The sequence below is a fragment of the Mya arenaria genome, chromosome 6, assembly GCF_026914265.1.
Source record: "Mya arenaria isolate MELC-2E11 chromosome 6, ASM2691426v1".
Classification (NCBI taxonomy): Eukaryota; Metazoa; Mollusca; class Bivalvia; order Myida; family Myidae; genus Mya; species Mya arenaria.
The window spans coordinates 27,094,509-27,166,597 of NC_069127.1; the positions used below are offsets into that span (position 1 = coordinate 27,094,509).

Genomic DNA, 72,089 nt, shown 5'->3' on the forward strand with positions numbered 1-72,089 from the left:
TAAAAATACATTCACTATAGTATACACACAACAAATTGAAATTCATGACATTGCATTTACAAAACAATGCGGTATATGCTCGTTATAGTCATAGTTATTTCTTACCATCTTAATGTCAACGATACATTTGATGCGTCATAACATTTATTTGTTTAATGATTTTTTTAATGATTTTTGACATACTGTAGAAAAACAATTAGCATATGAACCGTTAAGTACAAACTTGAAAAAAGCAAAAGTTCCATAATCACAGTTACTTCTGAGTGATCAAGGGTTCAGCATGTGGCCTTATATGGTCATTCTCTCACACAATTCGTCCGAGAAACATATATATTTTGGCCTCGTTTAGTTGTTTCCCCCCCAACCGATGGTGGTGGTCACATTATATTTTCAGGAGGAGGATCTGAATGGCCGGGCTCGCCTAATATCATGTCTCGACTTAAGTAGTTAACATTTTGTATCCATGTAGGCCCATCGATATCACTTGAAGCGATTGCATAGTCATACAAGCCAGTATAGACATGCTCGTGCTCGAGAGTCTCAATGTTCACGTTTTGTGAACATGTTTCGGCAGTTGTACGGGTACGTTTCACATAGTTGAATCGACCAACGAAGCATATCACCAGTATTAGCAATGACGCCGAGGGAATAAGTATTGTGATAAGCCTGACGTTATTGTTATGCAAACTCAGTTCATTTTGTTCCACTGAAATACTATGCTGACATCGAAATTCATTAATATTTTGACACCGGTCAGGTTCAAGCATAACTGTACATCCACGTTTGTTTAGAGAAACACAAGACATTGTTAGTTTGTCAAATGTAAACTTGGCATTGTCGACTAATTTAAATGTTCTCACGCTGCTCAAATAAAATCTTTCAGAGTAATTTGTTAAATACGTATCAATGCCATGGTAAATAACAGGTGGCATTTTTGCAGAGTATGCTAAGCATGTCTCGTCAATATCGTCTTTAAACATAGCTCTGTTTAGAATGCAAAGGTTTAGTCCAATAGCATCAAATGTGTCATTATAATTCAAACAATTCGCTTGTACTACTTCGAAACAATCTTTTTTATCACAAGTACTCAATCCGTTATGCTTTCCTGAACATTTGGCGGTTTCATAAATCCTCGAATTATTCTGGATGAATGATGTTATACATGCATATATTTCACTATAAACAGTTATATCAGTTAATTTATAGACGAATGCAATAGTAGAACTATTCAATTTTGATTCGATTTGGCAGCTTGTTACTATTGGCAAACCTTCATAGTCCATACAGTAGCACTCCTCGTTCTGTATTCCAACAAAAGTTATCTTTCTAGTAGATTCTTTTCTTGAACATACTTTGGAACATTCGTAAAGCATACTAGTACTGTTCACGCTTTCTTTAAAATGTGTAGGTAGTTTCTCAGCACAACCAAACGGAGCAATATATGCTCCAAATTCCGCTCTGTAATGTGTCCATAGTGATTCGCCATCATCAAGCTCCAAGCTTTTAGCAAAAGCACAGTTTTCTACTTGATGACTTCCAAACGGCATTGATTTCATAATATCCCGAGGAGCAAATCCACCAGTCTTCCTGCATGTATCCAAGGCATAAGAAAAGTTTCCATGGGCTTCATTCTGTGCTTCTCCAGTATAAATAAAATTAATTATTAGCTTGACTATTATCAAACCACTAAGATTCATGACTTAAAACTTAAAGTATGTCGTTTAAGCCTGTTGCTGTTAACTGTTATTAATTCTTTGTCGAGCTTATTTATATATGTGACACATTTATTTCCTTATTTGTCTGTGTCACATGTCTTCCTTCTTGTGATATGTTACATGTATCTCTAGTGTACTCCATTTATTTGTGTGTTTTCTTTGGGGGGTTTTCAATCTATTATCGAGCAATTCCCTCACTTTTTAAACTGATTGTAAACTGTTCATATAAACGTAATTAGAAACGCCGCGAGGCGATAAAACAGGGATTTTAATTCCTGGTCCCAGTACCATGCAAATACTTATGTTATATTTCAACTGTCGTATATTGAGTAACCTTGAAAATCTTTACATCATTTGAAAATGCTTCCATAAAGAACTTCCACAACAGGATGTCGACTGTCATTAAAATGGTCTTATCAGATTTGACACTAATCAAGAAAAATGCTGCCCTGAACTGATTAATTTGTTTTTGAAAGATGCATTCGTTAGATAAAGAACATAGCTGTGCAATATAAAAATGTTGAAGCGGAAACAGTATTTTAGTTTGTCTTTGCTAAATGCGCCTGTTGTAGTTTGTTTCGTTTCGAGTCCCATACTCATACATATTATTTGACTTTAAATTCGGGAGGAATGCCCAACCCCATTCGGGTCTTTTACTTAATGTTGAGTGTTAGACGGACTTCCGCTCCAAAATTGTTTGGAATTAATACACCTTGAAATAATGAGTACTGGTGGTTTGTATCGACGTGATGGGCTAGCTTTATAAGTGAGTAAGCTTCATTTTAAAATTGTAGTTTTAGGATATTAGCTCCACCTGAATTTGTCAACTGTCTAAGACAGCTCCTGTTATCATGGGGTATTTGGACTTCCACCTTAGGCAGCTTCGTGATCCCCAATGCAATACAAGTTTGGCAGTTTCTATTTTATGGCTCTACAATTTTAGATGTAATTGATGTCAGGTGAGTGATGAAACTTATGGTATTTGAACATAATGTAAATACATATCTTGGGATTGCTTTCAGATTCAGTAGGCACAAGGTCTGTAAGATCAAGCTCAAGTTGAAACATGGTCTTGCTTTATAATATTGATAAAGTGTACCGACAGTTTATGTGAAGACATGTATATCTCTTGCTGATTGGCTTATTGTGATAAACGTCAAGAAAGTGTAAAACAAAACGCGCATACCTATAACCAAGTATTCAGTTTGCAGTACATCATAACAACAAATCTTGGTTAACAGCAAATCCATATGAGGTCTTTCTTTGGGACGGTAATTGGAGTCAGTGGGGTCAATGTTAAGGTCATAAAATAAGAAGAGAAAGAATTATACTCAATAACTTAGTTAAGAATATAAAAAAGGATATATACAACATAGTTTAGGGGGTGCCTACGTAAAACGTAGCTTGAAAATGAAATTAGTTCAAATTACAGAAGATTCTGATATTGAAATTAGATAAGTTAAGAGTAGATTGTAAAATAGTACGCATGTATTCTGCAAACACATTTAATTAAAGAAATCAAAATTACTTCATTGGTATATAACAAGTTTATGCAAATACAAAATTTACATGTTTTGTAGTTGCATATTGCGTTCTTAAGATCACGGTCAAGATAGCTAAAATGTAAAATAAAAAAAAAAAAATAAAAAAAAAATATTAAACAAGCATTATCACTTTAGATGCAATTTATATAATGTGATGAAACTTGTAGTGTTAGAACAAAGGTTAAATGCATACATTGGGATTGCTTTCAGGGTCAGTCACGTCAAGGTTACTTGTACTCTTAATTAAACAGAAACATGGTTTCCGTTTAATAATTTTAGATACATTTATGGAATAGCGACGAAATCCGTTGTGTTGTAGCACTATGTGGAGGCATTTTTTGAGTTGTTTGAGTAAAAGTATCAGATATTCAAATATGAAGAAGGTTTTTGCTAAGTAGCTTTCGTTCGAATGGATTGGTACACTCATATGGACTTTGCTGTGCGGAAAGAATATGTGAAAATAGTTACTGCGCTATCTTTTTGGGCTCAGTCGGATAAAGGTCAAGGAAGCTGTTACCAGCACTAAAATCATGTTTTCTGTTTTGTATACAGCAACTTTACATGACGTTGTAGTTTGCGTTCGTGTGTGGGGTAAGTGGGGTAAAGGTCAATAACTTTTATAAGAAAAAGAGAAGATAAGTAATACTCAATAATTTAATTAAGAACACCATAAAGATATATTCAATTGAAATATGCCCACGTGAAACATATTCTGGAAATGGATAAGGAAATTTATAGATTTTTTGATAGTAACCTTAGTTAAGAATGATGTGCATTGATTAAACTCAATACAAATCAAGCCGTTTATAGTACTTGGGGTTGGTAAGAGCAAATTGAAGACCGCTGCGTGTATGTATATTATAACCAATGCTCCTTGTTAAAGTGACTTTCGTATTTAAAATCAATACATACGCATGTATACTAAGTATACATTGTAAATGATAAACCTTACTTTCTAAATAATACAAATATGAAAAATATTTCTTACTAAAAACAAGAATGAAACCGTGTATATAATAGCTGAAAACGCACAAATTTAAAATGATTGGTGAGTGCTAAAAGATACATTGATCAACTATCGTATCATAAGATAGAAATTCCGTGTAATTCTCTACACCTTTTACTCAAATTAAACATGGTATCCTTCATAAGATTCATTGATTTAGATATTTATTCATCATTTTCGGTAAATTTAAGCAATTGTTTTATTTGTGTTACATCGTTTTTGGGAGTAAGAGTGCATCTTTTAACAAATTTCAGAAAACAAATATAGTTTTGTCGCATCTCTGAGTTTCAAATTAAATTGTTTTCGATGTGTTTTGAATTGGGATCCGATGTAAAAGGCCTTTAGTTTGTCCTGATAGCTATAGAAAATTATATCAATAGGATATTTCCTATGTTAACATGAGTCCCTTGGCATGAGACTTGCTAATGATAATGGGGGATGTAAATGAATGTCCATTGATATTGAATTCTATTCAATAACGTTAGAGTAAGTCATTAGTATGAATGGCAAAATTTAAAAGTTAATTGTTGTGCAGTATTGGTATACAATATGAATACGATCCAGGGCTAAATTGATGTTAATCGGATAATGAAATGGTCAGTAGACTCAAGAGAGTATCATTAATTCGTTTAAGCTTAAATACATGACCCATATATAAAAGCAATTTACAATTAAATGCATTACTGAAAGTGCATCTTAACAGCATATTAGCCAAGGTAACTTGTTTTAGTGATAATTTAATTTGTATCTATGTTCGTATGTTGTTCGATAAACAGTAGTCCCTTAAGCATTTATATTGAATATTAGCATTTATTTGTATCGATCTTTAAAGCAGACTTTTCCATTTTCTTTAACTTTAACCAGGTATATTGATTTTGGTACACATGTACCTTGTTGAAATCAGAACTTAAGACGAAATATAAAATATACCTTCCTTATAACCTTATATGTATATAGACTATCACCTTAACCATTTGATCGCTGAATGAATGTTTTTTTTTTCAAAAACGCCTTTCATTTGGGAGTATAGTATACCTATAGTATATAAGTATACCTATAGTATATACTATACGTATTGATTTATAATAAATACATTGTATTAAAACAAAATCATCACAGTGCATCAATGAGGTTATTTATTAATGATTTTTTTTTGAAAGACAAGATTGGATAAATTATGTGTTAATGTCACATTAGAGGATAATTATCCTTTTTATACATTGTGAAAGTCGGTACTGTACTGGTATTGTCTCGCAATTACATCGAAATAACTTTTGTCACCTCTTAATTTGCTCAAATTTATCTTCAAAATCGGATTAATTTCTCACGTTGCTCATTCTTTGGCGGAAATTGTTATTTCAAATTCGTAGACCAAATCCAAAACGGCATTTATTGACATACTATACAGATTGAAAACTTAGTGAATTACATACTTCCACAGGGTTTATTTCCGACACATGATGGACTCACTGGAAGGAAAGATATCAATCATAAAAGGTTTGTTGTATTTTGTGAAATGTTTGAATGATTAATTTATATGTTACTTTCAAGTCTTTGAATTATAGAAACTGTGTCACTATACGACCATTATAATATTAAAATGTCTTCATAAATTATTATATTTGATTGTGCCAGCGCTAAATCTATCATTCCAAGCTGTGTTTTCTTTTATAAATCGTAATAAGTTAGCAGTTTGGGAACGAATTTAATAAGATTTAGTTCAAAGCTTTTCTGATCGGTATTCAAAAGCATCTGAAATCTTTAGGTATTTTCCAAAGTAAAAGTTTTATCTCCTTGAATATATAATTTATAACCTAATAAACACTATCTAATATACTTGATGTTTTTCAAATGTTTATCATGTACATATTTAAACACTTTGTTTTAATTGGTCTGATTTAAGGAACCCGATTTAAGTTAGGAAGTGACATAAGAATTTCGTTGAATAACGACCTTGGACCCGTTTTAATCAAGAAATAGTTGTAAATAAACGTGCCCTTAGTGTCAGATCTTCGTTATTTGCTATATGTCTGCGTTAATTGAACTTTGACTGGTATAAGCGATGAATACAAGGTTAAGAAAAATACAATGAGGTAAGGTCAATGACGGCGGTGGGGACGTGCAAAAAATTCAATCTTTAGAAATAATACAATGAAAACCTTTGGCACAACCCAGTTGTCGAAACTAAACCCTGTTTAGGAGCACAAGGCAAGGGTCCAAACGACAATGAACTAGAAACACATATTTAAAACACCATAAGCATTAAGTCAGCCATATGAATGAAATGATGGTTCGTCCACATCTTCATAATGACCATACGTACAGGGAAGTACGTCCCATAACTACAGTACACATGTTTGTCCATTTATTTCCCATGATGGCTAATAGAAACATTAGAACATTTATTTACGCGGGAGCAGCTCTTGTTTCAATATGTGCTTTAGATTAAAATGCATACTGATTTCAAAGTGTTAATAAGAAGTATCTTTTAAGTCAGATCTTATATAGAGGCATAGGATGTTCACTAGAAGGTACGCGATACGAGATTCTAATGAGCTGCACGGGGGTCACGAACCTGGATACCCTCACAAAGAGCGACCCAATGTGTGTGCTCTTCTACAAACACTACGGACAGTGGCGCGAGGTTGGGCGGACGGAAGCTATCAAGAATACACTAAACCTAAAGGTACATATGCACTGTACATAGTAAGTTTAACTTTTTTAAATTTTATTTTAGCTCGATTGCACAATTCATATATTTGTTTAGATATGGTTTCTTAGCTCGATAAATCTTGTTCCGTTGTAATAATTAAATCCAATTCCCAGTTGGTATATACCATGTTCTAAATAAACAGATTACAATGTTATCTGAATACATTTAAAAAGTTCTGAATTGCATAAAATATATCAGCTAATTATACCTCTACCAGTAATTCGATACTATGGAAGACTTATGAAAGCTGCCTAAATGAAATTATCTCAGAGGTTATTATTTATAATTCAGTTATTAACAGATCAATTTACAATAAGATGTACACAAAAAGCTTTCCAATTACATTCTACTCTATACTTCATTTTTTAGTTTGTTGAATCCTTTGTTTTGGACTTCGACCCGAGCATGCTGCAGAATTTTATGTTTTCTGTTTACGACATTGATCACAGGTAAACAAACGTTTATTTCCTCTGACAATGACACATATATCAAGCAATGCCCATCACTCTTGGTATTATGTTCCTTGGTTTTTAAAGACAAACATGTGAATGTTGGCACCGTACGCGGTGCTTTTTTCGTATTTTATGAAGATAAATAAATATATCAAGTCTGTTCCCACGTGTTACAGCCTGACGTGTACCTTGAGATATCCCGCAGTATCGACAATGTGACGTTCCATCCAATCTACCGCACGGAGACGGACAAGAAGACACAACATCCCAGGTTTTCTCTTAATTTAAATTTGTCCGAATATCAAATTGAAATGCATGTTGAGGCATACTTTGTTTTGAAGTGAAATACGATAACAGATTGGTGGATGTTCTATAGAGCTTTTTGTACTGTGGTGATATTCATTAATCATTCTAAATAAAACCTTACCTTATGTCGATTCCTTAAAACGTTCATAGTCAGTTTTAAAAGAAAAGTACAAGTGTTTTAAAGAAAAGTAAAATAGATATGAATAAATTATTTTATCAATGTATGAGTGAGAAACGTAACTTACGAAAATGAGCCAGATGTTTTCTAAATACCGGCCCAGATTTGTACCGAAACACGATACAATGTGAGGTAGATAATTGTCTCATAATCGTTTGTGATATCAGTATTAAAACTGAAATGCAAAATTACTTGAATAAATTTAAGATAGGGTCCTTTAGCTCTTTTATGTTCGTATGCCATATACCGGATCGTGTATGTTCAGGACATATGGCGTCCTTTCGAGCTTGGTTTACAGCGTTTGTGTAATGGAGATTGGGATCGCTAGCTCCAGCTTGCAGTTTGGCACCACAGGTAAGAAACACAATCTATTTGTCGTTTTTTGAAACAGTCCTCCCGGTTCTATCCCGAGAGCGAAGGTATTCAATAACCCACACTCTTCTAAATCATTTATGATACCGCTTGGCAATACCAAGGTCGTACAGAATGATTGACATCGAGTTGGAGACAGTTAAATCCCTTCATTTTTAAATTGCATGTGTCGTCATTTTCTTAAATCATTGGTAATGTTAAAGGATACACGTTTAGTGTTCGCAAAAATCTTACATTAACTCCATAGCTTTCAAGCATTTTGCTTCGTATTCATAAACAAAATATTGTCAAAGACATTTGCGTTTACGGGCAACCATATTTTTAAATAAACTCTGATACAGTGTTTCTTTATCTAAAATTTTCTTTTCAATACAGCCTGCAAAATATGATAAACGGACACAACGTAATCAGCATTTTGGATATAAACTTCCTGGCCATTGGCTTACCACAAAACAAGGAAAAGGAAGGAAAAGTATTGAACAGTGAGTCAATATAATGTTGCATTAAACATATATTTGCGTCTTATTCTGATCAACAGTCCAAATTCAAACTACAATAAAAAGGTTACCAAATTTACATAGCTTTGATATGCTTAATTATACCGCGATGGCATTTTTGCGGTATTTTTCATCAATACTTTTTTTTTCTATAAAAACTTTTTCAGATAAGATACTTTAATTTATCAGATTACCTCTTAGGACATTCTCACATGCATCTCATAACTGTTTACAGCAACTTTAGTTTGTAATGATGTTGGTACCTTTGTAAGATGCGGTACCTTTGAGTGATCATATTCCTTGAAGGCTGGTATTATTTATTACCTTGGATAGTATCACTCAATGATATATATACGAAAAATGTTAATTTTATTTCATACAAGTCTATGTTATGTTTACTAACAAAAGCGCTATATGCTTACGTTAAATAACTTTAGTGATGGGTTCTCTTCTTATCTGATCATCCATTTAGCACTTCTGGATGAAATAATTATTTGAATAATGTAGCGCTATTTTTATCATTTCAGTGGAACCGGTGATTATAAAATGCTAGGCCGACAGGTAGCAACGTTAAGAGATCTAAACTCTATACAAAAGTAGGTTAAATAAATAATTTAAACAAATTATGTAAGCCCATTTTGTATTTGCTGCATCTATAATTGACAATTATTATTGTTATGAATGCATGTAACCGGATTTGCCGCTCCATTCTCGATGATAGGGCCAATATATGGAAAGACATATATTTCCATTATTGCATAAGATGTGTGTTTTCGGTCAGTTACTGGTGTGTGTTAACAATAATTAGTTTTCAATTGTCATTCCCAATTCCTCCCAACTGATGTTATTTCTGCCGATTGGATTCATATCAGAATAAAAGCCTAATATGGACATGATTCCATTACGTCGTATGCAATGTACAAAGAAATTTTCAACATTTCTTTTCTCTGCTACTGAAGGTGAACAGATTGAAGTTATCATTTCATGACTGAATTCAATAAAGCGTTTCAACTAGGCCATTTTCACAAAGTTTACAGGTTTAAATTAGTTGCCAAAACATAGGTACATACTTGTTAAAATAAGATACATATCGGTGAAAAAATGATTAACCTATATATATATATATATATATATATATATATATATATATATATATATATATATATATATATATATATATATATATATATATATATTGATTGTAAATATCTCAAGTTATCCGGTATATTCTCTACAAAACATATTTGTCTATCGACTGAACACTGAACAAATGGTGTCGTAGCAGCAATCCAACTATCGTTAACTGAATTGGCCTTGATCGAGCGTTTTGATTTTTTTTTCAAAAACATCGCTTAAAACGTCGCACAAGTAGGTCATTTTGAACTAAAACTAGTTTGTTTTCTAATATCATGACTTTTGACAGCTTTTTGATCCACAAAAGTAACTGATCGTGTTTTTTATGCAATCATCGTGATACTCCACCTTTTTTCGGTCGTTACCATCTGCAAAGTTGTACATGACACTCGGGCTTTTAACTATTTTATGGGCTTTTGCAGATGGTAACGACCTCAAAAAATGGTGTATTTACCCTATGTTCGCAGTACATGAAAGAAAAGCCTGGTAGGTGAATATTACGTTGCGTGGAAAAAGTCATTTGTGTACTTGGAATGAGAAGTTTGAAGTTGATACCTGCATCCTATGAACCTGCAATCAATTCGCGGCATAAGCTTATTCGCAATCATTTTTTACACAAAAACAAATATCATGCTTAAACGATATCTGGGATGCGTACCTTGCAAATTATATAAGCGAGGCAGCCAATATATTGTAGAATAGTAGCTTAAAATCGCAACTAAATTTCCAAATAGTTTGAACTGTAATGAAATCGGCAGCAAAACTTTTTTTTTTCACGAACTTGTGGCAAATGAATACAAATGACGGTACTTATACGTAAGGGTATACAACAATGTGTTCTATACTTATTACTGTCTCTATACTTCTTTAGAAAACAATGTGTTGCCTAACGCGAGAACTCTTGGTAAAATACAAATCAACAACACCATACTCGTTAAAAATGCCATATTTGGAAAAGAAGGAACCTACCAAACAGCAATGCGTTCCTACAGGTACACGCTTAGCACTATTTGACATTCGCAATGAATCACAGATCATGTGAAATACTCACAATAAAAAGAAATATTAAAAGCATGAAAGAATCAACTTGATTTATTAAAAGCCAGTTTCTTTCGAAGTAATACAAACCGACTTATATTCAGGTGTTTCTAACTTATTTCATTCCTTTACATTTTTCGAAAATGTATGCATTATAATTATAGAGGTTATGACTCACAAAGCAGGACACTTTATATCATACTCGTGACCTATTGCATATCTTAAAATCCAAAATTTGATTTTGTATTTCAGATATTGCATACGGATAATGTTCTTGAGTACTAATATACGATGATTTAAAAATGTTTCATTGAAATGAATTGATATAAATCATGCTTTCCTTCGTTTTTGTAAGGATTATATAAGGATTCACACATACCACGAATAACTTAAACGAAGAATAAAGAGTTGTGATCATTTTGTTTTACTTTAGGGAAGGCCATTACAAAGAACTACCTCTTGCGCCGAAGAAAGAAGGGAAAATGACAAACAGTATTAAAATCATAAATAACGGATACATGCGCTTCTTTCAAATTAGGTAAGACAGCGTAAAGAGATATGCCCTTAATTGATAATGTAGAGCGATTGGCCTCCCTTGAATATAGGGCAACACTTTTTCAAACACATTGTTTTCATTGCCAGTGTCCACTAAGGAAACGCATAGTAAGTAAAGGCTTTAGTAAAACCTAAGTTGTAACGAATATGTCACCATGCTTGTTATTGCAATTGTTTTTTTCTTTCTTCAATTTCACCAGCTACCTTTTGATGTTAATATTGCTTCTTCATCCTCATTACAGGGTAAATTGTGACTACTCGTTATTGAATTATGTCACAGGAGGGATGAAACTAAACCTTTACGTCGCCATATACTTTACGGTATGTAAATGTCCGCTTCTGTCTGCGACCAAAATGTTTATTCCTCGAAGAAAGGCAAACACAATATAGCATGGGAACCATTGCAATTATGACCACAATATTTGAGTACATAACATCCTTCCAACGTTCTTTTAAATAAATTTTCTGTAAAAGATGCGAAGACATGTATATTTATAAAACGCAATTGATATACTATTGTTCGACAAAATTTAATTTATATTTATGTATCACAATGTGCCATTATTTTATTATGTGCTTTCATTCTTTACATTTCCAATACTGTAATTTACAGCCAGTTTTATTTTAAAAAGTGTGTATATATTTCATGTATCCATGTCCCTGTGACATTCTTGTTAAATTTGAAAATATAAAGTATTGTTCTGTTTCAGGCATCGAACGGAACACCTGAACAGACGATTAGTCTTCACGACGTCTCCGACAATAAGGTTTATGAGTTATCAAATGTCTTATTAAAACTGTATTGATCAGAAAAATATTAAAGAACAAAGTTTAGGGACAAAGTCATGAAAATAGCGGAAGAAATTCTAACACTATTATGAATTTTCGATACAGTTTTAAGCAATGCTTAACCTTCCCGATATATGTATACATATTTCAAATGCATCTTGTAAATAACGTTCCGCAACACCTTCATACTGTAAATTTACATTTTTGTCCCATAGAAAACACCTTACATGGAAGTTATAGTGGCGTTAGGAGGAGTTATTTGCCGTTACTGTACAGAAGAGAAAATAGGTATGATGGGATTTGGCGCCAAGATAAAAAAAGTCGTCTGTTATAAATCACTGTTTTCCACTTTCGAACGATTGGAACAGATTTCACCAATATGGAATTGAGGTAATTAATATGTCATGAATGTCAAAATATAGTTGTTCTGTGTTCACGGATACAGTCGAGCGATCTAAAACTGAAATCAACACATCTTCCGTTTCTTTTATGCATTTTTGAAAGTATTGGTTTTGCAATTCATCTTTTTCAAAATTCTGTTTTTCCCATAGCCCTTTGCTACGCAGCTTCCCTTAGGACGCCCCAACTAAACAGTTTTGATAGACGTTGACGTACACAGTTATTCGTACGCCGCATTGTAAATCGGTTTCTTTTTAAACTATTGCAGAATCAATAAATGTTTTTTTTTTAATTTTGATTAATTTTTCTAATTATCTATTACTTTTAACACCCTTTTGCAATCCATGTATCCGTGCGACGCCCCTCACGCACAATTTTGATCATAGATAACAAGGACAGTCATTTCAATGAATTTTGAATGTGTTCTTTCAAGCCAATGTTTGAACTGTGAAAGATCCTAAGAAGAGGATTAAACAAGGTTAATATTATTTTAAAACCGGATGTGTTTCAAGAATTGCTAATTACTTTTGTCTAGATTTTAAAACCGACATACGCAAGTGGGTAGTTTGCGGAATAAGAATTAATGCAGGGCATGCCAGTTAAATTATTAAGGAGCATTACCTAATGAGTTGTCGTTCCCGGAGAAGGACTAAAATAGACCTAAATTGTCAAGCAAAATAACTTACTTATGGTTATAACTTTCATTTGATTACATAAGAGCGCCATCAGCCGGTACAAGAATGCTGTGAAGCATTTACGAATGTCGGGTCCCACGCGACAGAAGCCAGTGATCTCCTTTGCTGAGTCTCTGGCGGTGCGCGAGCCCACACAGGACAGTCAGGTCTACCATGTCCTCCTCGTCATAGCGGTTAGATCTAGAGACTTTGTCATATTGTTGTATTAATGTTCTATTCCTGTTAATTTGTATATTTAGAATTCTAAACACATTGTTAGACATCCGTTTATACATATTAGATTAGTTTAAACTTATTTAATGTTACAACGATTGTCAAACAAGCTGTTGCAACTTATATTAAACACTTTCGTTGGCACGATGTTGCACAAGAGTGTGGCCTTGTGTTGTGTGGGAAACCGGAGTACCCGTAGAAAACCCACTTGTCCGGCTTGATGACCACTAACCAAATTCACATGCGCCCAGACTGGTAATCGAACCCGGGTCGGCTTGGTGAGAAGCGAGTGCGCTAACGGGACAAAACATATTACTGGTGTAAACTAATATGTTTCTAATTTTCGAAAGTTTCATTTGAGATTACTGCTTCAAATAAAACAATAGTATACATAAATACAAATTCTCAAAGAAAACAACGCTGATTCCTTAAACATTCAGCCAATCAGACTTAAGGCAGGGTCCAAAATATTTAGTTAAATGTGACATATCATCAAATGCCTTGCCTACACTAAAAACGCAATTCACCCTCTCAATTTCTTTAAACGTTCCATCTCTTGAACGTCTTGTGAGCGGTGGAGAAAATGCATTAAATACATCAGGGACAGTCTTAAACGATTTAAAAAAGTGTTTTTATTACATTAGGATGGCATTTATAACGACATAGATGACGTCCTTGAACGCCTGACCTCTATAAGCCACTTGCCCTTAACGGTTGTGTTTGCCGGGGTCGGTCCAGCAGACTTCACGTTCATGGTGAGTAGTACATAGATTCTTAGATTTTTGAGGTACTTAAATAATATGATAGACATTAGGAAATGTAAAGCGAAAAATGAAATTAACATCGTTGATCGGTGTTTAGATTTAGTTTAATGGCAATATTTCAGTTTTGTTTAATGGAAAATTGGCAATATGAAAGAACTGTGCCATTTGTATTCCGGGGAAATGAAACAAAACGTTAGGTCTGATTTAATTCTCTTTTAAAATATCTTTAAAAGGTTTTAGTCTGCGTTATTGTTTCGCTTGTTAATGTCTAATTTAATGCTTAACAACTCTATCAGATTTAAATTACTTACATTTACCAAACTCTATGTAAAGAAGTCAAACAAAACTTAATACCTGTATTTCAACTTTATATTTTGATCAGGAATGTTTCAGTCAAGAAAGCACAGGTTTTGTCGGCCTGACAAACAGAACGAAGTTACTCAACCGCAAGCATACACATTTTGTCTCATTTTCACGGGAAAACGGACAAAACATTGATCTCGACCGACTGGTATGTATCCGCTCATATTACATTGTGTGCACTTGTTTATCGTGAAAGGTCTTTTTAAGCCATATGAAGGTCAATGGAAATAACTAATTACACCATACTATTTTTAATTTATACACTTGTAGGCCCGTGAAACACTAGCAGTCATTTCATCGCAGATCACAGAATGCATGCGGCGGAAGGATATCATACCAAACAAGTTTAACCAGTTTACCTCGGTCAAACTCTAGTGCTTCGTTGATCAATACAAACCAGACCGAGGGTAGAGGACTTAGTAGAAGGTCGGCTTCTAGAACCAGCTTAATAAGTCGAAACTCTGTAAATATCGCCACGGATCCTAAATGCCCTACTTGTGGCTCGGTGCTTGACAATGGTTCTTCGTCAGTTACTATACAATTATTTGCAGATGTTATACTTTAAGGGAAACTATGCTGACCGAGCTATGGAATATTAAGCCTTTTTGATATAAATGTCGAATGTATATTTTATATCTTTACTCCTATTGCAAATGATGTAAATTAGACTTTATTTATGTAAGTATTTACTTTTTTGTATATATCCATGTTTAATGCAAAAATAACAAATGGCGCTACTCCAACATGTACTGCATGCTACGACTGTATTTTGGGATGGAGGCAATACACTATGGATACACGAATATTAAAAATATTTAACATCTCCACATCTAGTCACTTTGTAATAAATATACAAAATAAAGCGTGTGTTTTTCATTGTGTTTGTCTACAAGTAATGCTCAAATGATTTGAGTGAATATTAAATGTTCTCTCGGTTTCTGTATTGAATGTCAACCAGAACGTTTGGCGTGTACACGTCGAGGAAATGCAATAAGTTATTAAGGATATCCAATGATAAAATGCAAAAGTGCTTTTGGTAAAGCTTCATTTTGGTTTCCAAAAGTTGAAGTTTTAAAGGTTTTCACGGGACCTTTAATTGTGAATTTAAAGAACAAAGTTATCAAAGTATGTCCACATTATCATAGTAAAGTTTGAATTCATTACTTTCTTAAATATATAATATCATAATATAGGCGCCATATGGTGTTTTTCAAAATGTTATTCACGCAAAAATAATATAATGTAAGTCAATATAAATTGAACAAAATAATCTCGATTTAAATATCTTAAATGATGCACAAACATATACCTGCACCCTAATGATGGATGACTGACCTTAAGTGTGTACTTGACAGCTTTAAGAGGCATGTAAAACATATCAATTTAACAAGAGGGCGTTTACTTCCCCAATCAAGTCTTGGTTTCGTCTTGATTGTCTCAGTGGCTATATTTTAAACCGGCATGTTTGTTTGTACCGTGCACTTTCGGGTTCAGAAAAAAAAAATCCTTAGAATATTACAGTTTAAATTTATGATGATGTATAACACCAGATTTTTGTCCTGTCAAAACGCTTCAACAAAAATATTAAATGACGAAATTATTCTTAACTTAATACATACACGTATGAAGAGAGGAATCAAAAAAACAACAAAAGTCTTATCTTTTAAAATGAAGGAGTTCTAATGTTAAGAGTTAATCCTTATGTAACGTAATTGAGGATGATTGGAATTAAAATAAATTCGACCCAGATTTGTTTCAATCGTTTATTGTCTATATTGTATTTAAGTATTACAAACATGTGTATTCACATATGTTTTAGAAACAAAAACGTCATTGTTGTTCGACCATTAAAGCCTAAGGCATATAGTTGTCAAGCATTTCAAATATTGTTGTTCGCACATAAATACTGGTTATGCAACATTCCTTAATTGTAAAGTAAACGCATATGTTATGTAAAGAATGCAGGTTAATCGAATGCATTCTGGATTAAAATTTGTTCAGAAATAACGACTAACAACAATTAAGAAGTCAGTTTCTATATAAAGTATATTCCACCTGACATATATGGGCTATACAATGTATACAACTGTACAATATTCAGCTATCACAAGGTTCATATGTCAAAATGATTAAAACCATTGTTATTAAATCCAGATTTGTTAATGACCAGTGTCACTAAAGAATTTGGACTATGTTTTGTTAATGAAACCAACTGATATATAAATGATGCTTCTGAATGTTGAGTGACAAGGATTAGAACAGGGAACCAGAGCGGACCTGATTACTGTACAAGTCATAGGGTTTGGTGGACTGTAAATGATTAAAAGACACATTGACAAATAAGTCTTGGTTGTTCTTCCATCCGCTTGTTACGCTACACTTAACAAATGATTCTGAATATTAAACTTCTGACTATTGTACAGTTGTTACGATTGGTGTTGCATCGTTTGCACGAGAAAAAACAACATTAAAATGAATTTAAAGATATGCACCTTAATCAAGCTTTTGGAATCCGGCTATTTTTCAGAATTGACAAATATCAGCTGTTATAACACCTGTAAAAACACACATAATCGACAAAAGGACTTATAAATGAGAACGATTTTTAAGACGAATCAAAGTTTACATCAAACATAATAAATTTACTGTAATTTACAAACAGAATATAGAAATGTATTCATCAATTAGAATAAGTTACTTTGTTATGGTTTTCTTAATGGTGTTAACATAATGTACAATAACAATAAGCATATGAACTGATAAGTACAACATCGAGAAAAAAAGAAAAGTTCCATTATTATATTTTAAATTATTTTCTAGTGACTGTGGGTTCAGCATATGGCCTTATATGGTCATACTCTCCCGCATCTATTCCAAGATGTACGTGATTACATGTATATACTTTAGTCATGTTTGGTTGCAGTGTTCCCCTCCCACTGGTGGTTGTCCCGTCATATTCATTATTCTCTGTCGGGCATATCGTATTGTCTTTCTCAGGAGAATGATTTGTATTGATTGGCTCATGACTAACGATGTACATGTTTTGTCTCCGTGTAGGACTAACGGCAACACTTAAAGTGGTTGCATAGTCATATATGCCGGTACTGACATGCTCTTGCTCGGAAGTCTCGGGGTTCACATTTTGTATACATACATCTGCCGATTTGCAGGTGCGTTTCACATATTTGAATCGAACAACGAAGCATATTGCCAATATAAGCAACAAAGCCGATGGAATCAGTATTGCGATTATCGTGTCAGTATGGTTTGTCTTATTTCGTCCAGTTTGCTCTATTGAAATACTCAAATACTTACATCGAAATCTGTTAACATTTTGACATCGGTCAGGTTCAAAAATAATTGTACATCCACGTTTGTAAACAGAAACGCAAGTCAGTGTTGAATTGTAAAATGTAAACTTGGCATTATCGACAATTCTGAATGTTCTCACGCTGCTCAAATATATACTTTCAGATAAAGGTAAATACCTATCAATATCTTCGAACATTTTAGGTAGCATTTTCGCAGAATATGCTGAGCATGCCTGGTCAATATCGTCTTTGAACATAGTTCTGTTGAGAATGCAGAAGTTTCGTCCAATAGAATCAAATGTGTCTTTATAATTCAAACAATTTTGCTGTTCTGCTTCGAAACCATTCCTTTTATCACTAGTACATAGTCCTTGGTGTTTTTCGGAACATTTTTCGGCGTCATTTATCCTCGTATTATTTTGCAAGACTGATGTTAAACATGCATATGTTTCCTTCTCAACAGTTATCCTAGTTAGTTCATAAATATATGCAACAGTAGCACTATTCGAGATTGATTCGTTGCGGCAGTTTTTAATTGAAAACGTGCCTTGATCTTCCAGACAATAGCACTCTTCATTCTGTATTCCTATATATTGTATCTTACGTTGTTTTCTTGAACACAAATTCGAGCATTCGAAAAGCATGTTATTGCTGTTCACGCTTTCTCTAAATGCTGTAGGAAGTTTCTTAGCACAGCCAAATGGAGCAATATATGCGCCAAATTCTGCTCTGTAATGTGTCCATAGTGATTCGCCATCATTAAGCTCCAAGCTTTTAGCAACAGAACAATTTTCTACTTGATGTTGTCCGAACGGCAATAAATTGATAATATCCCGAGGAGCAAATCCACCAGACTTTCTACATTTATCAAATGCATAGGACAAGTTTCCATGGGTTGCATTTTGTGCTCCTGCAATATATATGCAATTAATAATTAGCTTGACTATAATCAAGCTACTACGATTCATGACTTTAAACTTGAAATATGTCATTTTAGCATGTCTTGTTGGCTGTCATTAATCCTATAGTTTCCTTAATTGAAAGAATTGCAATTTTATTTCCTGTTTATTTTAACAAGTGTCATTTGTCGGATATGTAACATGTCACTCTAATGTACGTATTTCCCCATACATCGATGCTTGTTTTCTTAAGGTATTAGCCGCGTAATACACACTTTTATAAAAGCTTTAACCGACAACATAGTTATAATCATGGTACATTATGGGACTTTTATCCAAATTTTGAAGATTTTTTACTGTGAATTAAAAAAGTTATTTATGTTCCATTACACCCACCCCCAAACTCCAAGGGCTACAAAGAGCGACAAGTAAATATTTTTTTTTCAGTTAACAGAAAACTAAAGTTCAAACGAACACATTATTGATATACATGGAAAAAACATTTTGATTGATCTTGTGAGTCTTCGGAAAAGGGCAGTTTTTCGATGTTTGAAAATGTATAGTAGTTTTATAAAATTCATAAAAAAAAGTTAAATATAAGGCAAGCTGCTGAAATCATTTTAAATATTTTCTATGATGTCTATTGAACAATTTAAAAGACAATTTATGACAGTTTACCGTCCAGTTTTGAAGAAAATATACATAATGTCATGTAACCATACATTTTTATAGCTAATAAATGCTTTAAAATCAACATTTTTCTTGTGAAAATGTATAAAGCTTAATTGGACTTATTCATAAAATGTACTCTCTCAAATAAATGAATTTTTCTTATAATTCTAACTTAGAATACAGAGTTTAAAAGAATGAGTGTACTTTTAAACTAAAATATGTGAAGAAACAAGAATACCAAGCAGGCGGAAATGCCCCTGCAAAATGTCAGAGTGAAAGTCTCAACTAATGTTATTTTTATATTATAACATGTAAACAATCTCTGTGGGTAATTCGATGTCTATCTGTTTTATTTTGTCATTGGTATTCTAACATTTAGATTTTTTCACAATAATTCTACACTCTTCAATATTGGAAGTTTGGTCTGTTCCCATGCGTTTGTACTTGCAGTGCGTGCACAGATGATAACTACTCAATGCTGAGTCAATGCTGATTTGGTTTTCATGCCCCTTCAGGTACTTTACCCATCTAGAATGTTTAGTGCTGTAAAGGAAAAAAGTTGTACTTTAAAGCCTTTCTAACTAATTAGTATAAATAATTATACTGCCATACATATACAAAATAAAATATAAACAGTTTAATATTTCTCGACATTATTACAAAAAAAACAACAACAAGCTGATACATACATGTATATATATTTTTTTTAATAAATTTATCAATCTTATTCATCATCACCATCATCATCATCATCATCATCATCATCATCATCATCATCATCATCATCATCATCATCATCATCATCATCATCATCATCATCACCACCACCACAACAACAACCACCACCACCACCACCACAACCACCACTTGATTATTGAATACAGTGTTTATGAAAACAAAAAACAAGTCAAATATGTTTTATATGAAATACTCACATCATCTCTATCAGATGCAACTGCCTTGTGGATAGACATGGCTGTCAAATCCGCTCTCAATGATCCAACATAGTATTTAATGCAGTCTGGAATTCTTCATAACCCAGTGTTGTTGACTTAGTAATATTAAGTCATTTCCCTGCCTGAAAGAAATTATACTTCTGATTATCAACCAGTAGAAACTACAACCGTAAAATACAAATGCACAAGTACATTCTGCACTAATATTCGTTTCAGCCAAGAGTAAGGGGTGGTAGGCACAAATGTCTAGTTGTTGTGCATACATGTATGGTTAATAATGATTCACGACTGTCTGGGGTTTTAACAAGACCTACACCAAGCAAATGAATGTCGCTTGTGTCCAAGCAGTCGTGGCTTCAAGCCCCAAAACAAGTACATCTTTTTCTCACAGGTTCATTTTGAAAATATGCATTTTGTAAACAAATAATAGGTATGTACATGTATTAATTATGGTATGTTAAAATTGGGCACGTACCAAAACACATCATTTTTACACACAATTTTAAGTCTAATATTTTTTTAAGATAAAACAATCAAATTAAAGATAACATACTCATATCATATACATAAATAATGTACATAAGTACATATAAAAATATGTAACATGTACATAAGTAAATGTAAATCTTATATTTTAAAAATATGTAACATGTACATGAGTACATGTAAAAATATGAACATTGTCTTAACATTTAGCAAATAAAAATTATTTAAGAATTCCAAAGATAAATTAAAAAACAAACGTTTTCGAACACATCAACGTACAAAACTGCTCAAGGATACTTATATTAGCCCTTTGATACGGATACAACATCTTAATATCCCAGTTTCATGCTGATTGTTGACAGTTCGTTTTATCGACCGAAAATCTTCTCTTACGCGTATAATTCACTTATAATCCATGTTTTACTTTAATGATTCAAATTGTTAGATGTATCGTAATCAACTGTCAGCGTGCACTTTTAGTGTTTATTTATTTTAAACGTATATTCATGAGAAAACATCACCGAGTTTCCAAATACTACGATGTAGAAATTCCATTATTGACCTATGAATAGCGGGGAAATACCTTCTGTTTCTAAAAATAGCAACATCCGGTACAGGCCGAATACGCCCGATGTTCGTCGCGATCTATTACGGCGAGTGGCGATATATGTCGATGCTAATCGATGTTTCCCGAGGTCTATTACATGGCTTATACCTTAATTCAAATCAAATTCTCTGATACGCAACTCCATAACCATTAAAACTGGTCTTTAACATTGCTATTGTAAATGTAACTAGAAAGGCCGAAATGCCACAGTGGCTTGATGACAAAGGCTCATTAAAGTCACAATAAAAAAATTCAACCAGCCAAAATTATATTTTATACATACTTGAACATGTATATCATCAATATAATACATTGCCATAAACATAAAATGAGATTTAAAAAAAAAAAAAAAACCCTATACTGTAATATGAAACAAGTGAAGAATGTTCGCTCGGCGAAAACGTAAACAAAGACCAATTCTCGTCGAAAATGATAACTTCCAAGTAAGCTACAAACAAAATACCTGGCTCATATATGCAGCGACCAGTTATGTGCAGGTTAACACCGGTATCCTTGTCGAGAGAAACAGTATACGACGAAAATGCTTCAAAATGCGAATTATCACAAGCGCTAGGAAGAGATTGTGCTGTCAAAATGACGTAGTACCCGGCTCGCCTTCATCGATTAGCCAAAGCGACCGAAGGACGGGAACCACGGGAACACTCAACACTTTTACATAGACTATCGTTACCTTACCTCAAAAGGCACTCCTGTCAAATATTCAACCCCTCGTATAGTTTGCATTTTATCAATTTAGTACGCTGTTTGTATCATGATTATTACTTTATAGTAAAAACAACAACAAAATAGCATACAACAAGCGTTTTTCACAACGTCCTTCAATTCCTCAGAGACACCGAGCCCCGGGCTCTCCTCGCTTTCATTCTCAACTGGCACGCTCGTTTCTCACTGTGTTGTCTGCTGTAGAGTGTCGTCTGTTGCGTGTGTGTTTTTCCACCGTGTTTTTTCCGCCGTCCGTGCATCTTTATACGTATATTTCGTCTGAACTCCGTTTATTCTACACATTTGCCAGTTCATGGAATCATAGTTTATACATTATACATATATGTAAGTTATATTTCGTCATATTTCTGCAAACAAACTGAACATTTCGTCTGTTGTGGGTGTGTTTTTCCGCCGTCCGTGCATGTTTACAAGACTTGTTTTTTGATACAAAAATGTTCAGTAACGAACAAAATGAATGTCTCCAAATGGCAGACAGTGGCCACAACTTCGTTATAACAGGTCAAGCCGGAACAGGCAAAACATACATATTGAACCATTTGTACCAACATTTTGTTTCTCAAAATAAAAATATAAGTGTAACTGCTACAACTGGTATAGCTGCAACTCGGTATTCAAATGGACAGACAATACATCGCTGGTGTGGAATTGGAGATGGGAGCATGACAGCAGAAGATCTTTGTAAATGTATTCCCGTAGAAGAAAAATATCAGAATACTCGAGACCGCATTTTCAATTGTGATATTCTGATAATTGATGAATGCTCTATGCTTAGCCAGAAGCTCTTTGATGCCATTGAATCAATATGCCGGTCTGTTCGGAAATCTAATACATTTTTTGGTGGTATTCAAATTATTATTGGTGGTGATTTTTACCAACTTCCACCCGTACCAGAAATGTTGTATGGTGAAACTGGAAAATTTTGTTTTGATTCTCGAAATTTCTTTAATGCAATCCCACATCATGTCAACTTGTCAAACGTCTTTAGACAAACTGATTCCGAATTTATCAATTGTGTGAATGAAGTAGAGAAGGGTAATTTAACAAATGAATCCATCTCTTATCTAAATGCTTTGTCAAAGCCAATAATTGAAGATGGAAATACGGTTCATCTTTTTGCCACTAACTATAAAACAAAATTATTCAACCATGACAAACTCATGACAATCGATGGTGATTTAATGCTTTATAAAGCAAACGACGAAGGTGACAAATACTATTTGAATAAATTTACAGCGCCAGCTACTTTGGGATTAAAAAAGAATTGTAAAGTTATGCTTGTCGTTAACCTAAGTGATACATTGGTGAACGGTCTTACTGGTACTGTTAATGAAATAAACGAAAACAATGTTACCGTGTATTTTGAAAGCATCGATAAATTGGTCAAAATTGAAAGACATACATTTACTAAAGTCGATCCAGTTACTCGCAAATCTTTAGCTAAGCGATTACAGATTCCACTTATCTTGGCTTTCGGAATCACTATTCATAAATCACAAGGTATGACTTTAAATTCAGTTATTGTGGATTGTGAGGATGCGAGGACCCCGGGTCAAATAGGTGTTGCATTGGGTAGGACTACTTCACCAAATACTATTCAACTAAAAAACTTTAGGCCAGCTTTAGTAACGCAACATCCAAGATCTGTTCATAATTTTTATTCAATCGAATCTTTACAATGTGAAGTAGATAAAAGTTGCTGCCGGGGGGAATTTATTTCAAATGTTCTTGAAACTGATCTGTTTTCGCCATTTGACATTGATGAGGTTGTGGACATTGATCCAGACTTCAACGAATACATTGATGAAGAAAATCTTATCAATTCAGCACCAGAGCAACTTGTAGAACATGCAAATGTATATGGTCCTAGCCCAGTACCAGATTACATAAGCGCTCAAAGTATCATTGACTCTGTTTTCGCCGAGTATCAATATACACCGATAGAACAGGAAATAAGCAATATAAATGAAAAAATTGGTTTAGACGATACTAAGTTTTTTTACTGGATGTCAGATCAATTTCTTCATGTAAAATCTATATCCGATGAACAATTTCCAGATACCGAAAAGGCTCAACAAAAGCAAATTACATCTTTTTGTACTAAATTGAACTCTTATTTGAAAAGCGATTTATACATACAGGGTTGCAAGGATTTGTTGGTTCATTATGATACTTCTCAGTCGAAATATGGTCAAATGTTTTGCACATCTGTTATGTTTCAAATACAGTCTCTTGAAATTAAACATAAAGCAACTCTCGTTCAAAGTCCAGATATCCAAGAAAGAGCGATTCCGTCCGGAAAGTCCGAAGATGGTCGGGGTAACCTTAGATACGTTGGCGGCTATTGTGTAGCAAAGTTAAGATATAAATATCAACAACAGGTACAGTCTTCATTATATGACCCAAAGAAAGCTGTACGACTAAATTCATCTAGACAAAAAGTATCTTATCTTAATTACTTATCGGATTCATTTGCTAACCTTTCATCGTCTTCAAAGCATGCCGATACACTAAACGCAACAGCTAGAAAACAGAATAAACGACAAAGCTTAACCAATTTAAGTGACAACTCTTTTGAGTTTTTCGAACAATTAAATAAAAAAATTCGAGATCTTGAGACGTTTGAGAATTTGCACACACATGGTGAATTTGTTATAGAAAATGTCAAATCTAAAATAAACTATGACGTTCAACTGAAAACACAGTGGATGAATTTATTTACTGACATGGATAACCACCAAGATGTCATGGTCGAGTTTACACTACTTGAGGAACTTTTCACTGAAATTTGTTTTAAATTTATTGCCGTGTCCGCATCTTACTATAGAAAAGACTATCTAACACATATTAAGATAGATAAAACCAAAGCACACAGAAAGAAAATAATGGAAAAGAAGCAGAAGCTGGAGAATAAAAAAAATAGTATAAGTGAAATTTGCTCAGACAAGTCTAACGGAAAAGTATCTTCCCATCTTAAACTCAAAGCCGCTATATTAACTGACAACAAATACTTTAATGTCCAATTTTATAAGAAGAAAGACCTTCAATTACTGTGTGAAGCCTATGAAATTCCCGTATTAACTAAACATACAAAAGAAAACATGAATGACAGTCTAGTAACAGCAATTATAGAATGTGACAATATGTTAACTCCCCAAGTATTTAATGATCAATCTCAACCTGAAGATACTTCTGAACCTATACCACAATCATCTTTGACATCTTCAAGTACATCGGATAAAGGAAAAGGCAAACGGACAAAAAGTAAACAAAGCAAATCAACAAAAAAACAAAAACTGGCAAGCATTGATGAAGATTCTTCAGATTGTTGTACTATTTGTAAAAAATGTCATGATAATACACCCGACTGGATATGCTGTGACAATTGCAATAAGTGGGTTCATGGAAGCTGCGTGGGAATTATAACATCCGAAGACTGGGAATATTTTGAAGGCGATGAACAGTTCTTGTGCCCATTTTGTAGATAATACTCTATTTAGGATTAAATAAACTTTTGTATATATGCCTTAACGCATTTCATCATCGCGCGTTTAGACTGCCTAGACAGCTTAATGCAATGCGTTTAGGCATACAACAATGTAAATTTATCTTATAAGTTATCCTTTTAAACCATCCGTCCCTCTGTTATTTCACAGGCAAAAATATATATTCAATTTGTCTATCTATAGACCAAATTCACAAGTTTATGCAGCGTTATTAGTATGTTTGAGGGCATTTCATTATCGCGCGTTTAGACTGCCTAGACAGCTTAATGCAATGCGTTTAGGCATACAATGTAAATTAAACTTATAAGTTATCCTTTTATACCGTCCGTCCTTCTGTTATTTCACAGGCAAAAATATATATTCAATTTGTCTAACTATAGACCATATTCACAAGTTTATGCATCGTTATTAGTATGTTTGAGCGCATTTTATTTTCACGAGTTTAGACTGCCTAGACAGCTAAATGAAATGCGTTCATGCATAGTTCTATGTGTCCAATCATTTCAAAATAATGTTATTTCTAAACGTTGGTAGTACATGTACATACCTACTTTAATTTTTATGTAATGTTGTATCTATTTCTTTAATTATTGACATTAAGCCATAGTTGTTATGTCATATATTATCATCAAGTACAGTATGTCTTTTTTATTTAGAATGGCATCGTCGTCAGATTCATATGATGTTCGACAAATCCGTAAATTTCTCAAAAAGAAAATGGAAGACGAACATTTACAATTTAACCTGTGTTACGACAACATCTTCATAATATCTGACAGCAAGGGAAAATATATCAACAAGGAATTTCATGCTTTCCGACGGTTTTTACCTAGAAATGCTGTCCATGTTTGGTTTAAAGGTGGCCGTAAGTCTGCGGATGGTTTACGACTTATAGAAGAAAAACTTGCTGCGAACGGATTTCCACCGGGAAGGACTATTGTACTCTTCTGGCATGTTACATGTGACTTGAACATTTTTAAATTCCCAGAAAGATGGCTTTTGCCAAGATTTCATCGTCCAGAGCAACTTCTTGAAGAACTAAAACCAATATTTGATAGATTTGTTTCATTGCAATCTCAACATGAGCATGTAGATTTTGGTGTTTTGGAAGTTCCCCCTGTGTTTTGGTCTAAATGGAATTGTTTGAACAATCATCCACAATGGGAAACTTTCAAGGACCAAGATATGCATGCTCAGGTTGAGATCGTCAATGATTATATAAGACATAATGTCAATATTCATTTGAACTATATGTCACCTAAATTTATTTTAGACTGCATACAAACAAGGAAAAGGAAATCGTCACAGGAACAAAGCCACAGGAAATCACTCTCTAGTGCAATGTTCACTGATGGAGTACATCCCATCAGTGAATTATCACAAAAGTGGTTGTTTCAAATTATTCAATCAGTGTGTAGATAAAATACATATGATTAAAGTCATCAGGATGCAATTTTGTCAATGGTTTAAACTAGTTGAGACACTGGTGTGTTAAATTATGTGATCAGTGGTCTTTCTTATTTACATGCATGTAGTTCCTAAATCGCCTGTGTTCATGTTTATAGGTGCACATTGTCAGAAATGTTGGATCTGTTTTTAAATTGAACATGTATATAAACAGCACTTAGCCAGATATTAATCATATATTGATAAGTCAAGGTGGTAGAGCGTTATTATTATATAACGATTTTATGTTAATGCTCATTTTATTATCGCGAGTTTAGACTGCCTAGACAGCTTAATGCAATAGGTTTTGACATACATACAGTGTTGGTCGATAAGGGGATGGCTATGATTGCTGATTTAAGCAGTTTTTTAATTGAAGTCATTCTGAACAGTTTCCCGAGGCTAATTTAAGATGTCACCTCTCCACCTTAGGAAAACAGTTGAAACGTTACCCAAATAAAAATGATATAACTATATACCAATAGATTTCCTTTTCCTTGTGTGCATGTTTTCACAGATATTCTATATTTTACACTTGTGTTTTCATAATCATTATGACTTTCGGTAGATTAAAGATATTTACCAGTGCTATAAAACTGATATGCAATGTTTAATGTCTAGCTCCATAGAAGTTTTAGATGGGTTATGTATTTTACCTCTGTGTGTTAGAGGCTTATAGAGACTCATATAAAAGTATGCACTACTATGTACTTTTGTATATCTTGTCAAGCGTTATGGTATCGACATGGTCTACCTTATATGTTCACCAAATGATGATTTCATTATTATGATTTTTAAAGGTATAATACAGTTTCAACGTGATATCATGAGGTCCATTCACATACAGACTTGAAGAAAAGTGACAAACATTGAAAGTGTTACTTTATTCGGTGCGTAATTCAGATTATCATACACTGATACAGCTTCTTGAATGAATACAAATGTTATCATATGAATGTATTCATCTGATAAACATGGCGTTGTCAAAGCCTCCCAAAGAATACTTCGAAATACAGTCACTATACATGTACACTACATTACTAAAACAACTATTTAAACACAATATTGATTGGGTGACCAAAGTCACGTGAAAAAAGCATCACCGTGATAATTCCACCGTAATCTGATATTGACTTCTAAAATTGGCAACTTGTTAGCTCACAATGCATAAATCTTTTATAAAACATGTCCACTGAGAGAGGATCTAAACTGTTTTTAAAAATCCATGTTTAAACATCTATTTCCATTATTAGAAGCTTATACATTGGAATAGTTATTTCACCTCCGCTTGATAGTTGCTTAGAGACCTGTGCATTTCTTGTTAACCGATATGGTATCAACATTGTATAACTTTATATGTTCATCAAATCTTTTTAATGCCTGATTTTAATTATATCATTTCTGCTGCTCTATATCATCTATGCGTTGTAAATATGATCATGTATTATGCGCTAGCATTTGTATTGCAAGGCGCACAGCTAAATGTTTAGCTGGTATAGAGTTCATGTCTCTTTACAACTAAAATATCACACGAGCGTTGTTGCTATTGTAATAATATACTTTACTTGTAGTATATTCATTCATTTATGTCAAATGCGCTTCAGATTATGTTCTGTTTATCATCAGTATGTTCATACACATACTTACTTTAAGAAAAAGAAAGGACAAATATGGTGATAATTTATTCGGTTGTAAGATTATGATGCATGTACTCTATTATACTTTCTTTAATGATTAAGAATATATCTAATTGCATCTTGTGTAAATATATCTTCAAGGTATATGTCAATTATTAACAACTGTACATAAAGCTTATCTGGATGTCATAGATTGTTTGTTGTTTTTCTTATATCATTTAATAGTAAAATTAATGAGTGAATTTACTCATTCATAAGGCTACTCTGGCATTGTCTTTATCTCAAAGAACACCTCGAAAAACAGCCAATATACACGTACGTTACGTGGATTCTAAATGAGTGATGAATATAGAAACTAAATCGTTGTCTTTATACGGAATAGAAACTTGTGATCTTATCCAGCTGTCAGGACAGTCCAAACTCGCGAGGATCAGACCACAAGCGGTGAGATTTAAACAATACACAGTCAATGAAACTATAACATGCATGCGTGGCGGGCTATTTGATATATAACTCGAGCACTTAAATATAAAAATAATAACTTCGAAGTAAACAAATAAGTTACGTAAACTTAGAATTTCAGTTGTGAATGAGTATAGATACTTAACTGTTTTCTATATACGGAATAGAAACTTGTGATCTTATCCAGCTGTCAGGACAGTCCAAACTCGCGAGGATCAGACCACAAGCGGTGAGATTTAAACAATACACAGTCAATGAAACTATAACATGCATGCGTGGCGGGCTATTTGATATATAACTCGAGCACTTAACTATAAAAATAATAACCTCGAAGTGTGCAACACTTAAATGCACAAACTAGTTACGTAAAAATATCATTTTTTTGAATGGGCGGTGGAATGTCAAAATAATCTAATATTCATTTATTAATGACAGAAAAAGGTTTTCTTACAATGGCACTATCGACAGTTTTTCTCTTCTTAGGGTTAATAGGCATGTCAATGTTAAAACAAAGTGGTTCACAGCCCCTTTTTTCGGCATTCGAATTTTTAGAGACTGCATTTTGTCCAAATAAGATTGTATTTATATTTTTAGAATATTGATAAAAGTTGGGGTTAGTGTTGTTACCATTTACGATCCCTCGTTGTTGACAAAAAATATTTTCTATAACGTCGCTATTGACTCTGGCAGGAACAATGGTCGATCATGAAGAGGAAAATGTATTCTTGCAAAGAGACGAAAATCCAGTTATACATGAGTTAATGTCCTCTCTCGTTTGTTTTGATATGAGTTTTTTGTCCTTTTCAGCGTTGGTGAGATTATCAATACTTTTAATATGTGATTCCCATTTGTTGAACCAGGATAAAGAGGTTTCTAGTTGATCAAGGCGTTCATCAAAAACATCATTTATTGGCCTGGTGTCTCGAAAAATGCTAATAACTACACTTGTCGCCTTCAAAAGAGCAATGGTGTCATCAAGCTCGTGACCGTTGTCGCCAAGAAAATTCTGAAAACATTCCATTAAATGAAGCATATCGCCGTTAAGGGTTTCTTCAGCTAATTTGTTCCGCATTTTTGACTCTTGGGTAAGGTAAAAATGTTCATTTGTGAGTTTGCGATGAATTGGAAATGAATTGTTATCACGGTCCCATTTATATGCTTGAATCCAATGATCCCAAAGTATAGGGTTGTTATAATGAAGAATTCGGGTGCAAGACTTTGTATCGCCACTTTTTAAAATGTTATTGCGTATTCTTTTTATGACATGGGAAAAATCCATTATGAAAATAATATCTGGGTGGTGTGGAGACCAGATGTTTTTAGTACTGAAGTTCTCATCTTTAGGTGTTGATTTCTCGAAAAATAGGTGCATGAAATCCCGGTTAGTCTGTGCTCCATCCATAGATATGAAAAGAACTTGGAAGCCATATATATTCAAAAATTTCACTGATTCCCAGAATAAAAAATGTAAATCGCCAGCTTTTGTTTGGGTTACTGGGAAGCAAGCAAACGGAAATCGAAAGCCGTCTAAACCCAGATATAGAAATTGTAAAACATGAGTAGCAAGTGGACGTTCTTTGTTTCCTGTAAGACGGTGAAAATTAAAACTATCTTGACCCATGTCAACAAATCCGACTAATTTAATTTGGCCATTCGATTTAACATAGCAAAGATCTTCTTGAATGCTCATTTCGTCGATACAAATACCTCCTAGATATTCATCTTCTGTTGATTTTTTTAATTTTCTGGCCTCATTTTTCATCCATAAAAAAACATCTTTATTAAAACCAGCCTTTTGGTCAACGACTCCCTTATAATAGGAAAGCCATCTTCCAGATGGAAGTGTAAGTATTTTACTATTGCGTAATTGTTCGTAATTTTTTTGACTTCTGCACCAAAGTGAAAGACAAAGACTTATAGTGTTTTTATCCCATCGTCTGCCTTTGGGGTTTCTGTTTAAATTTTGTTTCTGGTTCAAAAGCATTTTTATCATTTCTTGTGGAGCTCCAGGAAGAACTTGTTCTAAAATTGATTTCATATCCGCATGGCTGTCATCATTTAGAACAAAACTATTATCAATATCATTATTATCATTGGAGGATGTTGCGGTGTTAGTTTGAAGTTCTGCATCGGTATTATTTTCAATGTTTGGGAGAACGACATTTGATTGAAACGTAGCTTCAGCATTTCTATACATATACTGGCATTTACGACAGGTCCTGGTCAATGCCAAAGGTGAAACAACTTTTTGGCAGGTAGACGAACGAAATGTTTAAATTTTGTCTTCTCCAAATAATTCTTTCATGACATATTTGGATACATATATTTCGCCCTTGCATTCTCCCTTTGGTTTCCCGACGCATATTTGCAAACGTGAAACGATAGAACAAATATCGAATATTGATTCTCTTGTTATTGAATAACTGGTATCGATATGGTAATCGGCCAGTTTAACATCGGTGTCGCCAATTTGCAAGGACCAATGGCCATCCGTATGGAATATTATCTTCTTTATTATTGCATTCCCATTAACTTTATCAGAAAATATTGCAAACGAAATGGATTGGTCGTCATTTCCACAAACAAAATATGGACTTGGTACCCACTGATTTATGGTTTTGAATTCAGTGTATGTTTTCTGGATTGTTTTCTTTTCAATCAAGTTTTGGTAAATATTTTGCGTGCGTTGATTTACAGACGAATATGTTCTCTTCAATTGAACGGACGGGAACAGAAAATTAATACATTTACCAAGCTGAAATTTTGACTTGTCACCACCTTCATTGATAAGCTTCGCAAAAATATTTTGAGCCGGAATCGATGAGTTTATATCCTCCTCGTAATTACTTTGCAACCTAACAATAAAATAAATAAAAAGAAATCTAGTAACCATTTAGAATAACAACTTATGACATTAATATCATTTAACTAAATTAAATAGTTCTTGCTTTTTAATATCAACGTTAGGCTATCGCCCTCGCTCGCTCGCTCTCTCTCTCTCTCTCTCTCTCTCTCTCTCTCTCTCTCTCTCTCTCTCTCTCTCTCTCTCTCTCTCTCTCTCTCTCTCTCTCTCTCTCTCTCTCTCTCTCTCTCTCTTATATATATATATATGTAATTTTAATCAATAGCATAATTTTGAAATTACGAGCTTATTTCATTTTACTTACCAAGATATGATATATTTAGCCTCCACCATGTTTTGGAGTGTTTGAAGTTTAAGTCTTTTACTATTGTGTACAAGATATATGATCGAAGAAAATCAATCCATTTTTCCAATTAATAAATCCAATTGATCCAATTGTACAATCTTTAAATCCACCGATGATATAAAAAAAAGTCCGGCGCCAAGTAAAAAAGCCACACGGTGTATAGAGAAACGATAAATTAAAAGTTAACACAAAAGACGAAAATTTAAATCCCCCGCCAAGCCAAACACACAAAAAATAATCCGTATTAATTGCAATAAAATTGCAGACAACACAGTGAGAAACGAGCGTGCCAGTTGAGAATGAAAGCGAGGAGAGCCCGGGGCTCGGTGTCTCTGAGGAATTGAAGGACGTTGTGAAAAACGCTTGTTGTATGCTATTTTGTTGTTGTTTTTACTATAAAGTAATAATCATGATACAAACAGCGTACTAAATTGATAAAATGCAAACTATACGAGGGGTTGAATATTTGACAGGAGTGCCTTTTGAGGTAAGGTAACGATAGTCTATGTAAAAGTGTTGAGTGTTCCCGTGGTTCCCGTCCTTCGGTCGCTTTGGCTAATCGATGAAGGCGAGCCGGGTACTACGTCATTTTGACAGCACAATCTCTTCCTAGCGCTTGTGATAATTCGCATTTTGAAGCATTTTCGTCGTATACTGTTTCTCTCGACAAGGATACCGGTGTTAACCTGCACATAACTGGTCGCTGCATATATGAGCCAGGTATTTTGTTTGTAGCTTACTTGGAAGTTATCATTTTCGACGAGAATTGGTCTTTGTTTACGTTTTCGCCGAGCGAACATTCTTCACTTGTTTCATATTACAGTATAGGGTATTTTTTTTTTTTTTAAATCTCATTTTATGTTTATGGCAATGTATTATATTGATGATATACATGTTCAAGTATGTATAAAATATAATTTTGGCTGGTTGAATTTTTTTATTGTGACTTTAATGAGCCTTTGTCATCAAGCCACTGTGCGAAATGCCAGAAAATCGTGATTGTAATTCCTGGTCCGAGTATCACTGAAATTTTATTATTTTTTTAAAGTTATGTCTCAACTGAGAACAGTGTATAAATATTGCGTATAATGAAAAAGGTGAAACTTTCAGTTGTAGGCTCGTTGGTAAGACAAGTCCAGTCCTACAGCTGTCTTCATTCCGCCGCTGCTACCATTTGTAACATGCGCGGCCAACAAGTTCAACAGATCCCTTCAGAGAAACGCATGCTCGACCATGAAGGGGTCGACTGGTCCTATATATTCAGGCTTTAAACATCCACGCAGAGCACTGGTAATGCCAATTTGCATATAACCAAACAAGTACATCAACGTGCTATGAACGCAGGACAGCCTACAGCGGACAGAGACATACAAACTGATTGTGTCACATTCTTATCCAAATGTGTATTTATCAGTACTCTAAAGTTAAAGTTAATGATCGATATCTTAATAAAGCAATATTACATCAATTGAGTCTTTTTGTTCTAAATCCGAAGGATCATCAAACATGCAATAATATTGGACATTATTGAAATTAATGTTATTTATTGATCAACGAGTCAAGCACTCTTACGTTAATTGAAAAAAAGGAATGTCGTCCTGTTCAATTCAGAAAGAAAACCTTTTCGGTTATGCTGTGGCACAACCGTGCCCTTTGTTTTGAGTTCCTTGTCAGCATGTTGATGTATCGACAAAGCTTCACCATCATGAAGTCCTAAATTGTTCGCTGGACTACATTCGGTTAATTTGTTATCCGTCAACAGAGGCGTTTTCCCTACAAGATTCGCCAGTTCTCTGTGCTAAACCAGTTTGAGCTGGCAAAGAAAATGGTACTATGTGTACTGTTGTTGGCGGTATTTGGTATAAAAAATATGATGATAACTTGAAATGTATACATTGTCAATGTGTTGCTCTTCAACCTTTCAATGCCAAGTCAAATCAGTTAAACGCAGGTACAGCAATCCAATCCCATTCGATTGCCTAGAGGTAAACAGCATCAATAAAGATGAAAGCTCCTCCACCATACTTTCGTCAAATGATTGACTGCAAAAAAAACAGAAATACATGAACAACATAAGGAACACTTTAGAATAGGCATTTTTCCGGCTTATTGACGTCCGCCATTTTGTTGGCCACGTTCACCTTCCACCATACACTACCGCAGGGCCAATTTGACTAATTAGCAAGAGACAGTGTTTATTTGTTCTTTTATTTCTTTCTATTACCACATGAAAGTCAATCTAAACATAACTATTTCGTATCAAGCCATTGTCTACTTCATCTAGGATAAGAGGCCAAACGGTTTGTAATTACTGTTTTTGTTTTGTTTACATTTCCACCGTATTATTTGTACACCTACGAGGGATTGCGAACCTTTATCAAATACGAAGAGGTTACATAAAACCCATTGTATAGTTTTTATAAAAACGTTATCTATTCCAAGTACATTTTGTGTGTCGAACACAAGTTTTATCCCATGCACGGTGTTGTTTGTCGTACAACACTGGGAATTAGTATTATTTCGTTTTCAAATCTTTCAATTTCCTATATGATATCACCTGTATCACTTGTATCTAGCCGTTTCGGCAGTAATGTTCACAAATCGACATAATTACTCACCATTCTTAAGATATCTTCCTCAAATGTAGATTTTCTCAAATGTTCTTTAGTGGAATATATTTCTAAAGGTTAATGATGCATCCTTTGTCAAGATCTTCAGTGATGATATCCCGCCAGTTATCGATCTCTTTGTTTTCCTTATGATAGTTAAGGTCATACAACTCCATTGAAAGCAGTACTGCTCTCTCCCTCAAATCATTTTGCAATTAATTTTTTTCTCTTCATATTATTGGTAGTCCAATAGAAAGTAAAATTTGTTATTTATTTCTCTTACACCATATAAGCAGTTTTCGTTTTTTTTGCAGGTTTAGCTTTAGATATAGAGTCATTATGATAACTGAACCAGGTCAGAGCTTTAAAATTGGGCTTCCCAATTGTTTGTCAGAGCAGTCAACCTAGCTTTGACTTCACCTTATATAACCAGCATTCCACATAGTATCGTGGGTCAAAATTTGTCCCGACGTGTTTGCCATTTGTCTCCACTGCTTGTTTAACATCATTGACAGTTATGATTAAAGTATCATTTTATATTTGTATCTCTCATTTTCGGACATTCGTACACGTGTATCCAGTCTTGTTTTGTAGCAAACTATAATTAACTTGAATTTGTCACTTGACCGTAATCAAATTGTCTGGCAAAGCGTTGGCAGGAGATTTCTCCTTCTTTCCGATATGCAGAAATCACTGTGGCAATGAACATATCTTATTTCTGAGCTAGACATAGATATATTATTTATAGACATAGGCAGTAATGATATATGTGATGTTAATTTCTCTGCTGAACTTTTCGTTGAAGATATTTTTCAAATTTGCATCCTCCCTCATAATGCTTGGATGTAAAAAGGTTGTTATCTCAGAAGTTTTAAAGGGTCGAGGAAATTTTCAATTTAATTCTAGAGAGCGACAAACAAATTATATGCGGCTGAGATGTCAGAACACCAAGAACATACTGTTTTGGTTTCATTGCAGAAACACCTTTAATTTAAGGTTTAAACGGGATCTCAGTGCCAATGACTGTGTTCATGTACATTAAGTACGTGGGATGCTAAGATATTACATGTCAGTACGAAGTGCTCTTTTTTCCGCAGAGTGACGTATATGTGTTTAAATTGCAGGCTGGTGGCTTTAACTGCGTTGGTCAATATGTCAAGCATTGAGCTGGAAATTAACTGTTTCATGTTTTCATAACATATTGTTATTGTTTTCTAAACACAGTTGTTACAAGCTATAATTATCTACACAGTGTATATATTGCCTTACCTTGGTTCAACTTCTATTCGCCAAACTTTGCACCTTCTGACTGTATATTGCGTATTCAGCGACATCTTAGGTATTGGTATCCGCATTGAATGTTTTATATACTGGTTAGCGACATATTATTCGCCCGTACAACCTTTTCGACCACCTAGTTATAACCAGTCAAAACGAAATATTTTACACAGATCAGTCTGGCGTTTCTTTGCGGCATCATTTTGGAAAGATATCAGCTGTTTTCTAAGTTCAAATGTAAGTTATATGTGGAATCGCCGATTTTTTTATCTATGGGAGGCAACTCAAATTTGAATTAATCATTACATTAGTGTACGGACATGCGTTGTCTCTCTTCGGAAGTCTATAAATAAGCAGACATAATGTACGTCATGTTTCAAGAAGACATGCCAGAAACTTTTTAAATTTTCTGCAAAAAGAAGATTTACCGAGTAGGTGTTGTATCATTTTAAACTTACATTACCAATATGTAATAGTTAACATATTATATTTCTTGATCAATTGTCGTGTCGTTTTATACGGCCGCTAGACTGATAAAATAAAACATAAAAGTTTGAAGGTATTGTTTAAAGTGAAATATATGAAAAACATCGTTAGAACAGCGAATTTATGGGGTGGGCGAATAACTGCTGCAGTAGGGTGCTTTAGCAAGATTATAGGGGTACTTTGCACGTGTGAATATTCGGAATTCCTAGCTATTTTATTAATCAAACTACACAGTTTTTGACGGAAGAGCCAACCTGTCTGAGTGTAAAGTTTTATCGTAATAGCTATCTTGTGTCACAGGTAACATAAGAAAAACATTCGGTTCCGGCCGAAAAGGGGTCGCTAACCAGTACATATGTTATCACCTATATATGGTATGTTTGTTATCTAGTATTTTGGGGATGATTCTACCCAACTGGGTTCACTTTTCAAGTGAATCATATTTTGTTCGCATGAGCAACTGAGTACTACTTAAATAAGCAGCTTATAGATTTTCAAACGCTTAATTTGAGATATTTTGGGAACCAATCTGATAATTAATGGATGTTCAGGCATTGTGTGTCGTGTTATTACCCTTGTTTATCACTACATACGATTTGTATTTGTATGGATGGAATTTCGGGCATTGGTAATGTGCCTATTACGTGACATATGATGTGACATAACATTTTGGACGGAATTTCGGGCATTGGTTGCGTACCTAATAACTATCCTATAAGTCACTTCATCTGACATTACCAGTTGGACGGAATTTCGGGCATTGGTTGCGTGCCTATTTTCTATCCTATCTATCACTTAATGTGACATTATTTTATAAATTGATTTTCGTGAATTGGTTGCGTGCCTATTTCCTATATTTATAATAATAACTAAATGTGATATTCATGTTTATCACTTTGATGTGATGTATTACACGCATATTCTGATTACGGGTTGCAAATTGAATCCTGTACAAATAAAACACACCAAAATAAACGGATTTCATTCATTTGGCATAACGTCCAAGACAAATCCCAAAACCGCGAGAATGGCAAAACGGAAGGCAGTACCACAATCCAACGCGGGAAATAAACGGAGCCACATTGGTGTACAACTGCCATTTCCAATGATGACGAGATACTCAATGATATTGGGAAACTCATTGAGACTAAGGACCAGGCCAAGACTAACGGTACGGAGGATTCCTCAGTATCATCTGATTCCTCTGATGATGGCAGTACATCCTTGAGTGCTATATCTGATAGTGTTAATGACCATTAATGCATATGAACACATTTCATTGGGGGCATTCTCAACTATCCATTTCCACCTTGATCAGAAAATCATTGAAATAATATCAAACGGCGACTATGTGGACATTAAATATTTGTTGCACAAAAAACACAATGATATAACTACTACCATTAGGAAAACAAACAATACAACGGTTACTTCTATTCAAAACTATTCACAAAAACCCATTTCTGAAATCAAGCAATTGAACATGGCATTCCAGATATACGCCAATGTATACTCTGTCAAATATTCTGCTCAAGCCCCTTTTCTTTTTCGTTACATGTCCATTATTTAGTCAAGTCACTCGCACACACATCAAGAAACTGGTAACTGTAAGATGAGAAAGCTGCGCCACCTTCCATACCGTTGGGTGTCTTACATGCAGAGACATATCTCTTCTGCTCAATAATGAATCAGCTTAGTCGAGCCACCGCCCCCCCCCCAACTTCAATTCAAGAGCACTGTCTAAAATAAAAATGTTACTTTTGGGATTTCCAACAGTCTGGGAACTACAGATGGCCAACGCTGACATTCACCTACCACTTTAGCAACTTTAAAGAACCCCATGGTGCTTCACACTGCGCAAAACCATTCAATACACCCACATCAAATGTTCAGAAATCAGAGAACCCCTCAAGTCAAATGCAATTCAAGTCGGAATACATTCAAGCTGCATTCCCCTGTCCTTATCAACGCATTCGCATCACTACTCGAAGTGTATGACACAGCTGAAACACATGTCTTGGTTAATGTTTTTAGTATGGGATTCCAAATAGGATTACATTCCTCCGCACGCAACGCAAAACCATTCCTCAGTTTATAAAAAAACCTTGCCTTTGTCAGAAAAAATAAGCTACTGAGCTAACACACAAGGGTCTCTGTATTACATGACCACTTAATAATATTGTATGTAGTCTGCTGGGAGCGGTATGAAAATTCACCCAAAACAATTTTAGACTTATTCATGACCTATCATTCTCTTTATCTCCAACATATCCATTAGTAAACTCTTTTATTCAAAAAAATAATTTTGTGGTTACACTGGACACGTTTGACTATGTTGTATCCCTTATCCTTCAATGCGGCCGAAACTGTACAATAATGAGAAAGCATTATCCCAGTTTCACCATTAGACTATCATATATTGGGATTGACATTTGAAAACTAGTACTATTTTTGTTAAATTAATGGGTGCTTCATCATCTGTGGCCTTTTTTTGAAACTTTCTCAACTTATTTATAATGGATCATAAACATAAACTCCATATAAACTATGTATCTCACATATTTAATGATTTTAGTGGCCTTCCACCTGACAAAGTACAACTTTTACGCACGCTGCAAGATAGTTTTAAAAAGCGTAAAATGTAACCCTAAAACCCTTTTGGGTCACTTCAATTTTGCATGTAAGGTTATCAAACGGGTACGGCGTTTCTTGCGTCGCCTTTCTGACTACTCAATAGGGTAAACCAAACCAAACCATCATATCCGCCTTACGAGCGAAACTAGTGCTGGCATAGTATTATGACACACGTTCCTCAATGCTTACAATGGTTGCGCACTTGTTACAGGGAATACATTTACCACTTCGACAACTCTAAAGTTGTTCTCTCATGTGGCAGAGTCAAAATAAATTATATTCCAGTGATCGGTTCGGGGACTTCATTAGGAGGACTTCATATTGATTCTAACATCTGTATTCTAAATAAAAATCTTGTCCACTGATCAAACACTATTTCTAAAACTTTTTAAACCACAGCCCTTTTATCATTTCTTAAAATTCGTCCTAACCATTCCACACGATTCGACTTTGTGCAATACTATATTTCAATATGCCCAACTCAAAACCATCAGATACCAAAACGTATTTCTACTATCCTCATTTAGGTAAATACCGACCTGGATCATGATAATAGATGAGTCTTGCTGAATGACACGTACGTCGTAATTTAGGGATACTATTCTATTAAAGGTACACGTACTTGATCATCATTATAAAATTCTGGTGACCAGACCTATATGTGAACGTTTAGGTATCTTACTCAATGGTTCATGTGTCGCAAATAGAGGATTGTCGGACTTACCGGTGCCCAAAGTGCATAGCTATTCCAAATGCTTTAATACTTATTATTAAACTTGTTCATAATCTTCACCCTGCTTGATTTTCTCCAACGCCAAAAGCAGTTATGCGAAGCTAAAGGGGAAAATATTTTCAAGTTGTAATCGTGTCACAGTGGTGCAGCCCATGGGGTAAACCTCTATAAATTCTAAGGTGTTGATTGTTGTTTTAAATGATTTTTTTTAATTGATATTGCTAGAATTTGAAATAGAAATTGCTTTAAAACTATTGTATGCTTATTTGTGTTTTTTTATTTTGTTTCAGAAAAAAAACAATTAATATTATTTGTATAAAATCACGACTGAACATGCAGCGAAATTATATTATACAAAAAAGCCAAGTTTAACCAGTTTACCAAGAACATATTTTGTGCATCAGTGACCAATGCAAGCCAGACCGAGGGTAGTCTAGAACAAGGTTTATAATCGAAAATCCGTAAAAGAATTCGCCACAGACACCCAATGGCCAACCTGTAACTTGGTGCTTGACAAATGTTCTTTGACGTTTTTGCACAATAATCCCAAGATATACTTGTTAGATAACTGTTAAGATACATACATATAATATTGAAACGTATGCCGTTCTAGTCACTGTCTTATAGAATATACGAATGTTAGCGTCCGTGTGTGTACTTTGCTAGTAATATTTTAAAAGCAAAGTCCAAAGGGTTGAAGCGAATATTAAATGTTCTCTCGGCTTCTTTTTCTGATGTCCCTCGGAACGTTTCGTGTTTAGCCTTCGAGCGAGCAATGTGAACAAGTTATAAAGTGACAGCTTCAAGAGCATATTAAACTAAAACAACAATAGGCCCTTATCTTCCTCGTTCATCCCTTGGTTTCCTCTTGTTTGTCTCAGTAGCCATGTATTTATTGTTCGAGATTCAATAATAAAGAATTCTTAATTTTCAACTGAAACCGGCATGTAACTATGAGCCATAAAATATTTGGTTTCAGAAATATATTTCCTGATAATGTTGAAAGTTCAAATTAACGGTTATAACCTTTTTTTACACCAGATTATTATCCTATTAATAAGGTTTGCCAATTAAACTCAGTTTTAATACTAAATTAAATACATATTAGTATAATGTTTATCGATCCGTTTCATGGTTCGAACGTGACCAATTGTTTTGACAAATACCCCACAACACCAACGTTTAAATTTCGAACCATGATGTTCTTGTTGATCATAGAGGCAAGTATGGAAACAATCATTTAGAACTACATGTACACGCCAAAAAGCCCTTAACTGCCTTTTATTTTGTATAAAGGCACACATAAACAATAGCCATACAACTTTAATATGCTTTTATTAAGCACACATAAATAAAACTAAACCTGCTCTTAGCTTTTTAAAAGATACACATCAACAACAGACTTAGCCAAACACTGTCACAAATCAACACTAGCCAAAAACCTACTAAACTCTTGAATAAGGCGCACATCTGCATTAGTACCCAACCTTATATGATCTGTTATAAGGTACATATAAACAAGCGCTCTAAAACCGCTATGACCTTGCATAACGGTACACATAAACGAAAGCTCTAAATCTACTTGAATCCACCATAAAGGCACACATAAACAATAAACAAGATCTTTAAACATATTCTTACCTAGTATAAAGGCCCTTAACCTACTAGGATCTTGTATGAAGGCACATTTGAACGAAAGCTCTAAATCTGTTATGACTCTGTATAGAACGCACATAAACAATATATCTCAACATCCTATTATTTTGTATTTAACATACATAAATAAGAACCCTAAACCTACTTTGATCTTACATTAAGTCACACATAAACAATTGCTATAAAACCTATTATTATCTTGTACAAAGGCATAAATAAACAATATTCCTAGATCTACTTTGATATTTTAAAGGCACACAAGACATTTCCCGCAAGTTTACTATGATACTGTAACACATAAACAATAGCTCATACCTCCTATGACCTTGTGGAGAAGCACATTTTCACAAAGCCATAAACCTACTGGTCTGGTTTAAAGGCATACCAGTAACTAGCCCCTTACCTACTATGTTTTCGTATAAAGGTTCATTTAAGCAAGGCCCTTTATCTACTATAATCTCATATAAAGACACACATAAACAATTGCTCTAAACATACTGTGACATTGTATACGGGAACACAAAAACACTAGCCGCATGACTACTATGACCTTGAGTAAAGGCACACAAAACCAATGGCCCGATTATACTATGACTTTGTATAAAGGCACACATAAACAGTAGCCCTAAGCCTACTAGGACATTATATAAAGGCACACATAAACACTAGCCCTAAGCCTACTAGGACATTGAATAAAGGCACACATAAACACTAGCCATAAGCCTACTAGGACATTGAATAAAGGCACACATAAACACTAGCCGTAAGCCTACTAGGACATTATATAAAGGCACACATAAACACTAGTCATAAGCCTACTAGGACATTGAATAAAGGCACACATAAGCAATATTCGTAAGCCTACTATGGCCTTGAATAAAGGCACAATAAAACAATGCTCGAAACCGAATAATCGTGTATAAAGCTGGAGTTCTGAAAATCTGGATTAAAATTGAAAACAGGATTGAGAGCTTTTAACTTCGGACTATAGTACACTTGTAATTATTTGACATTTGCATTTCTTGCTCAGGCAATTGCATCAAAACCAATTGAAAGTACCTTGAATTGAATTATAAATGTCTGTGGGAACGATTTCAAAGCCCCTATACCCTACTTTCTGCATTATTGTCTCATTTTTATACACACCCTGGCTATTTATAATTGACAAAAATCATAGAACCACTGTAAAGGCACATATAAACGACAAAAGAAGGAATAAATAAGAACGAACTACAAAACAAACAACAGTTTACAGCAATACAAAAACATTCACTATATATACACACAGAACATATAAATTCATGATAATTCATTTACAAAACAATTCGGCCTTTGCTCGTTATAGTCTTTTCCATCATAATGTAAACGATTCATTCTATATATTATGACATTTATCAATTTAATGATTTTGTTTTATTTTGACATATTGTACATTTACATTTAGCATATGAAGGGATAAGTACAAACGCGTCGAAAAGGGAAGTATCATTATTCAAGTTATTTCCGAGTGATCGAGGGTTAGGCATGTGCCCTTATATGGTCATACTCTCCCCATTTTGTCCAAGCTGTATGTTATGTATGTATACTTAAGCCTCGTTTAGTTTACGTTTTCCCTCCTGCTGGTCGTGGTCACATAATATTTTCAGGAGGATGATCTGTATGGCTGGGCGCGCTTAATATCATGTCTCGACTTACATAGTTAACATTTTGTGTCCATGTAGGCCCATCGTCATCACTTGAAGCGATTGCATAGTCATACAAGCCAGTATAGACATGCTCGTGCTCGAGAGTCTCAAGGTTCATATTTTGTGAACATGCTTCTGCAGTTGTACGGGTGCGTTTCACATAGTTGAATCGAACAACGAAGCATATCACCAGTATAAGCAATGACGCCGAGGGAATAAGTATTGTTATAAGCGTGACGGTATCGTAATTCAACTTCAGTTCATTTTGTTCTCTTGAAATAATTGTATGCTGACATCGAAATTTGTTTATATTTATGCATCGGTTAGGTTCAAGCATAACTGTACATCCACGTTTGTAAAGAGATACGCAAGTCAGTGTTGAATTGTCAAATGTAAACTTGGCATTGTCAACAATTCTGAATGTTCTCACGCTGCTCAAATAAAAACTTTTAAAGTATTTTGTTAAATACTTATCCATGCCACGGTAAATAAGGTGTGGCATTTTCGCAGAGTATGCTAAGCATGTCTCGTCAATATCGTCTTTGAACATAGTTCTGTTTAGAATGCAAAGGTTTAGTCCAATAGAATCAAATGTGTCATTATAATTCAAACAATTCGCTTGTACTACTTCGAAACAATGTTTTTTATCACAAGTACACAATCCTTTATGTTTTCCTGAACATTTGGCGGTTTCATAAATCCTCGAATTATTCTGAATGAATGATTTTATACATGCATATGTTTCCTTTCGAACAGAAATATCAATTAATTTATAGACGAATGCAATAGAAGATCTATTCAATTTTGATTCGATTTGGCAGCTTGTTACTGTTGGCGAGCCTTCATCGTCCAGACAGTAGCACTCCTCATTCTGTATTCCAACATAAGTTATCTTACTAGTAGATTCTTTTCTTGAACATACCTTGGAGCATTCGTAAAGCATATTAGTACTGTTCACGCTTTCTTTGAAAGGTATAGGTAGTTTCTCAGCACAGCCGAATGGAGCAATATAAGCGCCGAATTCCGCTCTGTAATGTGTCCATAGTGATTCGCCATCATCAAGCTCCAAGCTTTTAGCGACAGAACAATTTTCTACTTGATGACGTCCAAACGGTATTAATTTCATAATATCCCGAGGAGCAAATCCACCAGTCTTTCTACACGAATCCAAGGCATACGAAAAGTTTCCATGAGTGTCATTGTGTGCTTCTCCAGTATCAATAAAACTAATTATTAGCTTGACTATTATCATGCCACTAAGGTTCATGACTTAAAACTTGAAATATGTCGTTTAAGCCTGTTGCAGTTAACTGTTATTAATTCTTTGTCGAGAGTATTTGCATATGTGTCACATATGTTCCTTATATGTCTGTGTCACGTGCTTCCTTATTGTTATAGTTTACATGTATCTCTAGTGTACTTATGTTTCCATTCATTTGTGCGTGTTTTCTCACTTTTTAAACTGATTGTAAATAGTTCATATAAACGTTTATAGAAACGCAGCGAGGCGAAAAAACAGGGATTTTAATTCCTGGTCCCAGTATCATGCAAATATTTATGTTATATATCAACTGAAAGCTTTATCAAAGTAATGTTTGTAATGGAAAAGGAAGGGAAATATACATACTGGTGGTTTCAAATCCTTGTTAAAATTTGTATTTATCAGTACTCTAAACTAAACACCAGTATAAGCAACGAAGTTGATGAAATAAATATCATTATTTGCGTGATAGTATCGTTCTTCACATTCAGTTCATTTTGTTGTTTTAAACTCGTACTCTGAAAACGAAATTTGTTATTATTTTGACATTGGTCAGGTTCAAGCATAATTGTACATCCACTTTTTGAAAGAGATACACAAGTCATTCTTGAATTCTCAAACGTAAACGTGACATTGTCGACAATGTTGTATGTTCTCATGCTGCTCAAATAGAACCCTTCATTGTCGTTAAATACTTATCCATGCAATAGTGTTATTGATGGCATATGTGCAGAATATGCTGAGTATTTCTGGTCAATAAAGTCTTTGAACACATTTCTGTTTAGAATGCAACAGTTTCGTCCTGTAGAAAAGGAATCTTTCACATTTAAACAATGCCATTGTTCTGCTTCGAAACCATGTTTTTTAATATCATTACATAAACCTTGGTAATCTGAGCATTTGGTGACGTCATCAATCCTTGAATTATTTCATCGGAGGAGTGATGTTTTACATGCGTATGTTTCCTTCTCAACGGTTGTATTTATAATGGTATAAAAATATGCATCAGTAGAACTCTTTAGGTTTGAATCTCTCTGGCAGTTTGAAACTGTGAACGAGCCTTGATACAGACAGAAGAACTTGCATTCGAAAAGCTAATGGTACTGTTCACACTTTCTTTGAAACGTGAAAGTAGTTTCTAAGAACAGCCAAATGAAGCAATATAAGCTCCTATATTCGACTCTGTAATGTGTCCATAACGATTCGCCATCATAAAGTACCAAGTTATTAGCAATAGAACAATTTTCTACTTGATAATGTCCAAACTGCAATTTTCTACATTTATCAAATGTATGAGACAATTTTCCATGAGCTGCATGCTGTGCCCTTGCATTGTTAATGCAATAAATTAAGAGCTTAACTATTATAACATTACGAAGAGTTATGACTTTAAAAATGAAATATGTCATGTGTTGATAATTTAGCCTATGTCAATTTTATTTGGATGAATCTCATGTGTACATAACTATCTACGGTGCGTTAGGGTTTATTATAAGATATTAGCAAGCGAGTCCATAATAATAAAACTGAGCGAAAACTGTCGCCGCGATGTCAGATCACCAGGACTTTAATTCCCTTTGTTATGAACATACAATAGTCATGTCTCATCGGAGAAATGTATAGTATAGTATTATTCTATACAATTGAAAAGGAGGGATATTTATGATTGTATTGATCAGTAAAACTTGTGTTCGGTATCTCAAAAACGCCATGAAAATGAAACATGCTTAAAGGAGCTTTCCTTTTTACTCCTCTGGTAAGTTGTTAGAGCTGGGCTCCGAATATTCCGGATAACCTGATAATCGGTATTTAGAGGATAAACGGGTAGTTTTCAGATTTATTCAAGTGTTTAATATCAGGTTTGTTTAGTGCTGTAATTATTCCTTTATGTTCAGACATTAGCACTTAAACAGTAGGACGTATGTTGAAATAAATATAAATGATATTTCAAAAGATATTTTTAACTTTGCTGTGTGCATGAATAATTTATTATCACGCAGACTCTCGACTTTTCTTTTAATTTAAAATCATCAGCTATTCGAAACCCTGGTTGACCATGCTATTGTATGGGAATATGACAGCTTTAAGAGAGTAAAATATGACTATTAAACAATAGCGCGTTTACTTCCCGGTCGTGTCTCGATTTCGCCTTCATTGTCTTGCCATTGATTGGAATTTATTTACAATCGACATTCATTGAATGAAATCAGAAGTTCCCATGTTGACTATTGCGGCAGTAATATTTTTCTTGTTAGTTTAAGAATACAAATCAATGGTCATTCACTTCTTCAAACCAAGTCATAGTCCTGTCAAGACGCTTAATTGGTTCTGTTAAAAAATACATAGTCATAAATTGGCAACACTTCCGAGTAATATAATTAAATACGCACGTGGTCAATATTTTTGTAAATGTGTAAACGAAACCAACGTTTGATAATTGCTATTAAGTGCACTTGGCACTAACAGAAACTCTACTTCATCGTCATAGTTATATCGTAATACATAGTTGAGAGTGTTTTATAAAACAAATGTCGACAGTATAGAAACAAAATGTGATAACCTTCATTTCCTTATCCTGCGACAACACCTCTATTTTATGAATTATAAGTAATTGGATGTTATTCAAAAGTAGGTAAAAATATATACAAACCAACTCTGATGGCTTTCATCTATTTACCTAGGTTATTACACAGTTAAGTGCTCTCTTATATCGAGTAAACAATTGCAGTTTTTACGTTCTACGTTCAAAAAGATTAAGTTATTTTGTACAATTTAGATATCCTGTCAGTATTTCAGAAGTTAGCATGTTGTGATACAACTTAAATGGTTTAATTGTTAATGTTAGCATTTAATCTAATGCAAATGTACATTACAAATTGAAAAAATGAGATGTTTCGCTTTCACTCTGCGAAAGTAAATTGGATTTACAAGCATTATAGACGTTAATTCATCCAATTTTTATATAATTTGTACAAACAGCAATTCTATCAACCGAAACCCTAGTTACATCGTATGTGAAATACACAAATAGAATTGTTATATATCAAATATTATCCGTTGCAATACAATAACACAATAAGGGAAAAATCAACAACAAAGAAACAAAGTATATATTTTTGCACTCAAGGTAACGTAATACTGATATTTTTAAACTGGTGCACATGATTTAATAACGCAACAGAAATTGTCACGTATTAGTGATCTAAAATTTCAGAAAAATACTATTTATTGCAAATGCACAGAAAATACTGTATTGAGTTATTTATATTAGTTTATAGACGTCCATATTTTATACACATTAATACCAACACAGCCATATGTTAAACTCATAAGTGGATACATTTTCACATGCTATACACATCCAGTGCATTTACGTGCATGTGTTTTACACATTATTTCAATAGAAATACATTCATTTTCAGTACACATCAGAACATAAACATATGAGGTGAGAGTGGTCTAGTGGTACAGGTGTTTGCCTCTCACCCAAGAGGTTTTGGGTTCGATCCCCACCAGGGGTACTTTCTCATAGCCTCTCAAAATGGACACAGTACTGGTTTCTGCCCAGGAAACGGACTCGAGAGTGATTCTATAAGCTATCAGCTTTCGTCACAGTCGAGCTAAAATAAATTAGTATAAACCAAAAAAAAAACATACATGGGTTTTACATATCAGTACATACACTTACAATTTTGTTTTTACCTTCAAAAATGTTCAAAATAATTGAAAATGGAGATTTATGGTGACTCGTTTTTCTTTTATCAAACATAATCTCGCTGCCGTCTTAAAACGTTGGACGTTCCAGTCTTTCGTTATCATGGGCAATAAATGTTTTCCTCTTTCCTTAATCGGAAAAGGAAGAAGAGCTACGTTATAAACTTATCATCCATATCGTGGTCATCGTTTTGTTTGTTGGTTGCTGATTATACAATGTTATTTCAGAATAGTAGTGTATGGTCGGGTACCCGAGGGCAGAGAAGGAAATGGCGGCTACCAGTGTATTATTTTAGATCCAGATTCATGAACAGTGCAGCAGTGCCATCAAAGTTTTGTTGTTGTTTTTATTTTTATTTTTATTTTTGGGGGGGGGGGGTTAATATCAGCCTTATCGCATTCTGCTTGCTGAAGTGATTAAATAAGGTGTTTCCACTCCGTCTTCTTTTTCACAGATGCCGTTCCCCCAATTTTGTGACTGAGCTCCGAGAACAAAGACGGCGTTTCGGCTTTTGTATGATAAAAATAAATCAAACTGATACACTTTGGAAATTGATGATCGGTTACACTATTCCAATATTTCTAACCGTCTATATTCTGCCTAGAAGGTGCCTTTTTGTTTTGTTGAAGGCAGCACCAAGTTTTCCGAAGCTGTATTTTGAACCCTGCTAACTTCAACTATTTCATCGTAGGCTGCAGATTCCTCAACCTGCGTTGCGTCATTCTGAACTCGCTCGTCTGTTTTGACTGTGATGTACATATCATTCCGCGAAGTCCCGTTGTTGTATCCTGGTCGGTTTTGTAAATAACGTATGTATATTAACCAGACGATAACCAGTGCTAACACAATACCAACAGGTATCGAAATTAAACATATCATGAGAAAAGGATGCCTAATGTTTGTGTTTGAACCATCTATTGTCTCAAATAATGATAAGTTATATCTGTCGTCTATATCATTTGTACAAATGAATGCATTTTCATTCGACCAGTTTTCTGTTTCCAGATAAACGGTTTCATTGTATTTTGTGATTGATAAACATGACCAAGTTATATAGTGCCACTTCATATGAAAGGATCTATTCCTCACCCGAAAAACTACAGGGGTATAACTTTATTGATTTTTTTGGGTATAATTTTTAGCCGCATTCATAATAACCAATTGACATCATATTATTCATTGTTTGCTTTGTGCTAAAATGTGACGGCTATTTTGAACCATGACGTTCACATTTAATGAAACATAGAGGCAATCATGGTATCAATTTATTGGAACTACGCGGACAAACCAAATAGCCATAAACCTGGTATTTTGTTGTATAAAGGCACACATAAACTAAAGCCATAAACCTTCTATGCTCGTGTAAAAATAAATAGCCCTAAACTGCTAAGATATCGTATAAAGGCACACATAAACGTAGCCCGAGCAAGACACAGATACACACTAGCCCTAAACCGTATATGTTCTTGTATTAAGGCACCAATCAACACTTGCCAAAACCTACTATGCTCTTGTATCACATACATACATAGAAAAACGCACATAGAAAATAGCCCCTTACCTACTGATCTTGTTTGAAGCAGGGATTCTAAAGTTCAGGAGTAATACTGAGATCATTGAGAGCTTTTAAAGATGCACTCGTACTCTCAAACAAGATTTACCACAATTAATACATTCTTATAAAGGATACGGAGTTTAATTTGAAAGAAAGCTGCAGATAACACGGTATTTCTACCTTATGAGACGATAGTAAATCACAGTAAGTCTTTTAGCATTCACCAATCATTATATAGTTTTGTGTTTTCAGCTATTAAATAGACGGTTACAATCTTGTTTTCAGTAATCAATAGTTTCCATAAATGCGTTAGTTAGTAAGTAGTTTACGGTGTATTACTCAAAATTTGTGTTTGTTATACATGTGAATGAATTGATTTTGAATAAGAGTAACATTTTTACTTAGGACTAAAGTGGAGTTGTAAAGATGTCACATTTGCATATTTGCTCAGACATTTGCATCAAAAACAGTAGGACGTACATTGAATTGAAATAAAATTACTTAAGGAACGATTTCGAAGCCGCATTATTCTTCTTTGGGCATTAATCCCCATACTCAAACAGACCCCTCGATATTAAAAAATGACAAAATTCAGCTGATAGGACCCTGTAAACGAAAATAGGACGAATAACTAAGAACGAACTACAAAAACAAGTATCAGTTTACAGCAATAACAATACAATCACTATAGTATATACACAGCAAATAGAAATTCGTGACATCGCATATACAAAACAATGCGGTATATGCTCGTTATAGTCACATTGTTTTTTGATTATTTTTGACATACTGTAGAAAAACAATTAGCATATGAACCGTTAAGTACAAACTTGAAGAAAGACAAAGTTCCATTAACAAAGTTACTTCCGAGTGATCGAGTGTTCAGCATCTGGCCTTATATGGTCATTCTCTCCCACAATTCGTCCGAGATGTATGTAAAAACATATATATATTTAAGCCTCGTTTAGTTGTTTTCCCCCTCCCGATGGTGGTGGTCAAATAATATTTTCAGGAGAACGATCTGAATGGCCGGACTCGCATAATATTATGTCTTGACTTAAGTAGTTAACGTTTTGCATCCATGTAGGCCCATCTGCATCACTTGAAACGATTGCATAGTCGTACAAGCCAGTATAGACATGCTCGTGCTCGAGAGTCTCAAGGTTCATGTTTTGTGAACAAACTTCTTCAGTTGGTCGGGTGCGTTTCACATAGTTGAATATAACAACGAAGCATATTACCAGTATAAGCACCACCGTCGATGGAATGAGTATTGTTATTAGCGTGGCAGTATCGTGTTCCACATTCACTTCATTTTGTTCTCTTAAACTCGTATTCTGACAACGAAATTTGTTAATATTTTGGCATCTGCCAGGTTCAAGATTAACTTTACATCCACGTTTGTTAAGAGAAACACATGACATTGTTAAATTGTCAAAAGTTAACTTGGTATTCTCGACTAATTTAAATGTTCTCACGCTGCTCAAATAGAAACTTTCAGAGTAATTTGTTAAATACTTATCCATGCCATGGTAAATAAGAGGTAGCATTTTCGCAGAGTATGCTAAGCATGTCTCGTCGATATCGTCTTTGAACATATTTCTGTTTAAAATGCAAAGGTTTTGTCCGATATTATCAAATGTGTCATTATGTTTCGAACAATTCGCTTGTACTGCGTCGAAACAATTTTTTTTATTACAAGCACACAATCCTTTATGTTTTCCTGAACATTTGGCGGTTTCATAAATCCTCGAATTATTCTGGATGAATGATGTCATACATGCATATGTTTCCCTCCGAACAGTTATATCAGTTAATTTATAGACGAATGCAATAGTAGAACTATTCAATTTTGATTCGATTTGGCAGCTTGTTACTGTTGGCAAGCCTTGATCGTCCATACAGTAGCACTCCTCATTCTGTATTCCAACATGAGTTATCTTACTAGTAGATTCTTTTCTTGAACATACTTTGGAGCATTCGTAAAGCATATTAGTACTGTTAACGCTTTCTTTAAAATGTGTAGCTAGTTTCTCAGCACAGCCAAATGGAGCAATATAAGCGCCGAATTCCGCTCTGTAATGTGTCCATAATGATTCGCCATCATCAAGCTCCAAGCTTTCAGCAAAAGAACAATTTTCTACTTGATGACGTCCAAACGGCATTAATTTCATAATATCCCGAGGAGCAAAGCCACCAGTCTTTCCACATGTATCCAAGGCATACGAAAAGTTCTCACGGGCTGCATTCAGTGCTCCTGAAGTATATATGCAATTAATAAGCAGTTTAACTATGATAAAGCCACTAAGATTCATGATTTTAAACTTAAAATATGTCGTTTAAGCCTGTTGCTGGTTACTGTTATTAATTCTTTGTCGAGCTTATTTATATATGTGACACATTTATTTCCTTATTTGTCTATGTGTCACATGTCTTCCTTATTGTGATATGTTACATGTATCTTTAGCGTACTCCTGTCTCCATTTATTTGTACATGTTTTCTTTGTTTTAATTTCAATCTATAATCAAGCAATTCCACCACCTTTTAAACTGATTGTAAATTGTTCTTATAAATACTATTAGAATCGCCGCAAGGCTATAAAACCGGTATTTGTAATTCCTGGTGCCAATATCATGCAAATACCCCAACTGAAATTTTAATCAAAGTGTTGTTTGTAATGTAAAAGGAAGGGAAATATACATACTGGTGGCTTCAAATCCTTGTTTAAATTTGTATTAATCAATACTTTAAAGCCAAAAAAATAGTGTTCGATATCTTAATGCATAAATCGTGTTCGATATCTACCTTCTGAGTTTCCGGTATACCCCGTTTAATCACTGCAAATTACAGTTTACAATTTTATTTAAAAATGTACATTTTCGGTGACCAAAATTACCTAACAAGCAATCCCATTTTACAAAAACCTTAGATATTTCACAATGCTTAATCCCAATTCCCCTTTTATGATCCTGGCTGTTGTCTTACCCTGAGCTTACTAAGTGAAACACGTTATCATATTATGTCATTTTCTGTATTCAAGTTAAAATGTTTTTAATCCGTTTAATATTCTAGTAACAGTGACCTTGATCAATCATAGGGAAAATCTTCAAATGAGATGCCTTTATTTAAATTTGCATAGGGTTTGTGAAGCATAACGGCGTTGACGGATTTGTTTTTCAAAGCGGTCAGAGAAAAAATTCAATTATGATATTTAAAAAAAAATATGTGTTAGAAAATGGAGATAAAGGATTATTCAGTGTTTGTGAAGTAAAGTTCTAAAGATTGTGTAAGAATATAACGCATGTGGATAATTTAAGTTTGATGAATATTTCTAGTGAGGTATTGTATTTTGATATTTGGAATGTACACTGCTGAACATTAAAAGTCAACCTCGTTACATTTTGAGAAATGTATAAATCATCTTCAACTACTGCAACACCTATAGCCCCAGTGGAAAATAAGCAAGACCTTCTCTCACCCTATCTGATGAATACTTGGCTACTAGCAAAAGAGCTAAACCTGATGACCCGATTGAACGGTCTTCAATTTCCGAAAGCCTCTTGATACTGCATATGTAACCACCAACTTACAGTTATCGAAAGATGATGTTACGGCAGTACAGTTATCGAAAGATGGTGTTACGGTAGTACAGTTATCGAAAGATAACGTTACGGCAGTACAGTTATCGAAAGATGATGTTACGGTAGTACAGTTATCGAAAGATGATGTTACGTCAGTACAGTAATCGAAAGTTGTTGTTACGGTAGTACAGTTATCGAAAGTTGTTGTTACGGCAGTACAGTTATCGAAAGATGATGTTACGGCAGTACAGTTATCGAACGATAATGTTACGGCAATATCTCTGCAACTGAAGACTCTGTTCACTGTTGAGATTCAAAGCTCTATCAACAATGCTGTTGACGCATTTATCCCTAAAGTCATCGATGGAATAAAATTGAGATTATCAGACGAGATTGACACACTGAATGCTTAAAATGCTAGACTAAAAGATCGCACCAGCGTGCTCGAGAATTCTGAAGACCGCCTAGACCATCTGGAACAATACAGTAGACGTAATAGCCTACGAAACTCTGGTGTTTGCGAGCGGGAAGGCTAACGTACAGATAACATCCTTTTTAACCTTGTGTCTGACTTGGGTAGTATAGTATCGCTAGATGACATCGATCGCTCCCATCGTGTTAGTCATCCAAGGCACAATGATTCGGCCAAGCCACGTAATATCATTGTTAAATTTACATCGTTCCGTGCGAGACAAAAACTATACCCAGTACGTTCACAGGCCAAGCATAACCCTGATCTCAAGAAGTTGTTTGTGAATGAAGATCCTGTGCCTGAATCTCTGATTGAGTCATCTTGATCAGAGATGATAACATGCGCCTGCACTGGGTTACAAAGGCACACGAACCTGTCAACTTTCGGTCGGTAACATCAACACGCACATCGCCGACTTCTCAGGGGCTAAACGCATATGTGCTTACTAGCAATGTCCAGTAAACTGTCGTGGTACGCTCTCTTTGAAGAGCAGTGTAGATTACTCCCAACTACACTGAGATTGGTATATTACACTTGTCTATTCATTACCTATTAACGCTATTTATCCATGTCCTTTATAAATACCATACCTGTGTTTATTAACCATTTACTGTATTTAACATTGTATTTTATCCCCACCATTGATTGTACTATATTAAAGTGATAATCACATGCTGCTTTTTTGTGATTGTTTGTCTACCGCTACCTAGATCATAAGGTTTCTAAAAAAAAAATTTTTAAATTGAATTAAGAAATAATTTTGTTTTGCTTATAGTTTAGAGATAACTTTTTTTTCCTCTGTACTGATATTCAACTGGCTAATTGTTTGGATTTTTGCGGGGTTTTCCTTTCTTGTACCTGTATTATTTGCCTGATAATAAATAAGTTGGTATGCAAATGATCATTTTAGCTGAAGTTAAGCCTATTCAATGGCAATTATGTACATGTATTGATTGTTTAAAGGTTACCACTTTTGAAGATTAAGGTAACACCAGTAGTGCTTACTATTTATAACGATAGCTGATTGCATGTTATTCGTTTAAAAGAGTTTTGTACTCACTGCATACATTTGATAATAAGGGAACCTTAAGCCTATATCAATGTTAATTAAGCGTACCCATTGCTTGATTAATAATAACAACCAGTATTTAAAATTAAAAAGGTGTATAAGTGTTGTTCAATATTTTTATGAATAGCTGATTGCATTACTTATTCGTTTAAGCCAGTTGTGTACTCAACTGTATAGTTAAACAGACTACATTAGATAATTATAATAAGTTATGCCTTAATCATTTGTTAATTATGTGCATCGAATGCTTGTGTAATAGTTACCATAGTTTGACGTTAAAAGGTTATATTAGTATTGTTTAATATGAATATCGATATCTTTCTGCGTCACTGATTCGATTAATCGAGTTTCATACTCAGATGCATAGTTCTACTGAAAACATTACTTATTTTTTTTTTTTCATTATTTTGAAAAATCATGTAATACCTAGTTGTATTATCACAACACATCTTATAAATTTTTATTATTGTGACCCTATATCTCCATTTCCTTCACACTTTTTCTTGACATTGTTTTGAAAACAATATGATGAATCATATTCTGATTAAGAGTTCTTCTTTCTTCTTTCTATTCCTCCTTTTTTAAGTTTGCATGTCATTTGCAATCCTGTGCAGCGTATAAGGTCTGATTTCTCTTAAAACCTACCATGCTCCACACTCTATACAAATCAGGTAAACAAATCCGACCTAATGAAACTAAACGTCGTGGGAATGGGTTATAGTTTGTACTCGTCTATTCAGTTTTCCTTCTCTTTTTTTCATAGACACTTTCGTTTATTCAAAACAATAGGTACAATAGGTACAACAGTATATACAATCATAAAAAGTTATGTTCATACGTGCTCTATTGTATCGTTTTAAACACTGTACAAATATCCATGATTATAAACTAAGGGGAAAAAAAGAAAAGAAACAAACAAACATGCAAGTACATCACATATTCTCATTTGTATGCTTAAAAATTTAACTTAAATTCAAGTATAAATAATTTCATAAAAAAGGAAGTTTAAAGTAGAAAACGTTCTACAACTGTCCAATTACTTCTTTCCTTAACTGATAAGTTTGTATTATTATAATTATCCAAAGACAGTCTAAGGCTATTATTAAATCCATGTACTGTTTGAACTATTTTTTTTCTTTTACAAAGGAATATGATTTTTTTAAATTCTAGGAACAAAAATTCAAAACTAAAATTAGTTTTTACAGACCCTTGCAAAACAAACATACTATTTATGACAATATTTGAATCAATGGAATACATTTTATAAAAAAAAATGTATACATGGATTTTTGCAAAGAGCAAGGTCAATGTCTCTTAACATAATGTTCTTTTTCTTCATATATGAATCTATTGCAGATGTAAGTCTATTATAATGTAAAAAGTTCAATTTATTGCCAACAATCAATTCTAAAGCACTTAGATTATACATTTTACCATTTAGATCGAATAAGTATTTTACGTAGTGTAACCCCTTAATAAATATTGCATGCATAAATACATAGTTTCCATTTTTAAAGTAATGGTAATAGAATAAAGGCATTTGCAAAAATTGTTTTACAGTGTCTATACATATTCTATCTATATATAGCATATATGCTTTTACAACATCTTTCCAAAATACATTTGACATTTTTTGGCAAATATTTCCACAATACATTTTACCAAATTTAACATCTTATCAACATCAAATAAAACTCTCCATCACTTTAAAACATTTACTTTCATTATGTATTATATAATTTTTAAGCCATTTTACTTTTAAACTATACATATAACTCGCTACATCTATCATTTTAATACCACCTTCTGTAAAATCTTTCACAAATACGGTACTTTTTATCGTAGGTTTTCAACCCCATACAAACTCAGAGAATAAAGATAAGGTAAGCCGATAAATAAGCGTATAAACAGTGGTAATACAATTGTCTTTACGACAGTTAGTCTCCATATAGGTGTTTATTTTATTCTTTTCCAATATTCAATGCTATTCTTCACTTTCAACAGTTTCTAATCAAAATGAAGGTTACACATTTTGTTAACATCTAAATGTACACCCAGTAGTTTAAATCTAGTATTCCCCCATGACAACTTAAATTATTTTTTAATAGATCTGGCAGAATATTTTTCTGTTCCAATCAAGACCAACTTTGTCTTATCAAAATTTACTTTTAGACCTGAAAATTGTGAACATCTATACAACTCCTCTGTTTTACTTCAATAGTAGTTGAATGTTGGATTGTTGAGCTTATCTGGTGATATTCATCGCAATCCTGGCCTGATTCAGTTTTATCTACATCAGAGTTCAGAGTTCTCCAGACTTCTTTTGTCACATTATCATGTTTCATTCATCCATTACAATGTTCAAAGTCTACAAAGCAAATTAGATAAAAAAAAACATTGTGAACTGAGAGGGCATGATATCATAGCTTTTACTGAAACATGGCTTAATGATTCCATTTTTTCAAAGATATATCCTGCAATGGTTATCACACGGTTAAGAGACGCGATAGAAAAGGTGACAGTCATGGTGGTGTTTGTGTTTCCATCAAAGATTCTACTCACTTCTTGCATCCTCCTGAGTTAGAGCTCCAATATCTCGAATGCCTATAGGTCGATATTACACTTAAGGTACATGACCACGTTACTCCGAAAAATATGAATGTCGGCCGATTTCAATGAAACTTGGAACAAATAATCGTCAATGACTCTACTTTAACGAGGTGTAATTATTTTTTTTCGAATCCCGTCTTTTGTTGATTTACAGCGCCACCTAGCGGACACGTGCTATTTGGCGCTAACATTGATAAAACCGTAAAAAAATATAACTTTACGGCTTTTTTTTACCAAAAAAAAAATCGGAATATAATTTATTGTACGATGAATAAATAATCCTATAATTTTAGTATAAGTATTTAAGAAAAAAATAATTAATTTTAAGTTTTATGACCAAAAGGCTTTAATAAGAAATCGCCAAAAACAGATACCCATCGGTGAATTTGACGTATTTATCTCGAAAACGAACTCGGGAAGGGTATGTTTTTATTTAGTCATAGGAAACGGAACGGAATAATGAATAAAATTATGTAAAAAAATAAAAAAATGACGGTGAGGTTAATTGCTAAAAGATATAAGTAACCTAAGAAAATTGATAGATTAAGCGTGATTTCTACGCCACCGTCAACGTCAATAAAAACACGTCAAGTTAGTGACGCCATTGGTTTGTTTGATGCATGAGAATAGTTGTGCAGTGTCATTTTGTTTATGCAAATGATTTTAATTTCACTGTTTGCAAATGTTGTGAATTGCAATCAGAATTACGAACAAAGTCAGAATACTGATAATATTGTTTGCCATTTGTTATATATGTTCTGAATTGATATTTAGTAGTTATGTATACGGGAGCGAACTAATTAACATTAGTAAGCTTTCTAAACATATAATTAGATAACGAACTTAAGTTTAGTAGAAATGCCGCGAAATTGTCAGTTATACGTTACTGACGTCATTTTAAACGGATTGTCCTTCCGGGCACGTTCCGTTAACAACATCCGGTAAAGATGAGGAGGAAAAAAGGTCAGTTTATTTCTAAGAGTAACGTAAATCGAGCCTCAATAATAAACAACGTGAATGTGGAGAAGAAAACATGCATTTCTGTTCCCGAAACCGTCCCGCCTTGGCTAGAAGGTCGCAGAGTCGTAGAAATCGGTGTAATTTTGGAAAGATTAAGCTCCTGTAGTTCTTGTGGAAACAGTTTTTGCATCAATGGCATTGTAGGGGGAAACTATATATGGCCTTGGATCTATCCTTCATATCAGCTGCAACACGTGTAGGATGGTTAATCTGGTGCCTACGGGAAAACGGCATTCCACGAGTGACGGCTCCGCAGCTAGAAGATGTTTTGATGTCAACACTTAATTAGCTGCTGGTAAATTTTGTCACCATATCAATAGCCAGCGTTGTGCCAACAAATGTAGTGAATGATGTTAGACTTGGCACATAATGTATAAGTGAATTAACGTCAATACATATAAAAAACGCCCTGACATATTGTAACGAAATTTGATTCCTAGAAAAAAAGCATTATTTCTAAAACAACATTTAAAGCAGTAAAATGAACAAAAGTATAAAATGAGTGCACCATGATTATCGATTATTATGTGAAGGCGTCAATAGCGCTTAGTTTACTTGGTCGAAAACATGCTTGTTGTATATCTCTTTTAGCGATGATCAACGCAGGTGTAGGAGTCTCAGATCAGTGCGATATTTGCTGAACTCAATCTGCCTGGAATCAGTAAGACCGCACTGAAGGCCCGCGAGCGAGAGATCGGACCATCTATTGAAAGAGTGGCCGAAATCTCGTGCACCACCGCTATTCAACAGGAGATGAAGTTGCTTCAAGCAGTTAACAACATGTAAAATATTATTTCAACACGCTTTTACCTGTGCATAATTAAATATCTAAGGATGAGTTACTACTGTTGATAAAATATAGATGATGTTCAATGAACATTCCTCATGCAGCCCAACCTGGTGTACGTCTCTAAGGGACGAGAATTACCGACAGGCGCACATACTGCAGGGTACCGAATTGAGAAAAGATTTCCAGAACGTGATACACGGGTACGCACTATATATGTCTTACACATTTTACGTGTTCTTCATTTTTGTAGCAGGGGTCATGCAAATGATAGTTATAATAATAATGATAATCAATTTCGTAAAACGAAGTTTATTCAAACCTGAAATGTTTGATGTTAATTTTAGCCATCAAGACTCGTGAAAAAAAGGCTTTTATTTTTAATCGAACAGTATTAAATCTAATCATTAAAGTGACTCGCTCAAATATCGTCTTTGAAGACCACAGTTTTCATTTGTGTTAATAATGCGATTGAAAATTTATCACGGCTATGGTGTTGCGTGATTCGTTGATTGGCATTATCACGTGATGTTATCAATGTATCCTTAATAGGTCAACATATCCAGCATTTGTTAAAGTTCCCGTGGCCGTGTGGACTAGCCGGATGTTTTCTATTTTTCTTTTTGACTATAATGGCGGGAGTACGAACCCCACTAAACCAAAATACTTTTTTATGCTATAAAACTTTTTCTGCTATTTAGATATCATAGAGTAATATAATTATAACATTAGTGTTTTCAGATGCTATACCGGGAAAACATTTTGTCTAAAAACACGGTCGAGTCACTTAAAAGTCGCATTGATGACTAAACGTTAAATTACAATATGCAATGATTCAATTTTCAGGTACACAAATGAGAGTATGTTGGAAATTCTAGCCCATGTGCAAAGTACTAACGCCAACGAGACCATGAATCACATGGTTGCAAGGAAGGCGCCAAAGACTGTCACGTATTCAGAGTCAGAGAGCCTCGACTTCCGGGTGTCCGCTGCGGTATTATACCAGCACTGTAAAGAAGTGACGAGCGTGGCAGCCAGCGAAGCACTTCTTGCCTTCAAACGCTGGCTTGAGGCATTTGGAAGTCATATTTTGCTTGTGGCACACAATGTCATGTTTGACGCAAGACTGTTAGTAGCAAAATATCAAGAAGAAGGAATAACTGTCCCAAAAACTATAGGCTTCGCAGACAGTCTGCGTTTATTTAGAACAGTTTACCCCGGGAGACAGAATTACCGCCTGGCAAGTTTAGTTCACGATATTGCAGGTGTAGACTTCGGAGCTCATGATGCCTCTGAAGACGTGTACGCGCTTTCTTCAATTCTCCAGTTGCAAACAAACCTAGATAAACTGTCGAATTGTGCTACTACTGTGTCATCCGTGAAATTCAAACTTCAGGAATTAAACAACGAAAAAATATACAAGGGATCATATACAACTTTTGTTGAGTCAAAAATAATATCAAAAGCACAGGCCACGCGCCTATCTAGGAGTGGAATTTCAATAGAACACTTGAAAAAAGTATATTCAAGATCGGGCCTAGATGGTATGCAGGCTGTATTGAAAGATCGGGGCGCAGGGAAATTTTACACAAAAGTGGCATCAGCGCTTGATGCAGTTTTTAGCGAGAATAAAATTAATTTAAATTAGAATCGATCATGGCTTCTGAGTTTATCCCAGTTTTAATAGGTTCATAATAACCGTAAATTCTTGTTTCAATTCTGTAGATATATTTCAGGCAGTAAGAATTTGATTTTCCCACTATTTTCTGATATTCTACTTAGTTCTGATACTGGAAAATATTTAATTAAAAATAAAAAAAATACAGATACCATCGTTTATGGACGAATACAACGTTCCATCCACAACTATTCTCATGCATCAAACAAACCAATGGCGTCACTAACTTGACGTGTTTTATATTGACGTTGACGGTGGCGTTGAAATCACGCTAACTCTATCAATTTTCTTAGGTTACTTATATCTTTTAGCAATTAACCTCACCGTCATTTTTTTTATGTTTTTACATAATTGTATTCATTATTCCGTTCCGTTTCCTATGATTAAATAAAAACATACCCTACCCGAGTTCGTTTTCGAGATAAATACGTCAAATTCACCGATGGGTATCTGTTTTTGGCGATTTTTTATTAAAGCCTTTTGGTCATAAAACTTAAAATTAATTATTTTTTTCTTAAATACTTATACTAAAATTATAGGATTATTTATTCATCGTACAATAAATTATATTTCCGATTTTTTTTTGGTAAAAAAAAGCCGTAAAGTTATATTTTTTTACGGTTTTATCAAAGTTAGCGCCAAATAGCACGTGTACGCTAGGTGGCGCTGTAAATCAACAAAAGACGGGATTTAAAAAAAAATTACACCTCGTTAAAGTAGAGTCATTGACGATTGTTTGTTCCAAGTTTCATTGAAATCGGCCGACATTCATATTTTTCGGAGTAACGTGGTCATGTACCTTAAGAACCGTAAGAGATTACTATTTGGTACATTTTAAAGAACTCCTCTGCCGCATTTTGCGATAATATAGAGGATTCTGTGTGACTTGCCTTTGATACATGAATAAAGGGTATAATCATCACTGGTCACTTTAACTACAACACCAGCAATAAATAATACTCCAGACGTATGCAAACTTTATGTTAATTATATGGTCCATTTCAAGTGATAACAGAGCCGACTCACTTCACTGAAGGTACTTCATCCACACTAGATCTGATTGTCATTGCCAACTCTTATAGTTTAATAACATCGGGTGTTGTAGATCATATTATTCCATCAAAAATTCGCTACCATTGTCCCATATTCGGCATTCTTAAATTTGAAACATGTAAATCAACCTCTTTTTCGACACAAGTATGGTATTACGATAGGTATAAATACAATGAGTTGCGTGGTCTTCTCGATGAAATTGATTGGGATTCTCATTCTGATTAAATATCAATATATACACTGACAATTTTACCAATGCCATTTTAACTTACGTAAAAAGATGTATCCCGACTTAAATAGTCGTTATTCGACCAGATGACGTACCCTGGATGACAATACATGTAAACAATCTTATTCGCAAAGGTAAACGTTACTAAAGAAAAGCATACATAAGGCATACAAAACTCAACTAAACTATGGGGTAATTTTCTAAAGCTTCGGAATGAAATAACTTTGACGCAAATGAACCATATTATTCTAATTTCTCAGAAAAAATGTTCTGGGTCTTTTCAGGTGGTGGTGGACGGTTCTGAAGTCGTGTGTAAATCCTTAACCGAAGCTAAGTATTAATGCTTTCCAAGATCCCTCTGACGGTTTACTCTGCCTAGATGACGCTTGTAAAGCTGAAAACCACAATACCCACTTTAGACATCATTTTCTATTAGATGATAGCGGTCATGTTGTCCCGCTAGCTAACAATAATTACAATAATCGCTAAATTGACAATATCACAGTGCTACCAAGTGAGATCACTGACAATATATCATCACTGCCTGTTAATAAAGCATCAGGACCTGATTACATAAGCAATCGAATACTAAACGAATGGTCGCATTCTTTAGCTCACCCGTTGTGTTCCCTTTTCAATATGTCTCCCTCAATCGGTAGTTTTCCAAATATGGAAAGATGCTTATGTGTGTGAAGTTTTCACAAAGGGAGATTCCATACTTCCTGATAACTATCGTCCTAACTCCCTACTTAATACAATAAAAAAGGTGTTCGAAAGGGCAACATATAAACACTTCCTTAAACACCATCGTGATATAAACATTTTACCCCGTGCCAGTCAGGCTTTCGGCCAGGCGATTCTACTGTTAATCAGCTTACTTACCTTTACAACACATTTTGCAAGGCATTAGACGATGGCCTTGAGGTTAGAGCAGTATTTATTTTTATATCAGTAAGGCATTTAATAAAGTTTGGCACACGGGCTTGATTATGAAGTTACAGGATCTGGTGTCAATTGAAACTTACTTTCGTGGTTTAGTGTGACTATCTTAGCAAACGTATATAACGTGTAGTTCTCCCTGGCTCCATGTCTGTTTTGTTCTTTCTTGAGGCTGGTGTACCCCGAGGTTCTATTCTAGGGCCCCGTTTATTTTTATATTCATAAATAGCATTGTTGTCAACATTGGTAGTACAGCTAGACTATTTGCAGACGATACTAGTCTTTATATTCTCATTGACGAGCCCTTAATTGTCTCTGAAATATTCCAGGGAGACATTGATAGCTTCATTGCATCGGCTGATAAATGGCTAGTCACTTTTAATCCAACAAAAAAGTCAATCTTTTTCTCCAGAAAACAACTACCGCGTATTTTTCCATATATGTCTATGTATGGTCAACAAATCTTAGAAATGAATTCACATAAACATATTGATTTCGTTCTTTCTAGTGACTGTACAAGGCATGAAGACTTTGAGTACATCAGAAGTAAAGTCTACATGCATCATGCGAAAGCTCAAATTCCGTATAGACAGAAAATGGACAGAAAATGTCTAGAAACTAATTACTTTTCATACATCCGTCCGATACTTGAATATGCTGATATTGTCCGGGATAATTGTATGGACTACGAAAAACAACGAACTGCAAAAGATCGAAAAGGAAGCCGGTAGAAAAGTCTGTGCGGCTACTATTTTAATTTCGACTCCTGTTCTCCATGCGGAGCTATGTTGGCCTACTCTGTCAGAAAGAAGCCTTAATCACAATTTATGTCTCTTTTATAAAAAATACGGCCTTGATCCAGAATATCTGCCATCCCTTACACCGTTAAATGTCAGTTCCAAATATTATCCACCACGCAATGCACGAACGGATATGTCACGCACTGATTCTTACATTTCCTCTTCCTTACCTTCAACTATACGTGCCCGGAATGAACTTCCACAGAACGTACGGGATTGTCATTCTATTGCATCCTTTAAGTATTCTCTTCGTAGTCGATTTTCAATCTGCCAGCTTTACTATTATCTCAGTGACAGCCGATTGCAAGTATTCCACACTCGATTGCGTACCAGTTGTCGTGGTCTTTACTATCACCTCTATGTTAAACACATTACCAACTCTCTTCTTTGCGACTGTGGTGAAGTTGAAAGTTGTACTCACTCTTTTAATCCATTGTCCTCTATATGCGGACATTTGCCAAACTTCCATTCGTAATACGTCAATTATCACAGAACTAAACACTGATTTAATTCATTATGGAGATCCAACCCTAAACAACGAGAACAACTCCAAAATAGTAAACTGTTCATAAATTCATACAAGACTAGAAACAATTCTGAACATTACCTGACAAGCAAAATTTCCCCAATATGGTATGCATCCACCTTCTATCCTTCCTATATTATTTCACGCCCTATTTATATATCCTTAATAAAATTTGTGCTTATTTAGTATCTATTATATATCGTGCCTGAACTATCGAACCTACATCTAAACACACACTCCTTGGTTCTGTTATTTAGCATAAATAGTATTCGTTCTCGCATTTAATATATATATATCGTCTAATCGTCAATCATATGCATTCATCTGGTAAACGAGTAATTTAACTCCTACGGAGAGGAACTTGTGTATGTGTGTATATTCTGTGTAATAAGGTTGTATATGTTAAATAAAATCAAAGTTGCATTGCTTCCTTGGCACAGAATATAGTGACTTATACATCCAATCACAGGGTAAATTTTCAAAAAAGCAATCCTTATACTACCAACAATCGCTTAAATTAAGTAACGTTACTGAGCATAAAGCATTCTTATAGTTTTGTACAAGCGATCTTGAACTACTGACCCAAAAGCAGTCTTTAAATATATGTTCAAATAAGCTACTATCCATCAGCAATTTTGTTTTTTGCGAAGAAATATGTTTCTTATTCAGTAACAGCTTGACCTTAACCACATCAACTCAAACAAAAATCAAACGGTACTTGTTCACTTAAGCTTCAAATAAAACATTTCAGCTATATACATTTTGAATAGAAATTGAAGGAAAACAATTTGTCCGTTTTTAGTATCAAAACCCATCAACAATGACCCAACCAAACATTACAGACAGCATAAGACATATCTTCACATCAACTACACACTAAGTTATTTGGCAGACACCGACCTTCTAGAAGCCCTTTCGAAAGCCTGCCCGCCCGACCACACACTTACCCAATTCGAATGAAAGACTTCTTCGTTGAAAATATGATTTAATGTTTATAAGGACGAGCTGTAACAAAGCCCTTCGATCAGCTCGAGGTAAGTCGTGTATGCTGTAAGAAGTAAAATGTAGACACAACGTACATTTACTCAAACTTTTACAACGTAACTCGTCTATAATGTATGGAAAAAAATACAAAGATATTTGGTCAGAGGTCTAATTCTTCTAAAATCATGTTTATTGTTTAATCATATTAATTAAACATCATCTGGAAAAAAACACAAGTTTATATTTATTACATTTCATTTGATACAAAAGTATTTCTTATCACACGAGCTTCTGTAAAATCAATTAAATGACATACATACGCTTGTACCCGAAGTGTATCGTTATATAACACTGGAATATGACTTCCAGTTTATTAAGGGCATTTTAATATGTGTATACCAAATAATCAGTTAGTTTACTCTTGTGTATGGCTTCCAGTTTGCAAAAAGCATTTTGAGATGTGTTATTTCAAATAATATTTGATTATTTTCTTAAGCAATTCAGTCAACGGTTCTGAAATTACTAAAACTGAAAGAATTTCCGATAATTACCATACATACAAAGCATTCGCATTATTTGTCTTTTCATGTAGACAAGGGAAAATGAGAGATAGGTTTGATCTTTACATTAATAGGTTTGAATTTACTCTGTCCTGCAATATGACATAAACATGGTACAGTAACACGACACAATTTTCTTTGTGCAAGATTGGTTGTCAACTCTGCTTCAGTGAGTCGATTGAGGATAGCCTTGATTTTTTGAGGATAGTGATTTATGTGTCGGAGCAATGAGTAGTTACAAGGCGCTGAAATGTTGCAGGTGAATTAATAATCCTTTATGGCATAAACGTGTACTAGCAGAAGTCATCAGGTATTAAAAAGGATGATATCGCATGAGCTCGGTCGTAGCATTGTAAACTAATTCTGATAAATACATTCTAAAACTATTTTTGGAGGGTAACATGGTTAATCTTATAAGTATCTATCATGTGTTTCTGGTACAATATTTACATTTTTAAAATAGTTTTCTTTACGCCGTATTGGTCAAGGAAGATAACTGACCCTTATTGAAGAAAAAGAATATGTAAGTTCAAATCAATACTTTATAATAACTTTTCTCAAAAACATTAAGTTCTTAAGTTATGGAAGCATGAGAGAAGAACTTTAAAGTACGTTTAATAACTTTACTTTTAAAAGGAATGTCTTCCTGTAACGGTTTTGCAGTCTTTGTCCGAGACTGATTGGTGTGTGTGTGTGTTTGTGTGTGTGTGTGTGTGTGTGCGTGTGTGCATGCGTGCGTGCGTGCGTGTGGGTTGTCACATTAGTTCATATCGCATGTGAAAGTATTGATCAAGGATGAGGACAATTATATAGAAAAAGCTGTCAGGAGTCTTTATTTAATACAAATCCATATTTAATGAGTTCAAGAAATGTGTTAGGAAGCAAGTCTTTGAACCTGCCTATTAACATATTTTCAAGACAAGTTAAATAGGTGTGTGTAACATATGACGACGAGTGTCAGATTATTTTCATCACATGTTTTTCCAGTACAAAATAGCAAAAATACTAACCTGTTTCACCTGCACTGCTGACACGCCGAATACCGCAAACTGACAAAGCAATGTCATTTCCTGCGATGCATGTTTTGTAGAAATGTAGTTCCCGGATAAAAATAAAATATATGTGTATATATATATGTCCGATCGTTTTAAATATTGCTTATAGGGCAATACAATATCCAGTAAGAATAAAAACATGAACACTAAGTATCTTATGAAATTTGCTTTCTTTTGAATGACTTGCAATGAGATGACACCATAATTTTGTAATAAGTTCGTGACGTCAATTCCTGTCTATATACAGAAAGTGACGATTGCTTGACGTTTTTGAAATAAATCTTTTTGGCAAAAATAAATAAGAAAAAAACGTATGACTATTATAGGAATATTACCAATTAAGCAATCATTGTTTCCAATAAAATTGTTTAAAAACATGCGGTGTTATATTACAATTGTGTAAATCAGAGAAATACGTATTGGTTTTACAAACCGGGAAAAAATGCATAGCATGTGATAAATAATTATATTCATGATAAGAACAAATTGGCATAAATCGTTACCTTCATTAGATGTACAAAAGAATCCCGTGTTTAAACGGTTTTCGAGAAATCCAACTTTTTATTCTTGTTTACAAAAAGTACATACGGTCCCAAGTTTATAATTAAAACATACTTAAATGTCTTCGATTTTGCCATATTCATTAAATATACCTGTCAATACACTAAAACTACAAAATCCTATTTAAGTAGTTGAGCTTCATGTGTGTGTCGAAAGAAGAAACTTACATGTGGACTTAAATATAAATTTAAACAAGAGGTGTTATCAGGAACATTATCCCCCCCCCCCTGAGCGCCAGGGAGGTACAGTTTTTAATCATGTTTAGTTGATGACTGATATTTGCAGATAAAAATGTATCCTCTTAGCAGCAGGAAATAAGTAAATATGACGTACATTTCAATGACGAATATGAGTTATGACCTTAAACTTTGACTCTATGGCCTCAAAATCTATAGGGGCCATCAACTGGTCACCCTCAAACTAAATGTCAAGTTGAGGGCCATGGGTACACGCATTGTCGTGTGATCACACATACAGACCTTTGCATTCAAAGTCACTGTGACCGTGACCTTTGACCCGATGACACCTTAATTCAAAAAGGGTCATCTTCTGGTCAGCCCCAACCCCAAGATCTAGATATGTGGGTAATCTTGTTCCCTCGAAGTGCCATTACGAGGGGTGTTCGGGAAGTTCGCGGAAAAATACGGTAATATGCAAATATGATCTTCTATTTCTCTGAAATTATATGTATGAGTAATTGAGCTATATTTTTATTTTTATTTTGAAAAGAAAATGTATATGATTACTGACACACGAAATAACTGTATACATGGCGACGCACTGATAGTAACCAGGGGCACGTACACATTTCCAACACTTCATGCGATAATAACCAAGGTTTTTATCACTCCATCAATGCCAAATTGCCCGCTAAAAGACGTCACATTACGTGCACATCTTGACGCCATTTCCTTAAAGTTAAAGTGACACTCTTATTCAAATTCCATACATACAAATGTTTAAAAAACATAAATTTTGAGTGATAAACCTTCAACTACTTACTTAATAATGCATTTATGGGGAATATTAATAAGTGATAACAAGTTTATAACCGTGTACTAAATAGCTGAAAATGCAAAAATATTAAATGATTGGTGAATGCTAAAAGATTTACTGTGATTTACTATCGTCTCAAAAGGAAGAAATACTGTGTTTTCTGCACCTTTCTTTCAAATTGAACGCATTATCCTTCATAAGATCCATTGTTTTTGACATTTATTAATCCGTTTTGGTAAAACATTTGTATTAAATAATGGTAAATCTTTTTTGGGAGTAATAGTGCATCTTTAAAATGTGAACGTTAAAGTCGCTTCCGTTAGGATCTGAATGTGTTTTAGCAACATCGTTCGCAAAATAACTGTAAAACTATGACGTCAAAGGGTGACGTTGAATTGCACAGTGTGGTAAAATTCTGTATTGGATTGAAGAAGACACTGCCCGAAACTCTGAAACTATAACTAAAACGTTGTCAACGCTATCATCTGGCGGGAAACCATTTGGCCTGTTTTCCTCAACAGAACATATACGTTTTCTAGTGGATTCTACTCTTGATTTCTGATTTCATTCAATCAGTGTGAGGAAAGACAACTCTGTAGAAGAGTACCTGAGATGCTCTATTTTCAGGCACCGGATTTCTTGCTGACGTTATAACCAATAATTTACACTGGACCCGGATCAGATCCAAGCGTCTAGATGGTCGAGATTTTCTAGTCACATGATTTTAAAATGGCGCGAGCCACAAAATTATTCCCCGAATAAGTTAATTTTGAATACTAGCTCCGGAGATGGGGTATGTAAAAATTTTTAATGCTATTTTTAATATTTATAATTTAATCTTATTGGAAAATAAGTAAACCTATTCATTGAAAAACATTAGCAATATTATTTGGCCCTATCACGGACCTATAAACTGTGGTTTATAGGTCCGTGGCCTAGTCTAAAATAATAGACGTGTTATACGGGATTCTTCCAATCCCTAACGTCTAAACGGGAATGTGCAAAAAACGGGGGTGTTTTAAAAATATTGAAATTGTTTTAAGTGAAGTATTTTATGGTTGAAATTGATCATAAAGAGTTATATTCATATTTTATCATGTAAGTGAAATGTTATTTTGCACTTAACAAGCATTTAATGCATTAAAACAAGTTGTTTACCTTTCCAATAAAACGAAAGTTGACTGACACAGAAAACAATTATGCGAAGGGGAACAACTCGATACAATCGTAATAACTCGGCCTCCTCCGACAAAGCTTCGAGATAGACCTCGTTGCACAATCGTAACAACTCGGCCATGGCCGAAATGTTCCGAGCGATTAAAACTGTGCCCTAAAGCCTTGCAGGTGCCCTTCATGTATATATCGCCTTATGTTTTGACAGAATGAAATGAAGAAAAGCCGTCAAACTCATAATTATAAGTTGGATATTTATTTTTTGTGTACGGAACTAATATAAAATAACATTATCTGGTAATATTTCTTGTTTTTATGATATTTTATAGACGCTATATGCTTTAACCCGGAATCCTGATCGGAACAACTACCCACTTTTGATACTAAACAATTTGTACGTGAAGGATTTGCCATATCAAAAATCTAAAAAAATCCGTCAACGTACAATTATTTGGACTAGTCCGTGGCCCTAATATTTTTATTCAATTTGAACAAGTCCAGTGTTTGACACTAAGACTTTTAGGGAAGGAATCCACCGGACTCCTTAATTCCAAAATCAAGGAGTCCGGCATAAAATCAAGGAGTCCAGGCTAATTAGAACATTTATTCAAATATATTGACTCAATGCTCCAGCTGGCCCTAAATAACAGGTTGGGACACCCACTTCCCTTTTCAAGTACCCGGCTGCCATTTTACTACACCCTGCTGTGCCCTTTTGTTTGCCAGTCAATGTCCAGAAATGAGTTATAAATGTACATACTTTTGACACTAACTTAAAGTTAACAGCTGAGGTAACAAACTCAAGTATTGAAAGAAGTAACATCACATTACATAAAAAGTAGAGTACTGGCCCTTGCAAGTGTCCCATAATGGCTAATTTAATTCACATCAAAAGTGTCATTTCTGACCTACCCCCTGGCTGGAGCACTGATGACTATATATTCAATGATTTCACAGAGCCTTTGGTATTTTATTTCTGAAGGGCAGATTTGTATTCTGAGAGCACATTTAAGTTATATATATATTTTATTAATTTTTTTCAAATAACATGAACATGACTGAAACTATTTATCTAATAGATTCTAATATGACTATTGCCATGAACTGACGATCTAGCATATAGAACCTTGGCCTCTTGTGAAGCAGCTTTGGAGCCATCAGATATAAGGGAATTGAATGGGGCATTATCAAATACTGAATTTTGTTTAATTGGAACATTCATCTGCAATCAGTGCAATGAGACACTGACATGCCTTATATGTTGTGCCAATGCTAACAGACTTTGCAATATAAGCTTGGTACATGGTAACATAGACTATGTAGGACTGTCCTTATTTCTGAATAATGATCAGCATCCATAAACAGAATGCACTACCTGTCAAAGATAGCTTTGTTCAGCTGAATTAACAAGCAGTCAGCTGGTGATTAACTTAATTATTTTTCCCTTTCTTGCATTTTCTTAGCTTATAACTTAGCTTATAATATTATCATGGCCCTTAAAAGTTTTTTGATGGCTTTCAATCGCACGTTAGAGCGCACAGTGACAAAGCTCCCTACAGTCAGGTACTCATATACAGATGTCAGTTCAAACATCAGCCAAGACAATTGCTTTAACCTTGCTTGCTGAATTTCCTTTCTCTATAAATTACAAACTCTTTATCTTTTTTTCTTTTTCAGTTCTTTTATTTTTCGCTGCCGGTGGCGAAATCTATTTT

At 34.3% G+C, this 72,089-nt stretch overlaps 1 protein-coding gene, 1 long non-coding RNA gene and 1 pseudogene across 3 annotated transcripts in view; 2 read left to right on the forward strand and 1 right to left on the reverse strand.

The window, feature by feature from the left end:
* Positions 1 to 6,782: 6,782 nt before the first annotated feature.
* Positions 6,783 to 15,108, forward strand: LOC128237668 (copine-9-like; annotated as a pseudogene).
* A 359-nt stretch (positions 15,109 to 15,467) lies between these two features.
* On the reverse strand, positions 15,468 to 31,443 carry LOC128237669 (uncharacterized). Its single transcript, XM_052953259.1, has 4 exons — positions 31,167 to 31,443; positions 30,288 to 30,875; positions 29,911 to 30,164; positions 15,468 to 15,521 (listed from the first exon to the last, which is right to left on the reverse strand). The coding sequence occupies exons 1-4, from the start codon at positions 31,441 to 31,443 to the stop codon at positions 15,468 to 15,470; spliced, it is 1,173 nt and encodes a 390-aa protein (XP_052809219.1).
* Positions 31,444 to 69,878: 38,435 nt separating this feature from the next.
* LOC128236716 (uncharacterized) overlaps positions 69,879 to 72,089 on the forward strand; it is an 18,358-nt gene continuing 16,147 nt past the window's right edge. For both annotated transcript variants that reach the window (XR_008261421.1, XR_008261419.1), the window contains exon 1: positions 69,879 to 69,994. This is a non-coding gene — a long non-coding RNA (uncharacterized LOC128236716). The remainder of the gene's footprint in view (positions 69,995 to 72,089) is intronic.

Coding starts and splice junctions, on each gene's coding strand:
- LOC128237669 (XM_052953259.1), bottom strand. CDS start 31,443: ATGCTTTTGAACCAGAAACAAAATTTAAACAGAAACCCCAAAGGCAGA. Junction 30,876..31,166: donor AGAAGATGAATATCTAGGAG/GTATTTGTATCG, acceptor ATGGCTTCCAAG/TTCTTTTCATATCTATGGAT. Junction 30,165..30,287: donor ATGGGAATCACATATTAAAA/GTATTGATAATC, acceptor TTTCCTCTTCAT/GATCGACCATTGTTCCTGCC.